General features: G+C 40.0%; 3 protein-coding genes and 2 pseudogenes across 3 annotated transcripts; 1 reads left to right on the forward strand and 4 right to left on the reverse strand.

Annotated features, from left to right (window-relative positions):
* Nucleotides 1-12,779: 12,779 nt before the first annotated feature.
* Nucleotides 12,780-14,467, reverse strand: LOC115229988 (annotated as a pseudogene).
* A 1,404-nt stretch (nt 14,468-15,871) lies between these two features.
* Nucleotides 15,872-18,256, reverse strand: LOC115229989 (transitional endoplasmic reticulum ATPase-like). Its single transcript, XM_029800243.1, has 3 exons — nt 18,140-18,256; nt 16,557-17,732; nt 15,872-16,189 (listed from the first exon to the last, which is right to left on the reverse strand). The coding sequence occupies exons 1-3, from the start codon at nt 18,254-18,256 to the stop codon at nt 15,872-15,874; spliced, it is 1,611 nt and encodes a 536-aa protein (XP_029656103.1).
* Nucleotides 18,257-19,251: 995 nt separating this feature from the next.
* On the forward strand, nt 19,252-20,166 carry LOC115229991 (kinesin-like protein KIP2). Its single transcript, XM_029800244.1, has one exon. It carries the CDS (start codon nt 19,252-19,254, stop codon nt 20,164-20,166), a length of 915 nt encoding a protein of 304 aa, XP_029656104.1.
* Nucleotides 20,167-37,708: 17,542 nt separating this feature from the next.
* LOC115229992 lies at nt 37,709-41,070 on the reverse strand. Its single transcript, XM_029800245.1, has 3 exons — nt 41,052-41,070; nt 39,937-40,080; nt 37,709-38,466 (listed from the first exon to the last, which is right to left on the reverse strand). Exons 1-3 carry the CDS (start codon nt 41,068-41,070, stop codon nt 37,709-37,711), a joined length of 921 nt encoding a protein of 306 aa, XP_029656105.1.
* A 2,958-nt stretch (nt 41,071-44,028) lies between these two features.
* Nucleotides 44,029-45,124, reverse strand: LOC115229994 (annotated as a pseudogene).
* Between the last annotated feature and the right edge of the window lie 26,965 nt (nt 45,125-72,089).

The following is a 72,089-nucleotide window of genomic DNA, read 5'->3' on the forward strand; positions in this document are numbered from 1 at the left end:
CAATTGGGTTTTCATTTTCTTCCATAAAATTTTTAACGATCCGCGAATAGTCCTTCAACCTTCTATACCTCCAATGGTCCATCCAATAGAAGTTTTCTAATCAATGGATACTAATTCACATAAGTTTTGTTTAATGATTCTTGGATTCCGAACTTGATGTTCCTGATTGATATTCCCGTGCCAGTGTTAGTACCAGGAATATCAATTGAGTTGTATCCAGGAATAACGATACTTCCAGACTTTTTCATTTTCGTCTCATTAATGATAAGCTAAGAAGAGCTATCAGCTCTGGTGCCCGTTTTCGAAGGGAGCGGGCATTAACCAGGGTAATCCTGGTTATATTTGATCTATTTAGCGGCTGTCCCCCTCTTTTTGGAGAGACACCAAACCAAGTAAAAGCTTGGCATCTTGTTTGTTCTGGCCACGTCCTTAATAGATCTTTTGAGATCACTGAATATATCAGATCAAAGTCGACCTGACTGAGGTCCAGTTCCCGGAGATGACAATGTCTGAACAGTTGATGAGGCATTGTCGTTCCCTCCTTCTGAACTCCAAATCCAGTAGTTTTTTTATCTGCTGGAATATTCCAACCTCCCCATGGCTTCAAAGATGATTTTGTTTATCAATTTGATTGATTTTGGCATTTTCAAATGCAGCTTTCAGCAGTTTTAGTGCCAATAATTTAGCTTTGTTGGTTCTTTTGCCATCTGACAGCCCAGATAATTAGCCAAATGGCTTAGAGAACCGCAGTTAAAACATTTTTTATGTTTGAGACTTTGCAATCTGTTCCAACATGTACGCCAGAGCAAAATAGACATTTCTCCTGATTTTTTCAGGAACGTACTATGTGGCCAAACTGTAACACTCAACCTTTAAATTCAAAAAGTCGATTTTTAGCCCCAATCGTACAATCGATTGAGCTTCTTCACCATTCGGACGTCCGCAATGTGGAGGAACTTGCCATTTAAACGGATTTCATATTGCCTTGAAAATCTTTATTGATCCCATTGAGGAATTATTGACTTAGAGCACAGCAGTAGTCATGATCTATTTCAGACAATGTTGACCTGACTAAGTGAACTCGGCTAAGTTGACACAAATCTCCGCATGGAAAGATTAGGTTTGTTTAAATTGTTCTTGGATAATAATTAATTATCAAATAAAATACATAAATCATTAGGAGTTGTGTGGTTGTGTCAAAGATGGAAGATAAAGGTGAGAATGTGAATTGGATGTACGACAACAAGATAAATAGAGAAGATTTCCTACTAGGAAAGAGAATTACAAATGAAGATGTAACGAATTTGGGTATCATTCGAGTGTGATCACAAATAGCTGAGGAGAGCAAAAAACACCTCAAAATGAAGGCATACATGGACATGCAGGCCAAAATGCGGGAGGATCCTCTCTACATAGTCCGGTAGTCAGTCCACTCATCACTCGCAGGAAAAAGGAATTAGAGGCGAGGTTCAAAATCATCAACAATCCCATCAAAATGAAAAGACTGCGCCAACAAGTAGTGCTCCCCCTTCATTGTAGGTCGAAAGAGAGTCCACCACTGACGATATGCTCCTCACCAGGTGGACAGTCCAACTCATCTGCAGGTACTTCAAAGAAATCGTGGGGCAAGAAGGACAGGAGCAGGGAGGCGAGGAACCCGAAACACCAAAAAAGCGTGAAGGGCACAAGAGGAGTTCACGTCACCACGAGGAAAGGCATTCTCGGTCTAGACGTGACTATGCGAGAAGTGGGAGAAGAGGGGACAGCAGAGAAGAGAGGAGTGGGCGAAGAGGAGGCAGTAGAGAAGAGAGGAGAAGAGGGGAGAGTAGAGACGAGAGGGAGGAGAGGATGGCCAGAAGGAGGGAAGAAATGTCGAGGGATGCTCAGTTGCATGCTCAGCAAAGACTCAGTCGACTGACTGCGTATGAGAATAAAGTGAAGGAGGAGGAGACGGCGACTAAAAACATGTCTGCTGAGGGAACAGCATCCTCGCTGTACATTGGAGGTCTGGTCAACAAACATTCAGAGGAAACTAATTTGGAGTCGGAGGTGAGTCGAAGAAGGTACACGAATAAAGGAGTGGACAGAGATGACTGACTGTTATAATAAATTGGCATTTCAATTAGTATATATATTAATCAAACGGACTGTCGACCGGCTGGCGATACTTTGGATTAAAAAAGTTCCAAATAACAATGGTGTCGTCGTGCGAACACGTCATGATCTGGAATTTGTCGAACATTAGTCTGAACACTCGCCCAGTGTGTTCCTGTCGGGTGGCACAACACGACTAACTTGTTTAGTGGCAATGCAGTGCTGACGGCTGTTCCACTCGGAGGACATGACGGAACGATAGTCCCATATCTTGATCTTACTAGGCAGTAGACAGAGAGTGCCAACGCATCGTAGGAGCCACTGACAATGTAGTCGTCACTGAAGCGAATGCATCTCACCAAGTCATCATGTCCAGACAACACACGCAGACATATTCCCTCGAAAATGTCCCACAGTCTGATCGTCTTGTCCGAACTCCCACTGGCCACAATGTTCCCCCGCTGGTGAAGACATGCAATGCCCCGTCTGTGCCCCATCAATGTGTTCCTGACTGTCAACGTCTCCCTCGACCAAACCTGCACGTGTCTAAACTGGCAAACTATTATAGAACGATCTCCCGAGGCTGTGACTATAAACTCGGAATTAAAATCCACCACGTTGACTGCCGCCTGGTGGGCGACCAGTTTTTTAACCTCGAGGACAGAGGGACCTTTATGGTTAGCCCACACGATGGCCCTGCCGTCCTGTGAGTGAGTGGAGGCAGTCACCTTGGAACACGTCACGAGAATGGAATTGTCGTATCGCAAGTACAAGACTGGCTGAGTGTGTCCCGTCAGTTTGTGGAGTTCCTTCCCAGAACGAATATCCCAAATACTACGAATATACACAACACACGACCGAATGGTGCAGTCGGACGACCCACTGATGACGTGCTCCTTGTCGAACTGGAGACACAAAACAGACCCGAAATGGCCAACAAAAGTGTTTTCGCACACCGAGTCTGCAATATTCCAAATCTAGAGTGAGTGATGGAGTGACCTTCACAGTGTTGTCTCGATGGCCGGACACTATTTTGTGGTCGTCGTATTGCAGACAGTACACCCCGTTGGTGTTATTGAACTCAATGCGGGAGACAGTGTACCGACAGGCCTTCCACCTCCTGTCGAGTTCCTGTCCACATTACCCAATCACCCACGTTTATCTCCCTCTGGATTGCCCCGTACAACACTCGGTAAAAGTCCGGCTTCTTCACCATTCGGACGTCCGCAATGTGGAGGAACTTGCCCCTGCAATGAATTGGACTGCCAACCATCCCCTCCTCCTCACAATCCCCTCCCACACCGAGTCGATGCCCATTTTGTGCTCGATCACTGTCTTCCAGCTCAGGTGGATGCGGATTATGGAGAATATGGAAGTGCACGTGGACTCCAAGTTGAGTAGTGAGGCAGGGTCGAGATAATGGAGGATGCCTTTCACGATTTTGACATGTCCGGCCTCTACAAATGGACTGGGCAATAGAACGGTGGAGAGACACGATTATGTTACACCCTAATAGAGGCTGCAGAAAAGAGTGCACTTCTGCTTTCTGGGCCTCGTCGAGTGAGTTTATTATTTCCATGCTCACTCTCACCTTCATTTTAAACCAGGTTGGCAAAACTTTATCGTTATCCTCAAGTTGGCTAAATTTGCCCAACACGTCTCTAACTAAATCTGAATATTCTTCATTTTCTTCCAAACTTGAACTCAAATCGTGCATTTATTAAGTTGTAGGTACTCTCAACAACAACACACAACTGTACTCAGTTATTAAATAAGGTCATTATTCATTTAAATACATTTTATACTGTTTAAATTTAAAATAATTATAATTTAGGCGTCAGAGACATTCTATTCTTAAGAATCCAATAAGTGAGACCAGGTGTCTGCTTTGAATTTCGTTTTCCTGTGGTTGACGTCGAGTCACTTGCGGTGACAGATGTACTAATAAATTCGCAGAATGACGAAGTTAGAACTCATATCACATTTAAGTAATTTTCATAAACCATTTTGTCTTAAAATCTTGTTTTATGGCCCGATTTAATGATGCTATTTTTAATTGTAGAAACAATCATTCGTTACAGATGTGAAAGGAATATTTCTCTTTGTTGTCTCACAGCATTTACCCCGAGTGCAGGGAAAGGAGACCTTGGCTAAGATGTGGGTTCTCGTGTAATATTGAGGTTCTGTTTATTTTCTGTACGGACTTAACCACAAATTGCGGTCATTGCATTAATTCGATGATTTATTTTTAAAAACTGTTTCTTTGAAAATTTAATCGAATTTCGAGGTTGCTCAGCAACTCTCTATAACTCGACTGCTAATAATGACAATATCAAATTAAGGAATATACAAATATGGATTTTTAATTTATAGAATATAACAAAGGACTTCATTTTTATGACTATTGGGTGGTGTTATTGATTATAAATTGTTTCCCTAAAAGAGTCAATTAATATCACCAAAATGACTACAGTCCGACCTCTAAATGGGGCACTAAGTGCCTCAAATCAGAGGTTTCCCCAAAAAAGAGGTTTTTCAAAAAGCTCAATAAATAAAGAAAAAGAACATTATTTTTTAAAATAATCAGTTAATTTTTCTCCATATTTATATTTATTTTTAATTCCTAACGACACTTTCTTTCTGAATTCATAAAAATCATGAAGAGAATCTGGAATCAAATCAAAGATGTTTGTCTCTAAGTTTTCCATCAAACTTAAAATTTGTGATATTGATGGTTCGCAGCTTATATTCTCATAGATATTTGGATCATTATCTTCTATTTCATCAAAACATTTATCAATAACATTATTAAATATTTCTTCAGATGATTCATTTATGCAACTCGAGTCTGATGGAGATTGTCGAAAAACCTTTTGCCAGCAGTTATAAATAATATCCGCAGATACATTATTCCAAGCATCTGAGATTATTGTTACCACTTGCCGCAAATTTAATTTGGATAAAGACTATAAACAAATCCTGTTCGTCTTGAAAACATAAAAAATCAATTAGACAATTCAAATAATTATCCTTGAAATTTTTAATGATTCCAGCATCCAATGGTTGAAGTATTGGTGTCGTATTTTTTGGTAAAAATAAAAAATCAACGTTGCTAAATGTCGATATTTTGTGGCAAGCAGCGTTATCTAATAACATTAAGATTTTTCTTAAATGTCATCCACGCATTTTTGGACGAAGAGTATAAAATTCCATAAATTTTTGGAGAAAATTTTTGAAACATCTAGGATTTCTATATTTTCCGATTATTAATGGTTCAAATTTTTCTCCAGTGTAACTACAGCATAGATGAAGAGTAATTTTATCTTTACTCCTTTTAAAGCCCCGTGCCGAATCACCAGTTTTCACGAATGATTTACGTGGGGTAAGTTTGATAAAAAGAGAAGTTTCGTCACAATTAAAAATGTTCTCCTTTCCATATTGTTCAACTTTGATATTTAATTCTGATAAAAAATTCAAAATTATCGCATGATCAGCAGATGCGGATTCGCCTGACAATGTTCGGAATTTTAATTCATGCCTCTGCTTGAATTTTTCTAACCATCCATTTGAAGCTTTAAACTTGTTTAAGCCCATTCTCGAAGAAACAGTTAGGGAAATTTTTTTTAAAAGAGTTCCAGAAACTGGAACATTCTGATCCCTTAGACGCTGAAAAATATCAAGGACTTTTTCATCAAATCCGTTTTTATTTTCACTTAATGATGAGGAAAGAAATCCTTTTTTGATAAATGGAAGAATATTCTTTTTTATACGAAAAATAGTTCCCTTGCTAGTATTGTACATTATGGATAATCTCCTCTCAGAATGTTCTTTCTTTAAAAGATGATCAGCAATCTTCAACTTGGTTTCATAATTCAAAGGCATTACACAAGAAATTTGAAATGAAACGTGTCTTAAAATATTTATTTTTTTAATTGGTATAATTAATTTTATTTAATAAAAAATCAATGCCCCAAATAGAGATGTTAAAATTAATTGATTTTTTATAATTTGGTTAAAAAAATTTATAATGCCCCAAAACAGAGTTTTCCCCAAAAAAGAGGTGCCCCACCCCTGGAGGTGCGCCCCAATTAGAGGTCGGACTGTATATGGTTATTGCGATCTGCGAATATAGTGTTTATTGAGCACATTTGTCGTCCAAGTTCACATTTTCCATGTGACCACATAACCCTCGATCTAATTTTCAAAATTTGAACGACTGGATGACTACCAGAAAGTTTTTTTTAGTACAGAACTATACGAAACGACAATATTAAAGAATTTAAAAAGTGTTTTAATGTAAAAAACAAAGCACTGTCAAAATCTGATACTAAAAAATGAGAATAACTGCAAGCATGCAAATTAAGCAACTTGAAATTCTCATAAATAGAAAGTCTAAAATATTTATTCAAAGTTTAGGAAAAGTGGCATTTAGTTATTTTAGCAAGTACATTTTCGCCGAGAATCGCAGTATTATTAAGAGCGTATACTGCGTGTTCTGCAGAACAAAAATCTCTAAAGGTAACGAAAGCAAATCCTAGATTTCTCTTTGGAATTTTCACAATCTGGAAATGAAATGGTCGACATTACCTTATACTTAGCAATCGGGCCAAAAAATTGAAAAAGATCAATGAAGGTACTATCGGGGAACGCCGAATCAACGTTTTTGACGATGAGTGCTGTGCTTTTGTACAGTTCGGTCGTCTTTTCCTCAGGTTTGGATGTCAACAGTCTCGTTACAGTCAACCCGGAGTCATTCTCCAGATACCCGTCCATTTTATCAATGGCCTGAAAGTAATGAAGGACACCTCACCTTCTCTGCTAGTGCTCTTGTGTCAAATGAGACTAATCCATAAACTGACTGGTCTTTTTCAACAACCTGCGAATATTTGTTTTAGACATACCGTGAGAGTTTTGACTGCTCCGAGTTTAGGAAAATGTCTCCACAAATTTTTTTCGTTGCATTTCTTGAAGCCTGTCACTTTAAGCTCAACATTTTCATTTTCCGAAAATGGGGAGTAGAAATTGCACAGTCTGCTAATGGATCTCATAATTTACAGTTTTTTCCCGTCTGTCACAAGCCCGTCGAGAATTTCACAGCATTTAATTGCATCTTCCTCCTCACAAAACTCGGCATAACACATCTGCTCATTATTCATCAAGGGAAATAGCTGTGGATACAACCACAAAAATGACTTCGAAATCCGTGACTTTTCCTGAGAAATTGAGAATGAACGTCACGTCAACCCAACTGTAATCGGAAGGAATTCCCGTGACACAAACATATTTGCTTTTCTCCCTGCTCGCTTTTATCACTCGCAGACGAAATCCTTTGAACAAACAGTAGTCGAATTGTTCTATTGCCCTGACGGCTGATAGCATGTGATCAACTACTCAAACCTGCTCTGTCTGTCGAATATTCTGCAAAGGCCTGTTTCAATTCGAAACCAATGAAATTGTCCACAATTCTGACTGCCATGAATCCCGGAACTGTAGAAAACAGTTTCGACAGATCTCGTTCTTCTGTAGTAGGATGTATTCCAGAAATGTAGATTGTGTTGGACTCAACGTTTTCCATTTCCTTAATTTGACGCGAATCTTATTTAAAAGACTCCTTTTGCAATTGCGCATATCCATTTTTATATACAGCAGACTACTAATTTATATGTGCTTTCGACGTGCCCTACATAATTTAATCATATTGATATTTTTTTAGTGGATTACAGTTCGAACCGTATTAGCTCGATAATGTAAATGAAGTTGTTTGATAACTACTCAATAACCAATTTATTCATATTTTTTCTGATAAATCCTTGCAAGATGATCCGCTAAAAACCTTTACTTTACTCAAAATTCTTTACTAATGGTCTCACGAGACGCTCGGCCAGCTTCGCGAATAGCAAAGCCATTTCCACGGATCACGGCGATCGACAGACGTTTAAGATTCAGGATGACTCTCTGGAATCGTGTCTTATTCTTGACATCTGTCGGCCGAGGGAGTGAAGGAAGTGAGTCAATTTATTAAATTAAGGTTAATTGACTGGTTTTCAGCGGATATCGTTTGCGATATTACCTGGAAATTGTCTGTCCATCCGCTCGGCGACTCATCTAATTTAGTTAAATTTTCTTTTTTTTGTTTCAATGGAAGAAAAATTTAAGAAAAACCAAATTTCAATTTATCTGAAAAACAAAGAGGCGCGATTCCTGTATTTAAAATATTAACAAGAGAGATCTCTGTATTCCAAATGCGTCGTTAAACTGAGAATTAGAAATAAACATGCAATCGAAAAAATTCTTTATGAATGTTAGAACAAAAGTCTACGGAGGACAAAGGCAAAGGTTTGTGACGATCGATAAAAGTTTTTTAGAGCGATAGCAGAAAGACGACTAGAGAAGAAAAATAAGATGTGGGATGAAAAGAAAATTCCTTAACACGAAACAGGCGACCTACGATTAATTAAAATGCAGTTATCGACTGTTCTGTGAAATTACTCAAAAAGCTAAAAAAAAATCCCGGAACGGCGTTTTTAAACTTGTTGATCCAATCTTCCAAAAATCAGAAAAAATCAAATTAGGACAAAGGTTTATTTTGGTCCGTTTATATGTTGATTCGAAGCAGGATCAATTTTTTCGCCTGATCCGCACCGTTGGGAACAGAATTTGGGAAAAATCGACACACGTTGCGTCCAAAACTGACAAAGAACTGAACTGAAAATACCCAATTAAATCTTAATAATTAATTAATTGAACAAAGCAATTTCCGTTCCTTTCTATCATTTGGACGCTTTTTCACTGGAGCAATATTCCGAGGCATCTTTTTTGTGTTATTCAGGGGGGTTGAGTCGAATTTAGTCTGGGTTCTACTATGTGAGAATTCTCGACAATGCTTCGAGCAGTAGGGATTGTGAGTTTCCCTGGGGGAATTAATTTGTCTTGTTTACACAATTTTTGCTGCTTAAATCGTCAAAGGTGCTCAACAAAATCCCAGAAATTAAAAAAAAAAACCCCACGTACAATTTTCTCGCTGGAGAATTAGGTCACCACAAGACAAAAGCCACAAGAATCCCTATTGGATTGGCATGGGATGAGGCGGTAAAAAACTATAACGATCAAATTGTCAATAATATTATTGTTCAAGGGCAAAAATGTCAGTTGACTAACAGAGGAATCATATTCCTTACTGACCACGAGAGATTCTGAGCTTAACTTAAATGTTGAAATGAGGAAATTAACGTCGAGAGCAGTAAGTAGGTTTGAATAGATTTGAATAATCCTTGAAAACAATGCTGGATTAAATAATCAATTTGCGGTATTATAAATTTACTCAGAAATGTCCCAAATATTAAACATAGCAACACTGCGGTTACATTCCGTCGTTATAAACAATTCGCAAATTATAAGCCGCAGTGATGTTTATTCTAAGTTCTCAAAACCTCACCGTTCCCTCCCGATGTGCAGAGTATAAATCGACTGCCCAATAACTTAGACAAAGACTTGATTTCCTCCGCTCACGGTATCAGATCGAAGATCTTTCTTTCCAAGAATACCATGGAATAAATTTTAACGCCATTCGCATACTTGACCGGAGACAGGTTCAAACATCATGTCCTCATCCCAAGGTTATAATCAAAATTTCAGAGGAGACAGCCACCCACACTGACGTGGTCCCTTGTGGTCAAATTTGTAGGAGAATCAGCAAGTCATGCCCATGGAGATTGCCATTCACAAACACTTGGGCACGTGTTCGGTGAAAACAGAACTCTTGGAGTATCAAAGAAATATTACATTTGCATCCTCAATCACCCCCGACACACCATAGCCCTTAAAACGTTCGAGAAAATGGTCGATTCGTTCACGGAGACAGAGGTGTGCTACTTCCAAGTGATGGCTGATGGGAGTGCTGAGTTGTATAAGCATCATCATGCATCTCCACAACGAGGGTCTTCACCATAGGGGACTTAGCCTGGAGGACTTTATATTCGACCTCCACACGGCGACCTTCAAAATTATTGACTTGACCAATGTGCGCTTTGCTGCCGACGACGAGAATAAGTATTACGGTTGGCCATCGTGAGACAGCGGTAGGGGATGTGGCCTATTCTCCCCCCGAGTGGTTGGCAGAAAGTCGGGTTTCCTACGAATCCATGATTTCGTGGAGTCTGGGAGTTATGTTTTACCTACAAATAACCAGAAACCATTCCGAGAACATAGTCTCCGATATCCAAACGGGCAATCTAAAGTTGACGGACAACGTGAGCGATTTTGCCGCGGCGTACATTCACGACAGTCTCAATCTAAATGACACTGCGCGGATCAGTTTGAAGGATCACTCGACTCATCCCTGGCTACTCGATATATTCAACTGCTTTAATCTGGTCTCCCAGGAAGAACAAGACTCCTGCATTCAGTGTGAGGAATCGGAGTGGGGGAGTTGTACATTTTGCAGGTGTTTGAAGCAACTCACTCGTAACTACTCATTATAACTGTTTTGCACGATTCTTGTTATTCTTAATACTGCATTGGAGTGATAAACACAAAACCACCACGGTTAATGAAATTAAGGAATCAGTCTTTGCAAGCTGACTTGGTCGTTGCTGTCACTCATCGAAATGAATATAGTCACGAGGATACCCCTTCCCCCGCCAAATGAAGAGAGGCCACGAAAAGCATGGCGGGCGACAAGTTATCCCTTGTGGACTGTGGCACATTGGCAGCCACTGCGTCGAATATGTCAATCATTCTGACCGGCTTGGAGTCCAACTCGGAAATAATGGCAGATTTGAGTTTCTCCATATTCACTCGCCGAGAACTTTTGGTAAAGGAAATGTCGAGAAGGGCCACCTACAAATAGGGGGAAACATGACTTTATTGGGGTTATCGATGAGATTCAAATAGGGAGAGACACACGTCTGGGCGGGCGAACAGGCAAATCCATTTTCGGTCTCAGAATTCTACACATGAAAAATATAGCCTACTGGCAAGTCGTTGGCTGTGCCCAAATCAATGTCATGTAGTCACCCGCCTCCTGATTAATAACTGCTTGAACACAGGGGTCCTCCCCGACTGTTTCGGCAGACTGAAATAGTAAATGAGGGAGAACAATAAATCTGGTCTGAACAGAGTCGAATTTGAATATATCACGAATGTTCAGTTTGGGGAGTTTGAGGTAAGTATTGTTGAGGGTCCCAAACTTGTCCTTTCTGAGCATCGAGGAGACGAAGGAGAACGGACTGCCCTCCCTCTTGTGACTGCATAATTCCTTCTTTTCAATCACCACCCTCGATGGTCTCCTTTTTCATCTTCCTCTTCTTGGGCTGCCCCGACAAAACTACAGTCGACAAAGATCACAACCACACGAGTCACTGGGCACATTCCTGGCACCTGAACGGGGCAGGGAGTGTAATTCGGTCAGCAGACGAGTGTCGAAATACGAATATTCTGATCGCGCTGAGGAAAACAGACTGTAAATTTTGTCTATCGAAAGGGGATACAAAAGGAGGGGATTGAATGTCTGGTCGGCCACCTCTCCCACGTCGGGGACAATCGTGGCATCGAGGTCAATGCGGAGAGTGTCGTCGTGGCACATCTCCTCATATTCCTCAGACCTTTGTGAATCCCCGCCCCAATCAGTTCCCTGAATAATTTCCTTGGATAGTCAACACAGCAATTACCTCAGCCAATCCATCCCCCGCAAATGAAAATCCAAAAAGCGAGGACCCAAAAATATTGCGTCCCTTTTCATTAAAAGTGAGTTCTCCTATCGAATGCACACACAAAAGGACTGAGGTTGATCGGCAAGTCCTCCATCAGTGGTTCGTCGAGCACTTGGAACACCTGGTCGGAGGGGTCCAACGAGACAAGCCCCGAGTCGTCGAGAAGGACAGCCTTGTGTATCACGTCGTTCACAGTCTCTGCGTCTGGGTCGAGTGCCATGACTGATTTGAGGAGCCCACACATCTACAATGAGGACATCAATATTCCTTGTCCCCCGACTCAGCCACACTCTCAGTTATGTTCTTCAAATTCACTTCGATGATTGCCTTCTTCTTGCACCGCTTTTGTTTGGTTGGCGCTGTTTCCTGCACTTTCTCCACTTGGACGGTCGATTCGTCACTTTCTTGAGGGTCAGGGACCAAGTCAACCATGTTCTTCAGTCGCCGGCTTTTTGCTGTGAATTCCGGCCCACACTTGGTGTGACTCGGAGTAGACGGCGTCCACTCTCCCCGCGTAGATCTTGACACTGGCATCGAGGGCGGAGGTCATCATCTGGTAGTCCGAGTTGCCCTCGATCACGCTGCTGAAGTGGTCGATCAGGTGCAGGCCAAACGCGTTCTTGGATGTTATTTTCTGAAGTGGCATTGAATGGCTACGTTTTCCACACTCAGACGCACACAATTCCCGTACAGTTCGGCCAATTCCGCGGTGGAGTAGGAAAAGTGTCTAAATTGGGGGCTCCACTTCACTTTTTGGAGGAATCGACTGATTTTCTATTCTTGGCCATGAACGCCCTTTCTGTCGCTCGCAGACGTTTCTCGTCAGTGTCGTCGTTGGTCTGCATTGTGGTGGCACAGCTGAAGGAGGTGGTTCCTGCATTGCTCGAATATAAGGAAATGGAAGCTCGCTTGTTGTTTCCCATCACAAACACAATCAAAGCGCGCAATTTATTTAAATATAATGTTTAGAGGCTGTTAGTAAATTAGGAATGGATTAGCAACAGGAATTAACAGATTTGGATAGTTTGTCCAATACAACCCCAGAAGTGTCGCCGGTGGGGATGCTCGCACTATTCTTGAGGTCACTGCACACCAAGTCAATATTTCCTTCACATTTATGTTCTCCTTAGCAGAAGACTCAAAGAACCGCACTCCTATCTGTCAGAATGACCACCCAAATGTGCGGCCAACTCCTGTCCGTCCTGTGTGGAGATGACCTTCGTCTCGACCAAGTCAGATTTGTTGCCCACCAAGACGACTCGGGCGTTGTCCCACGAGTGAGTTTGTATTTGGGATATCCTTCAGTCAATCCCCACCCAAACCAGTCCCGGGCAGCCTGGAAGGACTCTTCGTTGGTCACGTCATACACCAGAATGAATCCCCTCGGTAGTAGGCCGTCGTGATTGTCCGGTAACGTTCTTGTCCGGCCGTGTCCTGTCACTCATCACTCCCCTCTACCCAGATTTGCAGTTTTATTCGCTTGTTGTCACGGAAAATGGACTTGACTTTGAAATCAATGCCCACCGTCGACACAAAGCAAGTACTGAAGGAGTCGTCGGCGTATCGGAAGAGGAGGGAGGTCTTGCCTGTGTTGCTATTCCCCACAATCAGTATTTTGAACATGTTGTCATACGAGTCCTCCCCTGCCTTGTCCATTCCTGTGTTGTGGGAGTTGATGGTTTTATAGTGGGCCAATTAATTATAATTGATTTCTCTAATTAGATTTATCTCATTAATTCACATCATTTGAGATATTCCAGGCAGTCTTGACATTCAGTCGCCCACAGTAGTGTCCCCGCCCAGTGACACACACTCTGGTCACCCGTATTACTGACAGTACGACAATCAATCCAATTATAACGACCCTATTCATATGATTGTACAATTCTGTGTCGATATCATTAACACATGCATGCTTATTGATTGTGTGATTTATTCAACACCCTCAGCACTCACATTCATATGTTTTGAGAGAGACAGTAAAGAAAGAAATGATTTTGTGCATCATTAGAATAAATAGAACTGACTAAGTTAATCCCTGAGAGAATATCCCCTCCCCCATCTCGACCAAGAGGGGTAGTGGGGTGCACGTGAGTAATCCCCACCAAACCCACGCACTCTCACAGTGTCTCCGGCAAACATGCGTGTTCTAAGGGAATAGTGGCATAAGTACATGAAGGATGGAGTGGGGAGGAGTGTGGGTCGGCCGTGGATAGTCGGGTATTGTACGGCCATGAAGTGATACAAATGCCCGGCCACAATCCCCACCAAGTCGTAGTAAAACCTGCAACTGAGCCCCCTCGATGTACGATTTATAGAGAATGAAATTGAAGGCAAGCAGAATCCAGGGAAGGTACACAGCCTTGAAGGTGGTGCCGAACCAGAAGGAGACGACCTGGGCTGAGTTGAACTGACACCAGACATACATCACGGACATAACTAGAGGGACGGAGAGGAACTAGACTATTAAATGGGCTATACTGGGAATCCCACGAGGACGGACATGAACTAAAAAATACATCCCCACAGTACTAACGAGGATAGCAACGGACAAAACAATGAGCATCCACACGTAGTCCCCCTTCCTGTTCATAAAAGTGCCTTCGATAGGGGAGGAGAGTACCTTCCTCGAGCATGCGGGAGTAAGTGTAGAGGAAGTACATGTTCATCAGAAATACAAAGCCGGATTGGGGAGTCAGGTAGAACGTCAACAATGATGTAAGGGGTCGCCATATCTAGGAATATATATCACTAATCCTCCCTCTAAATTGTAGACCACTCGAGAGGGGAGGTAGGCGAGGGAGGCATAGCTCAACAACCCGACATTGCCCAGGAGGGACAGTCCAGCAGTGAGTAATAGCCAGTAACGAGTCACGGAAGGAATAGAATTGAACCAGTCCTGGACATCAGACATTAGACAACAAGAATAACACGTATTACTTTTTAATTACACAGAACAATATGTTATTCACTATTAGATTTATTATTTAATTAATACACTTGACGGTCTCTCTCTCCCTTTTTATATTTCGTCCTGTTTATCCAAATTGCCAATTTCATGCAGCCATTCTTTACTCTCGACTTATCGATTGTATAAGAAAGAGACACAATTTCATCGAATCGGCCCCAAATATCTTATTACAAAGCTCAATTATTTTCCCCCGCCGCTCAACAATTTAATAAAATCTTTCATAATATATGAACTGCAAATACACCTCATACTTGCTGATTTTTACAATCTCCACTTTCAAATTTTGAACAGATTTTATCCCCACGTGAGTCAAGAATACGATTCTTCTTTTCATCAAACAAATCTGGTTTGTCATGCTTCTAAATTGTGTCCTGATAAATGTATTTTATTTCTAAAGACTCATTTACTGACACAGACTACACTGAATGCGTTTTTATTTTCATTTAAGGCAAAGCTCAAGACACAAATGAAACTAAATGCACCAGCTTCATTATATCTCTCACATAATCGTAATGCTGGATTTTTCAACGCCTGATTGCACAGTGATCCACGCTTTGTTTCATTCATTAAGGGGCATTCAATTCTGATTATCTCAAACATTTGAAGAAAATTATTTGTATCAAAAATATTCTTCAATATTTGCCAAACATGTATCCTCTGAAATTTCTGCCGGAAGAATTGGGAAACTCCTTCTGCAATAACCACTCGGAATCGTAAATCCAAAGAGCGTACTTAACATGGAGACTGATCAGAATCCCCTTAGCTAAGGACAAGTATGCTTGTTGTTTCCCCAGAACTCCTCGACTAGTTAGGGACAAGGGCTAATATATCTGCGACGTTTCATTATTTTATTACTTCAGTCAGACTGAACCAATCCAAAGACCTATCTCATCCCATAATAGGTTGCATACACTCTTGCGAACATGGAAGTGTCCCAATTGGCTATAATGAAAAGGAATGATGAACACTTGCAAGATTAAAAGAAAGATTAAAAGGAACAAGAACCGAAAATTAAGAGTTTTAGCTATAAAGATCGTCGTCATCGACATTGTTGCTCTCGGGAGGAGCATCCGACCTAAAAATAAACAAATCCGGATTACGTCATCCCCGAAAATCCTCTCCCATGCTGAAATTTGTGGGCAAACATTTCGTATTTCTTTGTTTCAGAACTGGACACGGACTTCCTGGCCATCTTCATCGCTTCGGTGAAATGTTCATTGGTGATGCAGGGGACGGGGTCTTGGTACTCCGTGATTCCCTGAAATACAACACGGACACCCACCTGGTTCTTCATCTTGACATCATGCTCGATCGACAACCGAATGGCCATCTTACAAGCCCGCTGACAGACCTCCGTGATATCGGCACCGGAAAAACCGGCGGTGGACTTGACCAACGCATTAAAGTCGACATTCTGCATGAAAAGGACACTTTACTTGAACAGGGGAGTTCCTCAGCGTGGCCTTGAATATTTGTAGACGGGACTTTTCGTCGGGGAGTGGAATGTATATCAGTTGGTCGAGTCTGCCCGGCCGGATGATGGCTCCGTCGATGATGTCGGGTCTGTTGGTGGCCCCGATTATGAACACGTTCTTCTTTGAGCTCATTCCGTCCATTTCAGTCAACAACTGATTAATTACTCGATCGGATCCGCCTATTCATATATCCCAATGACAACCCGAATCACCCGGGGACCCTCCACGCGACTTGGCGATTGAATCGAGTTCGTCGAAGAATAGAATACAGGGAGACGCCTGTCTGGCCTACTCATATGAACTGACTAATGCAGCCTTATCGAAAATGTCCCGCACGTTTGCCTCCGACTCCCCAAACCACATTGTGAGCAGTTCGGGTCCTTTGATGGAAATGAAATTGGCCTGACACTCGTGCGCAATAGCCTTGGCCAGGAGAGTCTTCCCACACCCCGGCGGTCCATAAAACAAGACTCCCCGCGAGGCATTCAGTCCATACTTTGCAAACTTGTCCTGGTATTCCACCGGATACTTCAACTCGACACAAACACACAACCTGAACAAGCTCCTGCAATTCTCGTTTGACAGAATCAAGCCCTCCAATGTCATCCCACGTGACCGTCGGGATTTCGACTTTGGTCTCCCTGAGTGCACTCGGGTTGCTCTTCTCCAGGGCATACCTACGGAATGACTGATTAGTGCTGACTGGAAATCCGCCTGGTCGACGGAGAGTAACTGGAGGACTTCTGCGTCCAAAGTGTCGTCTTCGAGGTCAATCAAGTGCATTTTATTGCGAATCTGTTGGAGTGCGGCCTCAGTGCACAAGGCGGCAATGTCCGACCCGACATGTCCGTGTGTCTCATTGGCAATCCTCAGCAAGTCCACATCTGCCCCCAGTTTCATATTCTTGGTGTGTATTCGGAGGATTTCCAGTCGCCCGTTCGTGTCGGGGATTCCCAAATCGACTTCTCTGTCGAACCTCCCAAACCTCCTGAGTGCAGAATCAATGCTATTTGGTCGGTTTGTGGCGGCCATCACAATCACGTGACTGCGTTGTTTCAGTCCATCCATCAATGTGAGTAGTTGGGACACGATTCTCCTCTCCACTTCCCCGTGAGTCTTCTCCCTCTTGGGGGCAATGGCGTCCACCTCGTCAATGAAGATGATGGAGGGGGCATTCTTCTCGGCCTCCTCGAATGCCCGCCGCAGATTACTCTCCGACTCCCCCGCCAGCTTGCTCATAATCTCGGGTCCATTTATGAGGAAGAAGAATGCGCCCGTCTCATTGGCCACTGCCCGAGCAATCAACGTCTTCCCTACTCCGGGCGGGCCATACAACAGGATTCCTCGTGGAGGCTTCACTCCTATCGTCTTGAAGAGTTGAGGGTGTCTTAAAGGCAGTTCCACCATTTCCTTGATCTGTGCCAACTGTTTACGGCACCCCCCAATGTTCTCATATCCCACGTCGTTCAAACTGTCCTCGTCCTACTCAGTCACTCACCAAACTCACCTCGGCCTTCAGAGGGTCCCCATCGCAGTGGATGGACGTGTCGGCGGACACAATGATGTGTGGGGAGGGGTCACATTGCAGCACTTTGAACGAGAGGGGCACCAACGACCCCCGGATTACGAATTTGCACCCCTCGTAGACGGGTCGGTAGGCATCCTTGAAATACCCCTTCAGATAGTCCTCGAAAATGTTTCTGTCGTGAGGAGGGGGCACTCACCCTGTGAAGTTGGTCAGGCCATCGCACTCGAAGGGGAGAATCACCACTTTCCTCCCGTAGGGCACATCGATTCGTTTCAGACTAAATTGATTAGGCGGCTATTCACGTGATTATGTCGCCGATTCCCACTCGGCAGTTCGTTCTCGCCCCCCAACTCAGTCTGACTGCGTTATTCATCCCTGTTGGCGGATTCTCGTCGATGGAAGCCACACATATTATCGTGTTGCGCAGTCCATGTCTTATCTGCACCACATCTCCCGAGAAAATGCTCAGTTCCTCCATTTTTGACTAGGAATATCGACTAATCCAATTACTTCCGATAGATAGGCCACCGAATCATCCGAGGATTCCTCATGTCCTTCCACTATTAGTTTGTTTGGCCTGTTCTTCTGATTTAGAATCGCTGTCTGTAAATCCTCCCTAAATTATTTTAGATTTTAACATAATTCGCTATAGTTAGCAAGAGCGAGCATAAAGTTGACAAACCCAGACATGGTGATACACGTATAATTATTAATTAATTTATTTATTTTATTATGAAATTAATTTAAAATAAATAATATTAATATAGAGATAATAATCATTTATACTCCCCAAACCTTTTCTATAATTTAAAATAATCAGCGATGATCTGAGATATGTTAATCAATTTATACTCTTCAAACTCAACCATTTTCAGTCCCCAAGTGATGAACCTCTTTCATTTTATTACTCAGAATGACTTTGAGTTTGGCAGAATCCATTATCCCGTCATTCCCATTTTCCCTCAACTTGATGACTTGTCTTGTTTCATTAAAACTGTTTTGGTTGTACTTTGCATGCGTCTTCTATATTACGACTCCATCATTTAGACTCAACGATGCTGATCTAGACTCTAATCAAAATTTCCGAGGATTACAAGTCAGTATTTTACATTTAATATCAAGAATTTAAAGTAAGTATTAAATAATCTTCTCCTTCCAGTCGATACATCCTCTATTTGCACAGTGATTCAGGCAGGCAAGTACGCTTCTCTCCTTTCGAGGTGCTGGAAAGCACTGGCGGTGTTGTCGATCTATTAAATCTCTTTTATTCTTTGTCAGTAGATATGCGAGTTCGGATTCGTAAATTTTATATAAAATTAGCGACACCTCCCAAATTGCCAAAACTGTAAGAATGGAGCAAAAATGATTCCTGGAATCAAAAATGATTAAAGTATTATTGAAAACGAATATTTGTAATTTCCGTCAAATAAAATGTAAAATAAACATAACCATAACAACAAAGAAATTGCCGAAATGACTAAAATCAAGAAAGCGTTCAACGTAACTGTTCACAAGTATGAAGATTACGAGAAAACAGACATGGATAGTCCCATAATCAAGTCACACGTCAACATCAGAGATATGCAAGAAAATAGCAAAGAGACAGAATTCCCAAAAAATGTACTCTGCGTAATTATTCCACAAACAACCAACGAGGAGGAGAACGGAAATGACTCGCTAATTCAAACAGACAGTATTCCAGAGACGAACTCGCAATGCTTCGCCGAATTACCTCATGTTGACTTGAAACACATCGAGAACGACGACACCTCGTTAATAAAATGTGCTCAGAAATGTAAAGCCCAGACTAAAGCAAATAAGCATTCATCTCTGCAAAACGACATTGGCCAACATTTTTCAATCTCCGTTCGGGTTTTCCCAATTTTGAATGGAACAGATTCAAATAACATTTTTGATGTTAACTCTGTTTCAAGCAAATTAATATTTCAAAAATACTCCAGAAATCGCGAATTTCAATTCGACCACGTTTTCTCAGAAAATACAAACAATTGCGAGTTGTACTGCAAAACCATTGCTCAATTTTCCTCCCATTTTGCTAAAGGAAAATCTGGCGCTTGTTTTACTTTTGGACAGACATGTAGTGGAAAGACACACACGCTTTTTGAGATTGTGGATAGTCCAGGAATTTGCTTTCAGTTCGTGTCTGATTCATTTTCCTTGGTTGACTCACTTGTCATTTCTTGCTATGAAATTTATTACGAAAAACTGCGCGATTTAATGTCTGAGAACACCAGAAAGTATATTTCACAAATGACACGCATTAGTGAGTCCCTGAAAATGTGTTCTACGGATGAAGGGGAATTGAAGATCCTCAACTTGACGCACGCAAAAGTGACCAACATTGATGAATTCATTCAGGTTTGTTAACATTTTATTTGTAGTTAATCTCTGGGTGTCTCATTCGACGGGTGGCGGATTCCCACGACGGGTACCATCATTTGTCGTCGCGGTCGCACTTGGTGGTCAAACTCGAAAACACATCTGCAAAAAGGTAGCATCAAAGTAATATTCAGTGAGTTTTACTTCATCGATTTGGCAGGCTCGGAAAGAGCTTGTAACAGTGAGACCAACAGTTGGATCTCGTGGAATGAAGCGGCCAGTATAAACACCACTCTTTTGGCTGTATATACTTCATTTGATTACAAATAGTTAAAAGAATGTATTCGATGTTATTCAAGGCCACAAAAACATGTGCCTTATCGGAGGAGTAAACTGACAAGACTATTAGACCACATTTTTAGAAATTTCAAAACATATTCGATATGCACTGTTCGAGCAGATGAGGCCAATGCTGGTCATAGTCTCAATACTTTGCACTATGGGGAACAGTTGAGACATTTGTCCAACAAAAATATCTCCAAGCGGACAATAAATGAGGCGAATATTGTTGATCAAGTGAGGCCATGGACTAGAAGGGTTGCTATGATTAAGAAAAACATCAGCGAAACTCCACCTGGTAGTACTTGTGCATTCAGCAAAGAATATGTACACAAACTTATAAAATCTGCACTTAAAACTGATTTTAAATAATTTTGGACTTAGTGACAGTGATAATTAATGACATCCTAGGACAGTGATTTATTTCTAACGATTTTTAAGAGCAGTTCCTTGGAAAAATACGGCTAACTCTTCAGATGTTAGGCCTGGAGTCTATTTTTCAAACAACCGAACGGGAAACACCTGTCAATCTAGATAATTGTTCGCGGATCTGGTCTGATAAAAGTCGGTCTTTTCTCACGCAATGCACCCAATAATGACGTGATTTAATAGAGAGCAGACTGATTTTAATTTGTACAGTAAATTTTCGGCCTGAGGCCTAAAAATAGAAAACGCCCGAAATAGCTGTCTTATATATTCATTCGCCCTGCTTTACTGCAACTAGTGACAAATTGAGGACAAATTTGAAAACTCAGGTGACTGGATAATCAGAACGACGTGAAATCTTAAATGATGTCCCAAACATACAAAAAAACCTGCAACTGTCTTTATTTAATGAACAGGCCGTTCTGCAGGTCACTCTCCAACTTGTTTGGGTTATGGAATCCTCCGCAAAATTGAGCAGGTAGGCCACGTTTTCTGGAAGAACTGATTTTGGGGAAGGGTGACAGTAGCTGTCAACTCTTGGACAAGGTCGTTGATTTGGGGTACAGTCCTGTGCTTGGATAGGCATTTAAAAACTCGGCGAAGTGTTCGCCTGGTTGGCCAAAATTTTCAGCAGTACTTTTGAGCATTTGATACTACTAAATATTAGCTTCATCCTTTCGAAAATACATGGTGGAACAGTCCGATATTTGCTATTCTCAATTGTTTGTGGAGATTCGGGGAAAATGTTTTACTTTTAGTCGATGAAAAGACATTGCACAACCGTTCCTGGACTATTCTTATTTCATTTTTCATTTTCCACAAACGAGTAAGTTTCCTGCAGAAAATGGCGCTGTTTTAATTTCTCCTATTTGACTGTGTTTTTGCAGATGAGTAACCTTTTTGTTAATAATGCGGGATGTAAATGAAAATTCACTCAAGATAATGCCTGAAGTTGTCACGTTCTATAATTACTGTTGAATGTGATCAGACTTGAGAATTTTATTTCCAGTGAGAGAAAATCAGATTCGAACGTATCATCTGAGAATTTAATACTTTTTTGATCAGATTTTAACTCTTATTATCAATCTATCTGAACAACGTTATTTATTATTTATTTATGAACTTTCTCGATGCCATGGATCTGAAAAAGCTTGTGCAGCACTAAGAGTTATTCGTTTGGACCACTTTCCTCTATTTAACGCACCAATTTTCTTTTAGGCTGCATAGTGCGATGTTTGCATGTGTTTTACGCATTATCACACCTTGTTCGTCTCCCAATAGAGATCCAAGTATCCTAACTTTTCTCCAGTGTTCGTCCAGTTTGGACTTTTGTCTGACAAGTTCAGTAAATTCCGTTTTCTCCACATTTACATCGAGGAACCACTCTTCAAGTTAATTGGGCATCATCTCCAATAGGCTTTCCAGAGGATTCCTGCCGGAAGAAATAAAATCCACATCATCTGCGTATGCCACCACATTGATCTTTCCTTTATGGTTTTAATTCTCTCAATGCAGCTTCCAAATATATGACACAGCATATGAGATAACGGATCCCCTTGAGGTGTTCTCAATGTTGTTTTAAATTGCTTAGTATACTTGTCTCGTACCCTGACCGATAGATAGATTGTGCCATCAAATTATGCAACGAACGAGGTTAGTTATAAGGAATTCGATGGCTAAGGTAATATGGAGAAAGAAATACTCTAATGACTAGTAGAGTCGGTAGTCTATCTTACCAGCTATTAATTTATAAATTGGCTGGAAGACACCTCCAAATAGTAATGAACAGAATAGCAACTTATTGTCCAAATAACAACCCTGTAAAACTAAATAAAATGCGTAGAGGTATGATGATATACAATTACTAATTTTCTGTGGAGTATCCAAGACAACACTTCTACCCGCAGATAACAAAGTAAACAAAACAAGTTTATATTAATTGACAGGTTTATCTGAGGAGACATTATTCGGCACGCACATGTCAGAGAATTTACGAGGAATATCCGCAGGAGTGGGGTGTTGAGTCCCTGTCGCATTTTTCAGAGCCAATTCTCGATCGATTCCAGGCTCAAGCTGGGATATGGCCATGTTGTAATCTCCGGAGTCAAAATATTTATTCTGCCTCCTAAGTTTTCGTTGGATTATAGCAGCGTGGTTGATGGAGGAATTATCCACACAAGATATATCTCTTGGCCTATACTAGACAAGTTCCCCACAACCTCAAATCCATTACAAATAATTTAGTAATATTTATTGAAAGTTAAAACCAATTTAATTAATATTCATTTATTGAAATAATGGTCAAACTCTTCTTTTCCAAGAAACTTGGTTACGATTTTAGCCGATTTGGCATGGAATACCGAGAGTTAAAAATTAATTGTTAACAAAAATGATGCGATTGAAACACGTTGATAAAAAAATAGTCTTATTAGCACAGTAAGAATTATACTATTCCGCCCATTCAGAAAACAGGGGAAATTACTATTCAGATGGCCTGTTCATCTGCCTCACTGATACTGAATGAAAAAAGTTGACTTGGATTAATAATTAAAATGTACATCTCGTCAATCCAGTATTGCCTGTATGTATAAAAAATTGGAAATAAACAAATATCCTTATGAACAGAATGGTATCGATGCGGTGTGCAATGAACAGCTATATAATAAAAGATAGTCCCAAGACGTGACTAATAGTCGGTAGTCTATCTTACCAGTTATTAATTTATAAATTGGCTGGAAGACACCTCCAAATAGTAATGAACAGAATAGCAATTTATTGTCCAAATAACAACCCTGTAAAACTAAATAAAATGCGTATAAAAATTCATCATGACATGATAAAACCAATCCAAGTCCGTCAGGTCACAGACAACCGCAAGCCGACCTGACGTAAACAAATAGAAATACTCATTCCATCTGTGACCGTAAGCTGTCGGACGAGCAAATATGAGAGAATCTCAACAGGATCGTCAGTGCAAAGACCAAATCGCTCGTCATAAGATCTAACTCAAATCCCAAACAATACTTTTTCACAGATTCCAAACAAATAAGGGCCTCTCCATATTTACCATTAACCAACAGAACTCCAATATTCTGATCAACTGAACATGTGTACTCATCCGTTCCCAAATGAATCAACGCTCGGCAAGTTTTCTGGAAATTGTCAACCATTTGGGAGACATCTACGAACTAGAAATATAAGGACAGTCCAACTCCTTCGATGACAGAAGACGCAGATTTAGCGAGGTTTTGATAGCTCTCAATAAGAAGCATCACGCTGTACAACAGACTGAGAAATAACTCGATTGTCAGTTCATTGGAAGAAGACAGGCATGTGAGCACGGACTCGTAGTTTTCCTTAGATTTGTGCATTTGGATAATTCGAAACTGAAGTGCATTTGGAATGTATTCCTAGCCATTAGCAGAAATATATACTTCCGAGAAATAACAACAAATGTACGGCCACCGGAACGTCGACGTATCAAACAAAGTAAGTAGTTGTTCTATTGTATAATTGGAGGGTATACTCAGACTGTCGTTCATAACCACAAACACATTCATGGTCGACACTGATGCACTACACTGCATCGACTTGAGGAGACTAGTGAAGTACTCAATCAGCCCGATCAGACTCTTCTACAACCAAATACCAATTCACCAACCCTAATCAATCGCCGGTAGAAGAAAAAAACATTATTCGTCCGCAAGTTGGGATCCTCAATGCGGGTAATGGAGGAACGGGGCGAATTGCCTCGACTGCCAATTTGCTGAGGAATGTCCTCATCACTGAACTCGTTTATATTCACGTAGGAAATGTCGATTTCATCAGATTGTGAAGACGTCTTTGATTGGCACTAAAGATGAGGGAACTCTGGCAACATCAGTCTCATCCTCGTTATTCTCGCAGGAATAAAAAATTGTTTGTGCCTGTTCTTCGCTCTCGAATTTATTCTACAAACTAAAAGACCAGACAAACATCGTCACCGTAGAGAAAACGGAATGCCTTAGAAATGCAATAGTTGGAACTTTCCGAAGTCGAGGACATCATTGTCCCATCTGAAAATGACGAAAATCACCAACTCTGCGAAGATATGGGATCTTCCACAAAAATATGTTCAGAGTTGACCGTCGACATTTTTGTGCGCGGAAATCTCGGAGTCAGCCCCAAGCGAGTCAACAGAGTGAACAAGCTGTAGTAAAAATACTCCTAAACAAGTGAAAAGGAATAAGCACACTGAAGAGTAAATAAAATCTGAGACCGGATAAGTCACAGAAAGGTTTTTAGACGAGTCAGTCCCCGATAGACTAAACTCGAGAATGCGACCTACAAACAGTGTTGTGTATAATTTACCAGGAAGAGAACAACCAATCTGTTGATCCAACCCCACAATGCTGAATACTCTCCTATAGGCTCTCCTGTATAGAATGTCGGTGGATTCAATGTCCATTAATTTGTCTTCGGGGAAATTGGAGGACTTGTCCACTACCAACTTCATCAAATTCATTGCCGTCGCAGAATTGGGAGACTGAATAAACATTGAAAGGGAAACATTTAATGCCACGGTGGCAGTCACACACAGCTGTTTCACCGCCACCTCACTATTAAGCACTCCTTCGTCCAATTCGACCAGGGAGATGAGAGTTTGAAGGGCAGAAAAAGAATACCCACATGTTTCTACAATCTATGGAGACTACACAATCCCACGACTAACACGACAGACGAGCTGAACGCAGTCGGCCGAGGGAATGTGAAAGCAATCCTTTACATATTTTACGACGCATTGAATCCAAATTTTTGCACTCTTTTCAAATGTACGGGAAGAATATCGGCCCAAAACAGTCACCAAATTGTCACATCTCTTCCTCGATTTGACAATCTTCAAATGAGCCAAAAGAACACCTCAATGATTGATGCAGCAGCCGACTGAGCAAATTGGTCAGGATCGTGGTAGTGCGACGCCATGTAGGGAATCAAAATTAAGATGACGAGGGCCACCACATCTCTCGATGGCTTATAGAAGAAGACCTCGGAATAAAAAGGAAATAATTCAAAGATCAAGCACCAAGCCAATGACTTGTTCTCTTTTTTTGAATAGAGTCCCTGCAAACATCGATACAAGAAAAGAAACATATAGAAAGTGGGGGAGAATGCCTTCAAAGTCATCAGACTGTAATCCCGCCAATTTATTTCTGAATACGTCCATTTGCAGTTTCCCGAATAGGGTCACGACCAACGAGCACAGTTGTAATCCAAAGAAATACAAAACATCATTCGACAACATGAACGCCGACCCACATGCGAAAACAGTCGAATATAATTCTTCCGGACACTCCACTTGGTGTTTATAACAATCAAATAGTTTCACAGAGGTGACAAACGTGGACATTAACTGTGAAAAGAATTGTCGCTTTTATACTTAATGAATCAAAATAAACCTGAGCATCCTCGATGTTCTCCAAATCGACTCCCTCGACATAGTAAACCAACCTTTTGACAAATTCCATGCTGACGGGAATTCCCAGCGCCTCATATATCTACAGTGAATAGATTATCAACACACCTGCAACGACCGAATGGCAAAGTGGGAATCAGGCGAGGAAAAAACCAAGTCCATACACAAGTGGGCCCATTTGGAATTCAAATCGGGCAAAATAGTACAGACTTGGAGAATATCGCAAACTAATGAAGACACCAAATCAGTAGAACAGACACTCTCCAAACAATTACACCACGTCCAGCGTGGAGTACTGAAAATGTAAAAATACACGCACTCGGAAAATAGCATTCGCCTCAGTCTGTCCAATATTTTACTTGGTGAGTCACTCTCCGACACGGTAAATTGAGATCCATTGCCAAAGTGAAATCGAAAATAACTGGGACTCAGATGTGTGACAATTTTATGCAAAATAATCTTGCATTTTGGCAGTATCAAATCACGTGTCGAGTCAAGACCTAAGAATGAGGGGTCTGAAAATACCAAGAACTGCAACATGAAGAACGAGTGGCGCAATTTAGAGAAACTCGGCGTCTGTCGTGTGCATTATAATTTCCTCTGATATAAAGAGAGCAGAAAAACAGCTGAAATTGAGTGAATATAGAAACATGGGAAAATCGCGAAGGGAAATGGATTCCACTGGGAAGTAGTCTTTTAAGTTCATAAACAAGGACGGGTTCACAGAGAATAGCTCATCTTGATTACCAAAATCGTCTTCAGGAGGCAAACTGGTCGACCCGTCTTTGATATAAAGGGAATCCTCTTTAAGGAAGGAATAGTATGGAATTGTCAGCGTTCGAGTGAATCTGCAGTTTGTGGGAGTTGGACTAATCAAGTCAAGTTGGACCTTCTGTAAGACGACGTGGGCAATGGGGGACTGGACTATCCACCGCATAATACAATTACTCTAAGAGTCCCCAATTGGCACTAACCACCAACATGAATTTATTTGGCATGACCATGGCCATCATTTTGAGATATTCATAAATCACTTCAAAGTTGTTGTGTACTGAACTCAGAGTTGACCACAGACAACCAACTTGAACAGCATATGAATCCATGAACTTACAACATAGAGTAGCACAATACCTTAACTGTGATGAACATGAGGTTATTAAGAACAAGGTCAGTAATTTGCACACCACGACTGCTCTCGCTAGTCCGGACCAATTGAATATTTGCGAGCCACGGCTGCAGGACTTGGAAAATTGCCAAAAGCACAGAGTGAGATGCGATCAAGATTTTAGCCGACAAATCTAAAACAGGCAAATAATATTTTATAACATAAAAACGAAATCAACCACTGACCTGAAAAAATGTTAATTGAAAGATGATCAAAAATATGCGAAAACTGAGTGGACGGGGACTGGAAGTGTACTCCCTCGGAGGGAGCGAGGACATTGAACAAGTAATCAGGAAGATCGAGAGTGGAGAGCATCTTGTTTGATGACATCTCTAACAGTAATTGATGGGAGAGAGTGACGGCGTCGTGGATAGGAAAACAGGAAACAACCAGTGAAAATACAAATAACTCTATAAATAGAGAACGAGGCAAATGACTAGGAATATAATGATAAAACCAACCAGGCCAATGCAAAGGGTGCAAAGGATATGTAGTAGCGGGAAAACTCGTGGACTGGGGAACTATAGCAGTGACATATGATATAATGAATGTGCTGCGTATCACTTCTCAACAATCCTCCAAACAAATGGGAACACAACATAGCCTACAATGAGGAGACGAAATAACATTATTTTCAGCGGCTTCGTATAGGCCAAAAAAATATCGACCACAGAACTCTTCTGCGTCGAGGAATGCGCCACAAGAGACCAACCGAATTATGGCGTCATCACACATTTTGACCAGACCGATGTCGCCACTAGGGATTGGAATCCTCGGTCTAGAACGAATATGGATTATAATCTACGAAATAGATCCAATACTGTTTTCCACGTCACCACGTGACTTCCACTCTGAAATGAATTCAAACATGTCGAGTCGGACATTTGGAGGAATTAAGCTAGTTCGAATAGAGTCTATAGGGATTATATCCAGCAATGGGGACCAGGCAGTTGGTCCACAAAGAGCGAAAAAAAGGCTAGAAACAAAAACTTCTGTTCATACAATCCCGAATTATTCGAGTCGAAACAACAGAAGGCCGAATGCCAGTTAACCAGGAATTCAACGACAACGGAAATAAAGTCAGTTCTTCCAATGTGAATTCTAAAATATACTCATCTCGGGCAACCTTATTTTCATATAACCATTCCGACACAACTGGGTGAGAGTTCGAATCACATTTGAACAAATCAGCATTTTCCGTTTCCTTCGGGAACTCTTCTCAACTTTTTTGTCGACACACTCTCTCATAATGGGGGATAAGTCTGAAATAACGTCGCTGGGGTCATAAATGAGACCAACTAGATGTTGTGCGCTGACAAATGGCCGAGAGACACGATTGCACATTCTGACATTTCAGGACTCTCCCCTCGAAGTGCTGATATGAATAGTCGCAGCATTTGGAGACAGGACATTGTGCCCATGTTTACACTCGCAGAGCTTTCGGAGACGTCGGATTTATCCTTTAAGAACCTAGAATTGTAGAATGATGACCACTCGTAAGAGTCGTTCAACAATGTGCAGTAGATCACCGAAAAGCCCTGCCAAACGGACACGAAGGTACTCCCATACTTCCTTGTGACTAAACTACGGAATAATGACGTCGTTTCTGTCCTTCTAAATACAAATTAGCAAATCACTTGTAGATGTTGGAAGAATGATTCGAATTGTTGTATAAAGCTACGAGACGCAAATGGATGAGGTGGACTGCAGTTGAAAAGACAGGGGACTCTCTCGACTTGTGCAGAAGAATCGAGTGGAGGAGTTGAGAATATATCTGAATCCATAGACCGTGACCGTCCGCTATGGACTCGGAATAGTCATGTTTTTTGAACATGGACAAATCAGTGAAGAACTGACAAACTCTCCAAACCCAATTCAACTCGCCAGCACAAGGATAAATCTCGGCCACCTGGAAAATCACGGAAATAATTACATTCGATACTCCTAAAAACTCGGATAGAAAACCCGGAAGTATATTCACCAACTCTTTGTCGATTGCCGATTTCAGAGACATCTCGGAATGCTTACGGAATAAGGAGGTGAACTCTTACACAGGTCAACTCATCTGCGACAACCAGCAATTGACAGCCGAGGTGTTTGGACGAAGTCTCAGGGAGAGTTAGAAAAAAAAGAGCGGTGCCTTCAATCGAACTAATGAAACAAGTGTCCACTCCTGTGGCCTTTTCGACAAAGAAAATAAGCCTCCTGGCTAATGAATTATACATGTTGTAGTGGAATATGTCGACAGGGACATTGAAAATAATGCTCACAGATTCTACAAATAAGGAACACGAGGATACTCTCAATAACCAGGGGAATTGATTCTGGATAGTTCAAAACGATCGCCTGAAGAGACTCGAACGAGGTCCTATTCGATTAGACAGGAAAACTCACGCTTGCACTTCTGGGTCGAAATGGAAGCATAGGTTGGCCAGGAAATGAATGTAATCCGGATCAGGACCGAAGAATCGGGGAATTGCGGCAATACACGTCGAGAATAAGTTCATCCTCAATCCTTTCTCGGTCACATTTTCTCCTTCTTTAAGGGCAGGGTCCACCCGGGAGACGTGGAATGGCTGGCCGACGTGTTGATCAAGTAATTTGAGGATTATGGCGAAGGATCGGGTGATGGATGGAAGGAAAGGGGACAAGGCGGAGGCACTGTCGTCACTAAGTTTGCGTGTCTTGGTCAGTTTATTGCTCATCACTGCATTCAATCCCTTTGAATTGAAGCACATTGTGCCATGATTGGATTGTCCTCCCTCTGCGATAGAGAGGAATGCACATATCCCCACGAGCATTCGCTGCAATGAGAATATGAGTGTACCTCCGGATATATATAACGAATATTCCTGTTCACGTGAAGAAGGTCGTAAATGATCTCAGTCACCGCGAATTCAAGTTTGTCCTTAAAATATCACAACACCCAAACTTTGGCAATAAATTGGATTATTTTTACAAAAATGGCGATCGGACATTCCTTGGGGACAATGTTCTTCCCCCCGCGCGGGAAAATGGCGGAGGTGATAGACAAAAGTCGAGAACGCGTCGTCACGTTGTTTTCATAGTTAACCCGTGTGGTGTACACCCTAGCATTGAGCACAAGCACGCGACACCATGTCAGTCTATATATGGCCTCCAGGGCAATCCTCCGCTTCTTCTGGTCCTTGTTTTTCAAATTCGAAAAGCAAATCGACAAAAAGACCGGAAAGTTGGCAAGAAAAAACTCTTTGCAGCTCACTGATAAAAGGCATGCTGTAAGGGGGAAGAAGGACTTGATTGAACAAACAAAACAACGTTGTTAAAGCAACTTTTTTTGGAGGCCAGATAAAGGCTGGGCTCGTATAGCAGCGACACGAACTTTTTGATGGCCGGCACGTTGGCACTGTTGTTGATTTTCTAGAAATACTCAAACGGACTGACAGGAGCCATTTGAGAGAGCAAGTCCACAAACAAGGAAGAAATGGCATGGCGGATATTCCGGTCTTTGACTTTGATGAAATACTCCCCGATTTCGGTCAAAAAGTTAATTCCGTGGATGAACTCGTCGAGACATGTCAGCTACACGTGAGAATGACAGTCCCACCTTTATTCTAAAATGTTTGATGGCGTGAAACAGCGAAATCAAATTCTGGGCCACCAGAGGAGTCGATTCTGACGATTTCAGCTTGGAAAACTTTTCAGAGAATTTGATTCTGATAGTGTAGAGTCTGGTGTGTGAGAACTATGGGAGAACCGTGACTCGGAGACGACCCCCACGACCTCTGCAAACATTTCGAGGATGATATTGGCATCCTGAGTATCGAAGGGCATGCATCTGCCATGTTGAGGGGGGACTGACTCGTCGGAGTACTCAAAATGCCTGAATGCCTCGTCGACAACTTCATCGACAATCCGAGTGCAGCCGGGGTGGAGGGATAGCTTTATTGAGGACAGGACGAGTACCTGGGTGAGTACCTCGGTCAGAACAATGCAGTATATATATTTGGTCAAGTGCTGCAGGCGGTTAATAGGGAATGTACGTTGTGCTTTTCCACATTCTCGTCGATACTTGATTTAGAATAAATATGCATCACCCTGGCGTGGTCTCGATGATTTCGGCTCGATACCACGACTGCAGAGACTTGAGCACGGAAGGCAGACAGTTTTTCGACAGGAGGGAAACACTGGACACCAACTTGGACACTCAACTGTTCGCACTTACCTTCATAAAATAGGAGTCTCCGTGAATGTTCATTGCCTTATTCACTGGGCAGTTCTGCGGGTCACATTTAAGTAGAATACATAGGACGACTTGAGAGCAGTGTATATTTTGAACGAACTCAGGTTTAGTAATTCGGAAAAAACGTGTCGGACGAGGCTTTCCCCGGGGTTCGTGTTGCTCGTTTTGTTACTCATTTTTACACACCACTATCAATCAAATTATAATCTTCTTTTAACTCTAGTACAGTTCTCAGAATAATATATTAATTAATTTGTGATTAAATTGTCAATTGAGGCATGTTCAAGTCATCCAAAAAATGTGGACCACTGATAGCGCGATCGATATCACAAGACAATAAAATGTACGAAATCCATCACATGAAATATTACCAAGACTTGCTAGAGAAGCACAACCATGCCTCACCAATCAGGAAAATCCTTCGACACCCTCTCTACAACACGGACGACAAACCGTTGATTGAACGGATTAACCAATTGGATATTCGTGGAAACGACAATAACCAAGACATGCCGCAAATATCGACTATTCTCGACTGGACAAGATCAGTGGAGTCGCACATTGCCCTCGAGAGGTGGGCAGCGTCCATCATCTCGAATGGCAGAGTTGATGGAGAGTGTCGACCCATCGAACGTGCAAGAATATTTAAAAACAATTTTGAAAAATACTTGCAATCGGGGAAAGAGCCCGAGGTAGAGCAGGACTCTGTTCAGGGCCCTTTATGGAGGAGTTTGAGCTCCATTTTGGGTTCAATTTCGCAAAGTGGTTGTGTTGGCTGTGGAGTATGGCACCCCTTTCTCAACTATAGTGGGAAAGTGGACTGTCTCATCCAATTGAGGTGGCATGTGTATGAGTATAACTAGCAATCTTCTGTGGTATGTCGCCTGCGTGAAAATAGTATCAAGAAACCAAGAACTGTATGACATTCCAGTCAAACTCTCTGCAATCGCTGGAGCTATCAATTTCAGTCAGCAGTTTCCTTTTCAAGTTGTCAATTTGTTGTATAAAAGTGTTGCCGACTGATGGTCATTTGTGTTAATGTTTCCGGAGAACCAGCCACACTGCACGTGTTGGAGGACGACCAATGCCGGGCTTACTGGAATAACTACTTGTATCGTCTGGCTGCATTCAGACTAATGAGTCGGGACATTGTAGTAAACCAATAAAATCTTTGATTAATTTAAACATACGTAGAATAAATTATATGAGGGACAAAAAGATAGGTCCACTTTTATGGATAAACAGATGGCCTTTCTCACAATGAATCGTGCATATCCTGTCTAAAAGAATTTTAGATCTTTGTGTTTGTGTCGCTGCGATATAGGATAGTTTAGAAAATGAACATTCAAAATTGATAAATGAATGGTTAGAACTATTTTCTCCGTTATAGGATAGTCTCAACAGTACTAAGAATGCTCGGGGTGTTGTTAAAGACGCCCCTTCATGCTAAGTCGTGGAATTGACCACGAGGATGAAACAGTCATGACCCGCATAAGTTGAGGAAAACGGCGATAGGAAAATCCTCGAGAAAGCAGAAGGCAGGTTGTGGATTTCCCGGAAAATCACTTTTCAAGGTAGACAATCTAAATTTTACCATTTGATTTTTGTTAATAAAATTAGAGTAACTGCGTGGGAAGGTTTCTTTAATGTCTATAGGGACAGTCCTTAAACCCGTCTGCAATGAATAAGGGAGTGGTCGTGTCCTGCATTAATTGTGACTATTTTATAAGCATCCTTGAAAGTGCACAAGAATTGACTAGGAGGAGTGTCACTAATATGGTAGAATAGTGTGCTGTGGATTTTGACGATTTTGTGTGGGTAGAGTTGAAATGACAGAATATCGACAACGTTAAGCAGGAAGGAAATATTTATAGCAAAAATATTACGTTTTTCGGAAAGGTCAGTTGTGTGACAATTCACTTTTCTAGTTTAATTTGTGTTTAAATTTGTGTAAATATATTATATTTGCATATTTGTGACGTGGATGGTTATTTCGAATGGCTATGTTCTGCTGTTCTCTCTATTGCTGACTGGAATGGATGTCTTGTATAGTTTCCACATAAATCGAGAATACTACCCCTCCATTAATTATTTATTCACGTCCAAGCTCTCCCTCATGGTGCTCATTAGAGGAACTAAAATTGCAGATTATGGGATTTCAAGGTCTTGTAATTCTGTACGAGATTGGGCAGCTGACTGTGAGGTTATTAGTGGGGAGACTGCTTAGCGCGGAGATAGAAGTATTGGTAGATGTGATAGTTCAGACTATCAAGGATAAGTTCTTTGTTTTCTGCATGGAGGTGGGACTGATGGTCTCCTTCTCCTCCATCCACCAGACTGAGAAGAACTACTCCATTTATGTCTTCCTGCTGGTCACCATCCTCCAATGCTTCCATTGGATCCTCGCCATCAAAATTGACTCGGTTGACTGTCGGGAGTGTTTGTAGATGCACCGAATGGCCAGAATATCCCCCTTATTCATGTTCCGCACTCTACTTTTAATTCTCATTCTTCTCTTCTGTGACTTGGCGAGTGTCATTCGGAGGGGACAGTTCTCGATATACTCCATCCTCTCCTTCGAGGTGGCCCTCATGACCATCGACCTCTTCAACTCGTCCTTTCGATTCTTCCTCTACTTGTACGACCACTTCAATGGGGACTCGGACTCCTCGGGGTGTCTCCTCTACGCGGACTGCTTCTTTGGTATCCTTCCACATTTACTCAGTCTCCCTCAAATTCATATGCAATTTGTTGTACTGCATCGGACTCGTCTATTCCTCCTTCCTCCCTCTCCACTTGCTCAGGAGGACGTACATATTCTTCCAGTACTCGTCGTGCTAACTGGCAGCACGGCCTCTGTTCATTGGACCAACATCGTCAACTCCCGACATGTCATGGCCGTCCTGCAGCAGCCGTATTGGCAGTTGATTATTCCAGACAATTCGATGCCCTCCAAAGTGACTTGGAGAGGGACGACATGTGCATCATTTGCAGGGAGCCCATGGTCCCCCTCGAAGCCAGGAAAATAATGTGTGGCCACGTTTTCCACATGCACTGTCTTCAACGGTGGCTCCAACAACAGCAGACATGTCCAATGTGTAGGGCGGACATCAAAATCCCCACTCCTCCAAGTCCTGTCCTCACTGATTTGGCCGGCCTTCACCCTTTTAGCGTGGGTCAGATGCCCCTCATCCCCGAAATGTTGAATGGACTGAGTGATGCCGAATTGTCAATGATCGAGTCCATGGAGAGGAGTGCTATTCTCCACCGAATTGAGTGTCTGAGGGATATCAACAATCTGCTCAATGCCGCCGCTCTTCGCATGAACCAATACAATCTGTTGTTTCCCCCTTTAATGTGCAGAGTCGTGAATGCCCCCCCAGACCAGACGGGCGGATTGACACAGGAAGAGATCCGGCAGAGGAGAGTTGATGCCATCAGACGGGGACTATAACACTTTTAAATATATAAACATATTCGGAATATATAACACTCTTGTTCTATAGGGTCTTAATAATTTATTTTCATTTGTGTAAAATTTAATCGGGTTGTGGTGGAATCGTGTTGTGTAATGGGAAACGAGAATTGGTTCGAACACAATGTATTTACTTATATCTACCAAAGTATCAATCACTCAATGATGTCGGCCAACTCGAAAGGGGGCTTGATGACTTGAAATCAACTTTGATGAAAATCCTATACGAAAACATGCAGAATCAGAAAATTTCATCCCAATTGTTGAGTCAGGTAAACAAGGAAAGGAATATTTCAGCAACAACGACATGTAAAAAATATATACGAGGCAAATAATCGAATCAGGCCAGTTGCTATGCGGAATCTCTCCTCGTTGCTCCCTGAGTTCGCCGACAACCTGCGAAGCTTTCAATCTGAGTTTGGAGAAAAATTGAATTTAGAATTTCTGAAAGTGAGAATGAGGGGTGTACGACCTCCAACACATCTGTCAGTGTGGATGATAATTTGTAGTGCAAAACCAGTCTAGACAACAGATACGAGGATGTCTGGTCCTCTAATATTCCTGGTATGGCGGAGGCCTAACCACGCAGAAACATCTTCCGCCACATCGATGAGCAGTTTCTACAATCAGTCGGATCAGTTCAGCACGTCACGCAAGGATACACTCAGGAATCTCCCTCCTGGTCGACCGCCTCGTCCTAACATTGATTAATGGCCTCACTTTTCACACTAATAATTACGTCTACTCAATATGTGCTAGGGAACGTGTGTTCTATCGTGGCCTCTCTTCCAACCTGATCGGAATTTGTTAATTTATCCTTCATTATCGGACAGATCAAGTTCTATAAAATTTCAATCTTTAAATATTTGTTTTCAAATAGAATATTGAATAAAAAGCAACATGTTGGATGTGTTGACACATGATTGTGTCAATCTTTATTTTGAAATGAAAAACGAGGTTTTACAAAGTAATCTATAATTCCAAGGGAAAAATATTCATCTACTTTCAATCGATTTTGTTAATATTTATTTTGCTAATGTGCCTTTCTGCTCGTTCTTCGTGCTGTTCGAGTATACGAGTATTGGCATAATTATTAGGCCATGTCAATCATTTGAACTTTGCAATTTTCGATTTCCTTTGGTTTGCTTATTAATTATAGAACAGTGTCTGCGTCAACATGGTCACCACCCTCTTTGTCAACAAAAAACCGAATAGATATTATAATCTGGGGTAATTTCACCTAAACATTCAGATGTGACCATTTTGATGTGCTTGCAGTTTTCGTGTCGGGGAATGTTTGCATTTTCGGCACATTTCTGGTATTGAAGAATATGTAAGCAAAGAGTAGTGTTATTCGTAGAGGAGAATACTCTTGTCAGATACAGGACAATCGAATGATGTGTTTCCAGACTATCTCCTACTTGTTACATGTATGTTTGGTGAAATATGTGCCGGGCGGGGCGTTAAACCAGGCGAATTCGAGTGTAGAACTGAATATAATCCAATCGCACATTTCAGTGCTCAGGTCTCTCTACTCCCCGACATAATTAGAACCACCAATCCAATATTTCTAATGCGCACATTATCTCTGGGATTTACTTTATGTTCGTACATTTCGCAGTCTGCCCATGCGGACGTGATAACAGCACTCATTCTCTCATTCCTCACGTTTGCCACGATAGGCCCATTTGTCATCCATTCGGGGAGAATATTGGCACACGTATGGATGTCTGCCTATTATGTAGGTTATACCTCCAGAATGCAAAGAACGAGTCGAGAATCTGACCAAAGAGTGCTCTACCCTCGACGGTGTTTTGGAAATTAGGAATGAATATTTCTGGAATACATCATTTAGACAATCTGTACCTCTGTGGGTGGCTACATCCTAGGCTGCCTCTTGTCATGTCAGAATAAAAAATAATGCCGATAGTCAGGTCGTAATGGCCAGTCTCGCTTCGAGATTTAGTCAGTTGTTTGAGAATACTACTATCCAAACATTTGTGGGTGATTACTGTGTGGAGAATACTGTCCACCACGGATGTCACTGCAGTCATTAATAATTGTGTTTATTTTTTAATTAAACACGTCTTTTGCAACGCTACAATTATATAGCACCTTGATGTTGTTTTATAAAGGGGAATGGACGCGTGTCAGGACGTGGATAGTTTCCAGAAATACAATTCAAAATAGAAAAACTACGATTTTAAAGAAAAGTTGGGAAATTAAAGGTCTGTACAATAAACTAAATTAATATACAGTTAGATTAGATAAGAAAAAATAAAGAATCTGAGTAAGGTTAGGATTAGGGTTGGGACTAGAATTAGAGTAGAATTAAAATGGCGATTAAGAGTAGGGAAGAGCATGTTTTACTTAGATAAAGACTAATTATTTATCAATTGAACTAATTAATGCGTCCTCTTACTCCATTCTCCTCCTCTTTGAGCCAATCTCTTCGATGGGCACACTCATCCATCTCACAGGGTTGGCCTCTTCTGTGGTCGTTCTCAAGTTCTACTCAATGACCTCACTTGGCAGAGCCTCTTCCGTTGTTCCATTTGTAAAACGAGTCGTTTGGCATTCTTCTGGCGGGATCATTCCAAATTTGTGTTCTACACGCATACTCTCCAATGTTTTTCTGATAACCACCGACTGAATGTAAGCTCGTGTAAGTTCTTCCAAACCAATAGTATCGCAGTGATGTTTATAGTATTTACTCACAACACCATCCCACGTTAGTACCAATGGTACTATGGTTACCTTGGCTTTGTGGATTAATCCCAGTTCACTGGCAAGCAGGTCGTACTTGTGGAGCTTTTCCACTTCGACTTGCTTCAATTTTTTTTGAGAGGTGATTCCAATCTCTATAAGCGTGATTGTGTTCCTCATTTTGTCAAGTACAAAGATATCCGGCTTGTTATTCTCAACCTTCGTATCCGTATTAATTGTCGTGTCAACACGAATCTCCACAGAGTTATTCGCAACCACTGATTGAACAGAGTGGGTTTTCAATTTCTTAGATTTCTTGATTCCATACTCCCTGCATAGATGTAGATGTACACATTTCACTACTTCGTTGTGTCGTCGTAAGTAGTCACTATTCAGCATTCGACCACACCTCGTTGCTAAGTGGTCAACAGTCTTTTTGGAAGAGTTACAGTGACTGCAAATTGCCCCAACATTGTCGAAAAATAGATTACGGTCCTGTATAAAGCACAGCAAAGCCTCAGATCTTGGTGAATTATTTCCATGTGATAACCAATGAGAGGATTCTGCAACATTGACATTGGAATCAAACAATCAAAGAGAATTGCATGTAATGTTTTTTTTCATTATTTGCTCAATTAAGCTGTTCTTCTGCAATTCTCTCAGCATGTTCAAATCAAGGCTTCCAATATCTTGGATGTTGTATTTGCGCTTGAGGTATTCAGCAATTGTGGCCAAATGTGTTCTCTTTGAATTGATGACCATTTACGCATCAAAACAGGAAATGCCTGTTGCGTTTATTTGCCAAGATATTGCCAACGTGTTCTTTTTCCTCAAGTTAATAATAAAAATTGGGATTAAATCAAAAGGGGTGGTTTTAGACCAGCGGTTCTCAAATGCGGCCCCCGGGGCCGCATGTGGCCCCCAGGATTTTTTTTGCGGCCCCTCTAGAGTAACTAACTTTTTAAATTTTTTAATAATGTTAAAATTTAATTATTTATTCTTAAGGTTAAACATATCCATAATTGGTGATTTAATTAATCAATTTGAAGCACGTTTTGGGGTACATTTATATAAATTTAATTTTTAAAATTTTAAAGAATTCTTTCCTTTAATGAAAATATTTGCAACTCCATTCAGCGTGGAAGTTAGAAATGCGCCTGCAAAGTTTCAACTAGAACTCATTAATTTACAACATGATATAGAACTGGCGGCATTGTTCAAAAATGCGTCCATTATTAATTTTTACGAATCAAACAATTCTACGTCAGCTTTTACGAACTTCTTCGACTTTACTTATTCTGGATTTCAAAAACTTAATAAACAAATAATATTTTCTTTTTAGTTACAACGCCTTTTGTAGATTTTTTAGCTTTTATTTCTTTATAAAGGAAATGGAAACTAAAAAAAAAAAAGAGTCCAAAAACTCATTACGCATCAGCAGTGGTTGCATTTCGGATTGCAAGCAAGTTACCGGCTTGGAAAATATAAAATTATATAAAATATTTTTTGTGCGGCCCGCGAAGCTAATCTTAATTATCGATTTGGCCCTTGAGCTAAAAAGGTTGAGAACCCCTGTTTTAGACTATAACTAGACAATGCAGTTATTTTGAACTGCCGGCGCATAAGATGGCCTGGCAGTTCCCTCGGACGATCGCCAACGAGAAAGATGACGAGTCTCTTTGGAAAAGATGACGAGTCTCGTTGGGAATGTGCCATCAAAGTCTAAGCCCCGTTTCGTATAACGATGATATTACTAGAATAGCACGCCATTAAGCAACACTGAACACGCTCAACTTGAACACAAAGCATCTTGGCAAATCAGAGGAACTTAATGAATATTGGGATAACTCTCTCAATGCGACGGGGACTTTACCCGAGATAGTTTAAGCAATGAGCTTAGCAGTAACCTCGTATCAACACTTTGATAATAAAAATCATTTTAGTGATTTTCTGGATTCTCAAATTCCTGTAAAATCATTCAAAATCTGGCTGTCCACTATTCTTCATTTATGTAGCAAACATTCAAAGCATACTATTTATCCAATGATGAAGATCATATTGAAGATCATAAAATTTGTGCTTCAGACTATCAGTGTCATTTCTCGTGTCAAAAACGAGTATTGTATTTTTATATTCAATTGGAGATCGAGGTTTAAATTTGAGCTTTTGGTTGAAACCTGTTTTGATTTATTTTTAATTTAAATTACGGCAAGTGAAATATCTGAAAATGACATTCAAAAAACGCGCCCTGAGGCTTTTATAGAACTTTTGAACCAACAGGGTTGTGGAGATTGTCTCTTCAGTTGTGCAGTCAACGTTTTGTGTCGACGTGCAACTCTTTCTACTATAATTACTAGAAAACTCTTTGAATGGTGTTTCCAGCACGAAAATGGTTTTACTAACTACGATTTTTGACAAATGTTTTTATTGACAGATTTCGGGTGTTTACCAATCATTGTTGAAAATTATTTCCAATCTTGACCATTTGGTTGAGGCTCACATTTATTTCATCTCGAATGTGCTGGAATTGTGCGATGACGTCAGTTTTTTACTAATGAGGTTATTCTACATCTGTCAAAAAATAAACCATTGGTCGTTCTCAGGGTTATTATTAGTGAAGTATTTTTAAATAAATGTATTTTTGTACCTAATAGGGTTAGTTTTGGTATATGACACTAACTACCTCATATTTATATGAACCGCTCTCACTTGGCTATGTGTGGCATCTAGCAGGCGAAGCCTCTCGATTAATGTTGAAAAAATGTATTCTATTTTTTTCCAAGATGATTTGCTTCTTCTCTGGACATCACTAAAACACTAAGATTGCAGGGTTTAGCTGTTTTGTCATATTTATGTGTATTTCCCTGTCTTTTCCGTACTCTGTGAACATTTTGTGTGTAGTGAATACTCCATTCATGCCATGCAATTTATCCAACAGTATCTGTCACGAATATTTTGTATTGACAATAATGGCTCCTTAATTCAAGTCGTGCATACATTCGACAAAGTATATTACATGCTCAAGTTGCTACTTAATTTGGAACAAATTCTGTTTATTTTCAGCAGCAGCACGATTATATGGTTAGTTTGTCTTTGAGTGTGACTGCAGGACTTTATCACAAAATTCTCGAATTCTCCATTCACTAACCTGGCTCTCCCGACTCCATACTGGCGACGAGCTTTAATTCTTGAAATTATAAGAACAATAATTCTACGGATCGACAGGCTCGATTTCTATCCTATTCCTTAGGAGTGTATGACAACATTGTTTCGCTTGTTGGGTGACCAATACCCGAATAACAGACACAATGTTCTTCGAATACTAAAGGCGTTCTCTTTAAAACAAGTATTGTCATTTGGACTTTGAAGGAAATCTCTGATGTGACTGAGATGATGAAGTTTTTTATCTAATCAAACAATTAAGTATCAATGTGCTCTCTTCTCAACTTGATATTTTGTCTCTTGATTTTGAGGGGAAGTGCATCGAACACCGCTGTATTCATCACTCATTTTGATGGCCGACATCTTTGCCAAAATTTGGTCAACTTTGGTGAAATATAAATTCCTGCAATGAGAAGACAAAGGTTAAGTTAATAAGAACTATTCTCACTCTGTTCCACAGTCAGGAGAATAGCACTACCCTACGTAATGGCCTTCAAGGAAAACCAATTTGGTATAGTAAATGTTTAATCGGCAGAGTCCGCTGCTATTTCTTCATCATGGAGGTTTATCAAAGAATTAGTCAGAATATACTCTCAAATATTCAAGAGTGGTGTTTTTTCCAAGTTAGACTCATAGCATGCATAGTTTAATTCATCTGAATGTAGATACGAAATATTCTTTGCCTTTATCTGTACGAAATGATTAAATGTCCTTACCGTGGCCTTTTCGAATTTACATCAACCCAATTTTACTGGATTTGTGTTTGCCTGTGGAAGATGCACTTTGACAATAGAAATCAGGGACAATTTATTCCTTGTGACACAATGTCGTGGCTTCCAAATCTTGTTCGACTGTTTAAAGCTGATGAAGAACCGTAGATGCTTCCAATTGTCAGAAACTGTGGTTGAATCTGCTTCGTCGTTAATTCTTATAGAATGTGATTTTGGCGAAGATAGAAGAAGTTAAACATCGAAAAATTAGGTCTTCAGAGTGTATTTCTTTATTTGTTTCTATTTTGGAAGACTATTTCCTTTGCCATGAGAATGTGCAATTAAATGTAAATTGTGATTTTTATCGAAATTTAGTCTGTTTTGTGCATTTTGGAAACATAATCTGATTTGGTGTCCGATCGGGGAATGGGAGAGTTAATTGAAATACATTTGGAAACACGTTGCTGCATTTCTTTTGAAGGACTGTGTAGTTCTTGATGGACGGTGTCGTTGACTATTTATTTGTATAGATTCGGAATTTGTCGTCACTTTTGTTTGGATCAGTTTTTTTTCGTTTGCTTGGTAATAAACGGGTGAATGAAAATATCGTTTTTTACGTTTATATCTCGTTTTCATGTCTTAGGATTACTCATTCCGTGTTTTTCGAACTTTATTGCATGTTTACGGATTTTGTCATTTCCAAAATCGAAGATCTGTCAACACGTTTTGACGATTTCAATCGAAATTCGTGTTTGTTTGCCATGATTTTGTTATTGAGTCATCTCGAACCTTCTTCTGAACAGCCAGCAGACAGTGTTTCATCAAGAATAAATCATTTGTCACTTCTCGCTCAAAAGTTGTTCTTGCTGATGTTTTTTAGATTGTCTTTTTGTCCTGTGTACCGAATACAAATATTTGCCGCCGAATTATGTGTAAATGTGCTCAATGAACAAAATATAATTGCCAATTTGACCTCTCTTCTAACTCAGTTGTTGTTGCTCATGGAAAGCTGCTACAAGTATGAAGCTGATGTGTGTATTATTTAGTTACTACTTTTATTAAAAAAATAAAGACTGAAAATTAGCGACGAGTCTGTTTTTGAAATGAATAATATTTGTAAACTTGTTGAGTATAAACTAAAGGAAACGTTGTTCCTGATTTGTTAAGCCATAGATTGTCTACTTCTGGGGAAAATATGTTCCGTTGGACTTGATTTCCGCGAGTGTTATTAATTCGATCCTTTTGTAATTGACTTTTTTGTTGATTCTATTCGCAACATTGATAAAGAAGTCATCAGTCACTTTCACAGGACTGTGTATTTATCTTTAACTTTGCGACGGACTATTAAGCTTGTCGTTAAATGCACTTTATTCGGAGTCTCTGTTGTCTTTGCTATGAAAGTGATGTCATTCTGTAAACTCGAACACATCGTTTTATTTCTCAATTACTCTTCTGTTAACTTGCCAAGCATAGTCTGCTTCCTAATATACGAAAATACAAAACAAGAAAAATTCGTGGATCACATCAATCATCAGCTTGTCAGTAATTTTAGTGTAGTTTTCTGATTTAAGGCAATGCTTGATTTGAGTGCGGTTGGGCATAAACTTTCGGATCTTTCTGTGGATTTTATTCACGGGGTTTGTTGTGTTTTATTTTCTAGACTCTTAATTCGGTGGTCTTTATTTTGAAAAGCGCACCAAGGTTTGTTGTACGTAATGGAGTTTAATGACAGCCTGCGCGTCGCTCTTATAACACTTCTGCTTTTCTTGTTTCCTCGTCTTCTTGAGAATGATGTTCGATTTTAAATTGATAATTAAACTAGGAAATTCCATTTGACCTGAATGTGTTTTTGAGGACATATCTTTAGCAATGATCAAACGGGAATTCTACAAAACAAGGAAACCATCAGTGAAGCCGTTTATAAATAAAAGTAGAAATTAGGGTTTCTTAAAAACATAGAATAGTGTTTAGCTTCCGAGGACGGTAGGAGGCTGACAAATGGGAACTGGGCACATAAGATATTCCTTACCTCTCTTTAGATCCGGAAGGCTGTATTGAAGATTTGGAGACTAATGCTGATTGGCTCAGACAGTTCCTTCTTTCCTTCTTCTTTATTCGATTAGTTAGCTGTGACTGTTTGTGCTGGGTTTGCTATGCAAGCTTGGGGGGTTAATAAAAATAAAAAGCAGATTTGTGAGGCAATGGACTGTAGTTTAGGTATTTGCTGGAATTGGCACATAAATATATTTTTCAACAACAATTATGTCAATAATCGCCAATACGGAGAGCCTCAGTCCTCATCCATTCAGTTTCAATAATCTGGTCGATTGTAGGGCGCATGAGTGGGTCGAATGATAGCATTTGGAGGACTGTGTCAATGCAACATTTTCCGTATATATCCTCAGTTTTAGGAGGAAACTCGTAGTTCATGAGCTTCATTTGTTTTATAATATTGTCCATTGCACTGACAGTTCCTACGGTTCCCACTGTAACAGCCATTTTTCCGCTGATCATAAAATAAAGAACAACACCGAGACTGAATATATCCGCACACTTTGGGTCATATTTATTTGCTGCGTTCATGATCTCTGGAGCACAGTACCCAGGGGTCCCACACACTGTACTACGCAGATGTTCGTCAGGGTCAGGACAATTCTCAGTCTTGCAGGAAAATCCAAAGTCTGTCAGTTTAATGCAGTTCTCACAAATAAGAATATTTTCCAACTTAATGTCTCGGTGGACAATATTATTTGTGTGCAAGTACTGGACAGTCCGAGCGAGCTGTGAGTTACAACGTCTCCCAAAACTTGATAGAAGTAGCGACTAGTTTGGGAAACGGAAAATCGCTGTCGTTTGCTGAAATAGTTATGCAAATCTCCCCCTTTGGCCAATTCCATAAAAATATACACTTTGTCATCCAAGTCAACAATATCTTTTATCTACAAGTTATTAAGACGTCGAACACATTTCAACGTCATATCAAACCTCGACTATTCCGGGATGAGAAACCGACTTGAGAATTTCTAGTTCGTTGGAAATATAGTTGTTTATTTTGGACCCACTCATTGCCGTTTTGTCGTACACTTTACATGCATATTTTTCCTGGTTCTGCACTAACTCCGCCATCCGTACGATTCCCGTCGACCCTTTCGCGAGAAACCAGCACAATTTCCAACCACGCTCCATTAGTTTACCGTCGTCTTGGCCGTTCAATATTATCAAGTTCGGCCTCTTATGACGAGTAGTCATCAAATAGTAATACTTGGAATGTCTCCGTTTTGGTTTTTGGTTTTTTACGACTTGATCGCTTTTTGAACAGACGCAAAAAAAACTTGCCCAAAATAGTCATTTTAACAGTCAATGTATTCTAATGAATAAAAATATTGACAAAATGCACAGGAAGCCCACTTTGTCCGCGTATCACTGATATATACTTCGTCCATGACGCATTGTGGTCGCGAATATGCGTCACATTATCAAACTGAAATACTCGGAAATTACTCAAAAATTAGGTCTGTGGTCTCAAATTTTTATTGATTTTCAAAATAGGCAGGATAATTCAATGTGCCTGACTACCCTTGATTTTGTCTAACATTTAATGCAGTCACGTTGAATATTGTCCTCAAGACTACTTTAAAGAATCAGTCTTTTAGAAGTCATCCTGTCACCAGGAGGAACTGGACTGTGTCTTTTCTGAGGAATTCAGAGCACAGATGGAATGCATGTGATGTGCAGTCAGTCCAAAAATGAAAAAAGCTAATAAATTATTTATTCAAAAGTATCCAAAAATAATTACTTTTTTGCACAAACAACAGTAATAACAATAATTATAACTGCGATGATGACTAATACGATGACGATTCTCAAATTCATTTGGATGCATTTGCTTCTATGTCTCTCTTTCCTTTCCATCACTGCACCAAGATCCTTGAACGATTGAGCCTGTCATAAGTAGCAATTAATACCTTTTCTGTCAGATTCTGACAACGTTCGTCTAAGGAGTTCAGGTTTTCTCCCCGCTCGGAGAGTTTTTTTACCGAATCGAGGAGGACTTGTTGTACTTGCTGTACTTCTGACTTGATTTGGACAGTTTTGCAGGTCTGTGACTGAATTGTTGTCTCTTCACTCTGAAAGTTGACAAAAATCTCATAATACAATCAGTTGGCTGATGTAAGCTTCCAACTCTGATTCGACATTGGCTTCTTTGATTGTGAGGAGTAGTTCATAATATGTATGAGTCTGCGGTGAGTAAATATATTTTTATTGCATTTTTTAGGATTCTGAATATACCTTCCTGTGGTGATTCGCTTTTAGCCTGACAGAATAAGCGCAGTTCAGATTTATTGTACACAGCGAAAATTTTCCTACCAAATTGAAGTTAGCGTTAAAATAAACTCTTTTGATTTGTAAATGGAACGAGCGTTGTTTTTGTCAACTTTGGTTAGAACTGTTAATATAGACTCGTCATCCACCAAATTCGATTTAAACTGGAACTTGTATATTATGGACTCATTTTGAGCTATGGCAATACACGCAATGTCCATTATTTGTTAGATATTGGAATTCGCTAATTTTTATTTAAACGTATTTCGCTTATCCTCTACCGCAACCACATTTTTAAATGAATTTCCTCTAATAATAAAACATTAATATTCGATACTTTTCGTTCATGTAGCCTTAAGATCGTCATGTGGTTCACCTTCTCGTGGAGACGATTGGATGCTGATTTCACATCAGCAAACACAAACAGAACCAATTTTTCCCCCTTGCCAACCAACCTGTCAACGGTTGGTTGGTTAGTAGTGGCTACGGGACGAGCGCCAAGCTTACGTTCCCTGACTCTATTGTTGATTCGGTGTGGAGATGTGGAACAAAACCCTGGACCTGAGCCTATTAGAACACTAACCATCCTTCAATTGAACATCAACGGGATTTCCAAGAAATGCAATGACCTACGCTACTTTCTACACACGAACTCTATTGATATAGCTCTTATTCAAGAGACCAAACTTACTCCAAAATCCCAAACCCCCCGTTTTAAGGGTTATTCCACCATTCGTCGTGACCGCCAGTCTGGAAAGCCTGGCGGTGGTGTCTCATCTCTCATTCACGAGGCCATTCCCTTTGCAGACTCAACTGCCAACATTGAATCTCTCTTAACTAATGATCGATTTACCGAAATTTCATCTATTCAAATTAACATTAACAAGATATGTTACTCTGTTGTTAACACATATATCCCCCCGATTTCGTCATGTGCTCCCAATTATACACCGAACTTACTGCCTCTTTTTTCAATTGAAAACTGTATTCTATGTGGCGACTTCAACGCCCACCATCCTCTCTGGTTATCCACAAACAAAACTGACAAACGTGGCCAGCAAATCACAACGGATGCGGAAGAATTGATCACTCTAAACAACCCTCTTCTACACACCCGCTGTGCAATGCGACCTGGAGATTCAAACACTTCTCCTGACATTACCTTATGTTCCCCAAACATCGCCCTCGACGCCAAATGGACAGTTCTGTACGACCTACCAACGGACCACAATCCTATTCTAATCAAATAAATAAACATCACCCTGTAAAGAAGAGAATTACGAAGACCTACATTAACTACAAACGTGGGAAATGGGACTCGTTCAGGAGTGAAACTGAACGTATATTCAGTATTTTTTCTTGCTCCTCCATTCAATCATTTGACACTGCCGTTGCTTTCTTTACTAGTACACTTCTTTCTGCGGACAAAAAATTTATCCCCGCGGCTTCATCCGAAATCACGGCCTCCATTTCCCCCCACCTATCATTGAACTATTCAAAAAACGAAGGAGGATCAAATCGACGACTTCTATCAATGGAAATGGAGAATCTCTAGCAGAAATCAACAAACAAATTGACGAATTAATCAAGAAACATAAAACTGACGAATGGAATGATTTTATCACTTCAATAACCCCAAATACTGGATCCCGTGCTTTCTGGAGAACCCTCAAGAAAATTCACACGAGGCAAACATGTCCCCTCTCACATGCCACCGGTACCTCGACCAAAAAATCTGTCCTATCTTTCCAGGATCAAGCCAACATCTTAATTCGCCATTATGCAAAAATCAGTCACCTTCCTACCCCAAAGGATCTCCGTTTCGTAAGAAAATCACATTATAAGTCAAATGACAATTCTACTGACTATATTAACATCCCAGAATCATTTACCAGGCAACTTGTTGTTAACTCGCGGAATTCTAACGCCAGAGGTCCTGATGGCCTTGCCATCCACACCTAAAAAATCTGGGTCCTAATGGCTTTCTGGCTCTGACCAATTTAATCGAATACTCGATCAACCATGGTCTGGTTCCTATGCTTTGGAAGAAATCTACCATCATCCCTATCCCAAAGCCAAATCGTGATACTGACCCTCCTCTTTTCGACCTATCTCTTTGATCTCAGTGGTTTCAAAAATAACAGAGCGAGTTGTATTGAGCATCATAAAACCTTTCCTCCCATTTGCTGAATCTCAACATGGCTTTCGTTCTTTGCATTCCACTTCCACCCATCTTTCAAAACTGACACAATTCATTGCGGATGGGTTTAACAATCATAAGCCACCTCAAAGAACAATTATTGCATCCATCGACATTGAAAAGGCATTTGACAGAACGTCAAGACACGTTCTGTGTAGGAAAATAACCGATACGGAATTCCCCCACCAAATAAAGTCATGGCTACTCTCTTTTCTCTCTGGGCGTCTTGGTCGCACCACAATCATGTCTTCTTACTCACGCTACAAATACTTGCCTAACGGAGTTCCCCAAGGCTCGGTCCTTTCACCTGCCTTATTTAACTTACATCTGTCAAATATCCCGACGAACAATAATACTCTACTTCTCTCCTACGCTGATGACTTAATTTTTGCCTCCCGCCACCAAAACATAATCACCGCTTCTGGATTTCTGCAGGAACACATGAACACTCTTTCGTCCTGGCTGAAATGCAATCTTCTTCAACCTTCTCCTTCCAAATCATCTGTTACGCTATTCACAACTGACCGCCGTCAGTTCAACTTAGAGCCTAAACTATTCCTAGACAACACTCCACTCCCAGTTGAAAAATCCCCCAAAATCTTGGGTCTGATATTTGATTGCTGTTTGTCCTTCTCGAAACATGTTTCATATATCTGTGGAAAATCCCAGAAAAAACTCAATGTGCTCCGAGCTATTGCGGGGACTTCATTTGGGCAGGATAAGGAAAGTCTAACAACTGTATACAAGCAGTTTATTAGAACAACTATGAACTACGCCATCCCTGCTTGGGGTTCCTGCTTATCTAATACAAACCTTGAAAAACTTCAGAGAACTCAAAACTCAGCATTACGAATTATTACCGGCTGTCTAAAAACGACACCTACCGACCACCTACATTGGGAATCGAAAATCCTTCCAATCAGTGACCATTTTGAAATGCTCGGGCTGCAATTTCTTGACAAATGCCGAACCCTAAATCACCCTGGCTACTTCCTCTGGCACTCCACTAACAACAGGAGAATAGTTCCGACCCTCGCGGACAAAGTCCGCAAGCTTATACGATCCCCTCCGGACATTAACCAGAAGGGGATTCACGACCTGGTGGCTACGAGGACAATCAGATGTCTTGGAATAAACAAGCTTCTGGGACGCCTTCCGCCGCCAATTAATAAGATCGAATCCTCCCTCTCAAGAGAAGCCCGAGTGAACTTGGCTCGTCTCCGCTGTGGCCACCATACTGGCCTACACGATTATCGCATAAAAATCGGTCTTGGTGAAATAACCCCTTCCTATTCCCTCAACGACCTTTTCTCCTGTCCAGGCCCGCCTTCTACTTCCTCGGAACACCGGATCACGATCGGGGATCTTTGGGAGCGTCCGACATTGGCCCTAACGTTCTTGTTAGCCACCGGCTTCCTTCAATTGAAGGGGCCGGGGGTAAATAAATAAATAAATGTAGCCTTAAATTCAAAGCGCGATTTTGTCAGCATTTGTCATTGCTGAGGAATGCAGGATTGTGAGATGATTGATTTGAATTAACTTTGTTTTAAAACAAGACAAAACCATCGATTATTAGCCAATCAGTTAACAGGTTCCAATTAAATCAGTCCGTAGAAAGCTGAGAATAAGGCCTATAAATAAGACCGTGGTTGCTTAAATTACAAATACATTAAATCCGGATCTGAAAATAAAAGTGAAATTTAGGATTGACAAGTCACTTAAACAAAACATAATATTTTAGTGAAATTGGTTAATTACGAGTTTACGTAAAACTGTAGTTATCGTAAAAGTAGTAGTTCCCGGGAGGGTCCTCTACTTTGATTGCGTTTTGGCTGTTTGACCAATCGCTTTTTCCATTCTGTTTTAAAAGCGGGATTTTTTCTTGCTTGATTAGACTCAGCAAATTGTCAATGCTCCGGGAAAGACCTTTAATAGGACACTGACAAAATTAGTGAGAGATCTGCACCGTAATTCTGGGATCTGCTTCTTCTTTTACAGATTTGTTAATTCTGGTCTTTCGAATCCCCTGCTTCTTTTTCTTCTTTGGTTGTGTAGTGGAACCTAAACGTCAGTGCTTGGGTCACTTGGAAGTTGCCGACATTCTTCTGCGTGAGTCACCCAGCCTTGTTTTTTGCAACGGGTGCTACAAAAATATACTTCTCTGCACCGGTTGCACGGAAAAAGCGGAACCAACATTCGCCCACACTCGTAGCAAACGTTACTCGGAAATCTACATTTTAGCATTCAAAGCCACTTTTTTGGAGTTGTTTCGTTAGTCTGTGTAAATGTCAAAGTCTGGTTAGTTCGTCCCGGACAACCGAGCACCTTCATCACCATGTCTCCATGCTTAGCCAAAGTCGGAATATAAATGCATCTCGCCTTGCTATTCCGGACTAGTTTGATTGGTGTCCTCAAAATACCAATTTCTCCGCCCTCAACTTCTTGGTCAAATCTCAAAGCTTCCACTTCTCTGATCTTCTTGCGTATCTGTGTGGCAAGGAAAGACACGAGTTCATTAAATTCGGACACTTTTGCTTTGTCTTCTGTACTGAGCGTGTAGAAGGGGACACTGAAAAGTCTTTTTGACTAGACAGTGATACATAAAACTACGTTCTCATAGTAGTTGTACACGTGATCCAAACAGGTTCCTAGCGATTTCTTGTTTTCTACAGCGACCTGTGCCAAAATGTCCATTTCCGAGTTCAGACACTTTTTGACCTAAAGATCAAAATGAGAAATGCAACAAATGATATTTTCTCGTGTATGGGAATCTTGTTACTCGTCAAGAGGACACAGAGAGAGTTGGATCGAGGGAGACCCAAGTCGAGGGTGATCGAAGCCCCGTTTTCCATCAACAAGTCTGCAGTCTCGGGGTTGTTCTGAGACAATGCTAAAGAAAGGGCGGAGTTGCCGCTCCAAATGGCGTTCACTTCAGCCCCATATTTTATTAGGAGAGCAATGTTTTTGTGTCTAAGCTGGGACAATGCAGGTGTTTTGGGAACCTCAGCATTTACATTCGTGCTGCAAGCTATATGTAGAGGAGTCATTCCTGCCGTCGGAATGATAGAATATATGTAGAGGGAGTTCATAATCTGAATACACAAAGCAGTCACTACCGATTCTTCGAGGAGTCCACTCTCGGATACCCTGGCGTTGACATCTGCTCCAGCATTGAGAAGATCCTCTGTGATCTCGGTCCCCTGTTCGACATGCATTGCGACAGCCAAATGAATGAGATTGCAGGATAACTGAATGCTCAAAGTGGCAGTACTTTGTTCTTCATGTTTGGATCGGCATTTCTGAGTAACAAAATTCTGACCATCTCTGAGTCCCCACACAGGACTGCCTCGTACAAAGGAAAGGTTCGAGCAGATCCCTGATTTGGATTAGCCCCGTAGTCCAACAAGATCTCGATAATTTCACGTTGAAGGGCGTTTAGTTGCAGGGAATGAGACGTATTGAACGCAGATAAAAGTTCATTTGTGCTGGGAAACAGTCTATGCTGAAGAGGCGATTCTCTGTAGTAATTCTGGAAACTGAGCAACAAAGCCGATCTGTCGTCGTCTGACAGGCGCCCCACGTCCGCCCGAAATTTGAGGAGGCGACTGACGATTTGTTTATTGCAGAGAACTGCTGCATACATCAATGCTGTCCTTCCTTGCTTGTCGCACACGTCTAAACAGATTTGTTCATTCAGCAAAGCCGAGTTGACATTCCGAATGTTATTTTCGGCACAATCCATAATAAATTGTTTCGATAATTTCTCCAACCTTCCTTCCTTCAAAAACAACTTCCGGTCCCCTCCAATTTCTCTTATTCGGTAGTTTCCATAGTTAGCGTCACGGATATGACTAATAAATGAGTTCCATGAGAAATACCGAAGAACGTGACTCTGCATATTCTGAAATATGGGGGAATTGTTCTCCAGTGTTACAAATTCCTTACTCAGTGAGTCCGTGTCATCAATAGAGTACTGAGATTGGAAATAGTCAGACTCGAATTCCTTAATATTGAGTGCAATGTTGGCTCGGGTTAGACAATTCTTGTAAACAGAGGAAGGGACTCCCTCTTGTCCAGCATCACTCAGTCGGGGCTTGTGGTTTTGCTTTACCAGGCACTGAACCGTGTTAGAGATTTTGTGTGATTTGTCATATTCTAATAAATCGACTCGCAAGGGAATAGTCCCATATAATTTCATCAATTTTCCGCCAAAAAACAGACCAACATCCTGAGTGTCGTCCTCATAACTGACGACTCCAGGACCGAAGGGAAATCCACGGAGAAACATTCCCTTTCAATATGATTTGAAGGATATACAGCATAAGATGAACCATCGACATATTTGCAGTATCCAAACCCCTCCTTTTCGTTAAAATAAAACGTTCCTTCGTAACAGTCCCCATTTTCACACGTCTCCACTCCGCGGCCGTGTTTCTTACCACAAAATAAGCGGACAGTACTCTAACATGTAATCAAACTTTCTTACCTTTTGATTTTCGATCATTACTGTTCACTTGTGTTGGTTGCCATGATACAATTTTCGATTTTTAAGTCAGCAGATACGACTAGCCATTCATTATTTGAAAATTTGTACTTTATATGGCAATCCTTAAAGTGCACGGATGACGCAAAATAAGAATTTTTGGCAAATGTCTATTTAACTAAAGAATGGTTAATTTTTAAGCTTATAAGGGGATTGGGGATATAAGGTCATTTTCTGTCGTTATTTTTTTATATTTTTGTTATAAGATATACGAGATATATGACATTTAGTTATATAATAATTAAATATGTGAATTATTTTTATTAAAAAAATAATAAAATTTAGATACAAAATCTTATGGTGCGTAGTATCTATATTTCTTTATTATTTAAATCCTTAATAATATCTCATTATTTTTAGACCAGCACAATATATTACAGATTAAAGACAGCCTCAAATTACGAAACTGTCCAATTTGAGGGTGATAGAATCTCCTTACTTGGTCTAAAAAGCATTCTTTCAAAAAGGAACAACCTCCTCCTAAAATCAGGACTTTTTGACTTGGTAGCACAAGACGAGAGAACATTAACCAGTAAACATAACTACAAGACTGTTAGAATATGAATGTGACAGTGACCTTATATCCTCCGACTCCCGTCTCTCCATTTCCCGGATACCGTCAACACGGAAGTTGCCGACCCTTTCGAGTGACCCTCCGAGAGTATCCGTGGTTTGTATTCTGAATGAATGTGTAGACAGCCGAGAATGTCCACAAGCCACCCATAGAGCCAGTAAAGTCGAATTTGGTGGAGAATGTGAATAAAATATATTTAAATAACCAGCCACAGGCATTTCTGGACGAATGTGAGAAGATCAAGGCTCTGACGGAAGACCCCAAGTACGTGAATATGCACGGGAAACCTCTCCCGACTGGGAAACTGCCTCCGAACTACATTTGTCACAGATGTGGGGAACCAGGCCATTGGATACAGAATTGTCCGAGTATAAAAATAGTATTAGTTTGGCTAACGGAAGGGCCCTGATGGACGTCCTCTCCGGTCAGAGAATCAATTACAGCCAGTAAAGCGCAGTTTTGGAATTCCCAACTCGTTTCTTCGGCCTGTGAATGACCCCAATCAGCCGGGGGCAGTCCTGACGAGAGATGGACAATATGCAGTTCCCCTTATCGACGCGTACTTGGTGGTGTGTCATGTGCAGTGAGGCATATTCACGTGGAAAAAGGGAGAGACCCCCCTTTGTGGAGAACGAGTGCAAAGTGGAGACCAAAAAGGAACATATTCCGCCAGAGTTGTTATGTCCATTGTGTTCTAAGCTTATTGACGACGCGGTCGTGCTGCCATGCTGTCACGAACCAGTGTGTGATAAATGTGCTTGTTTGTTTGATAAGGATTAGGCATCACAGAGGCACTTCTTAGTACTGATGACCATCGTTGTCCTCTTTGTAGTCAGATGGACGTGTCACCCTGTCAATTACTCGCCAATTTGTTTCTTAGAAAGAAGGTGGATGAGTACAGAAGTATGTCTGTCACTAAACGTTATCTTGATTCGATATCGTCTAATTTGCCTGTTGATGTGTAATGTATGTGTATGAAGGGTAGAGACAGACCTCGGTCATCTCCTGTCGGCAAAGATAATGAAAGGGGCAGGGGAGTCACTAAAGAGGCCGTGGACAGTTTTATACGGCAGGATCCCTTGATGTCTCTCCCAGCAATGGCTAGTATGATGTACTACCATAGAATGATGATGCCGTACTTTCCTCCTTTTGGAATGCCTATTAGTATGGCCGTGTGTCAAATGTGTAGGTAACAAGCCTCGTCAGTTGACCAAGGAAGAGTTTTATGCACTTAAGGAGTCATATCGACAACAAAACTCGAGTCCCAGTTCCACTTATTCGAAGAAAAAGAGATCGCCCAGACGACATGAGTCGAGGTTGGTGGGACATGGCATTGTAGGAGGCGTGATAAAAGTAGAAACCAGTTGGATGATGTACGCAAGTCGGACTACAAGTCGCCCAATTCGGTCTCCACTAATGATTCTCGGGCGAGGAAGAGTAGACATCATTCTCGGTCACATCGTAGAAGAAGTCGACGTTCTGTTTCTGATTAATAAATACAATTTTGTTTTTATTTCTTAATTGAATAGTTTTATTTAATCAATTTTACCTATAAGGATTGTGCAAATGGTACATGTAGAATTTTAAAATTGATTGGTCCATGGCGAAACCAGCGGTCTGGGCTCCGGCTGCAGGAGAGGGGGTGAAAGCCTTTCACGTCCACCGTACCTCCGCATCGACAGGATCTTTAGGGGAGCGAAGACCGATCCCTCAGAACCTCACGGGAAGTTTTGCTTGCGACCAACCGATTTCCTATCTGCAGCCTCTTACTCGCCCCTCTGTGTCTTGCACGCTCAACTCATCAGAAGATGAAATCAAGTTCTCAATTCGAGCTTTTGGTAAATGCAGCTGCGGGGGACTTGATGGCCTCCACCTGGGCCACATCAACGACCTCACTTCTCCCTTAACTGGCGAGGCAGGCAACTCTCTGATATCCGCTATAGCCGCTCTAGCCGGTAAGATACTGAACTGGGATATCCCTTACTATGCGAGGAACATGCTTTTCTCAGCACATCTACTTGCATTCCGGAAGAAGGATGGCGGAATCTATCCCATAGCAGTTGGAAATTACTCCCGCCGCCACGTATGTCCCCGCCTAAGTTTCGAATTTGCTCCTATCAACTCGGGGTGGGAGTCGCCAACGGTTGCGAGGCCGCGGTTCACGCAGTCAGAAGTCTTTTCCTTTTTAACAGCACACTCAAGTCCTCCTACGCAGCTGTGAAACTCGATCTTCGCAACGAATTCAACAGTGTGAAGAGAGACTATATCCTCGAGGCTTGCCTCAAAAGGGCTCCGGAAATCGCCCATTTGGTTTTCCTATCCTACGGCGAAGAGAGCACGTTCATCTTTGGTAATGAAATAGTCCACTCCCAGACAGGAGTTCAGCAGTGAGACCCGCTCGGGCCCCTCCTCTTTGCACTTGCAATGTGCACTCTGTTGAATCTTCGTTCAATCTATGGTACTTGGATCCTCGGTTTGTGGATCTATCGATGATATATCCAGCAACCTCTTACACCTAATTTCTGCCCACGAACACCTTAGGCTTAAAGTAAATAAAGAAAAATGTGAGCTCATAAATGTCAACTACCCGCTGGCAAATTTTTCGACTCAAAAAAGTCAAATGGTACATTTTTGTATAAAATATTGTTTTTATTTCTTAATTGACTTATCTAATTTAATCAATTTTTATTTGGTTGAAAGCATTCAACACGTCGTTTAATGCTATCGAAGTTGCTAATATAGTTTGTGGGTCATGTTTTCGCTGTCATAATTTTGGTTACATTGCATCTTTCTGCAAGGAGTCTCTGCGCTTTTTCCTATGTGGGGCATGCATAAATCAGATAATTGTCCTTCCGTGTGTCAATTGTCAATTGTGTCAATTTTTTCTGTTTTTTGAGCCATTTCGAAGTTTATCTTCTGTAACCATTTATCGAAAATATCAATCGTCATCCAAGCATTTTTTGATGCAGTGTACAAAACCTAAAAATAATCTAATACAACATACTCCATAATCTTCAGTTTTTATATTTTTTAAGCATCTTGGAGATTTGAATTTCCCGATAACAAGGGGCTTTAATTTCTCACCCCCAAGGCTGCAGCATAAAAGAACCGAAACTCGTTCTTTACTTTTTGTTTTACCGAAACAGTTATCATTCGAAGACACAAATGATTTACATGAATTCTTTTTGACAAAAAGGGATGTTTCGTCACAGTTGAAAATATCTTTTTTCTCGAATTTATCAAATAAATTGTCGTACTCATTAAAAAAATCTTCGATCTTATCTTTGTCGCACAAGTTCTTTTCTCCGGAAATTACTTTAAACAGTCATTCGTGACGTTTTTTAAAACGATCCAACCATCCATTCGATGCTTTAAAATTATCGAAGTTAAGGTTCGATGCAATTTTTTGCAACAGTTTTCAGGAGAAATCCTGAAACTGAAATCCCATCTTCTCTCAAATTTTTAAAAACTTCAAAGACTAATCGATCAATTCGAATAGAAAGATCTGATTCAAAGTTCTTAAACGAGTGTTCATCAGAGCACGTTTCTGCTTTTGAAAATCCTTTTCCAATTTCTTTTTTAATTCTTGAGACAGTTCCTTTCCCAATATTATATAATCGACAAATTTTTCTTTCAGAAATATCTCCTTTCATTAATGATTCGGAAATCGTTTGCTTCAAGTTCTGACTAAGCTTCGCTGGCATGCTTAAAAATATTTAAAAATTAATAAAATAAAGAATAAAAATGAAATAATAAATTTTAATATTATCGATTAGCCCCAGTAGCTGAAGACTATGGATGTTGGAATTCAAACGTCGTGGGTTCGAATCCGATAGAACCAAGTTTTCAGCCGGGGTCAAATCTTGTCAACGTTCCCCACCCGTGAGGCGATGAGTCCATCTGGCACGACACAGATGTCGAAAGGGGGACCTCCTACCTTCCCCTGATCACATTACCGATGAAGAATCTCCATTATGCAAAAACCCGTCCGGATTCAAATGAAGTGCGGTGAGCTACGGTAAGAGGCTGACAAATGGGAACTGGACATACCAGAAATTCCCCACCTCTCTTTGGAGACGGATGGCTGTAATGAAGATTTGGAGGCTAATGTTGATCGGCACAAGCAATCCCTTCGTTCCTTGCTCCTTCATTTGATTAGTTAGTTGTGACTGTTTGTGCTGGGCTTGCCATGTTGTGCAAGCTTGGGGGTTATAAATAATAATAATAAATACAGTGTTTGCAATGCAAACAAAAGCAGCTGAAGATGAAGGCTAACTACTTTAATTGAATAGCCAAAATTGACGCTAAAATTATAATTTGACAAATTCTGATGACGTAAAGCATCCCAGTGGATATCAACACATTGTTAATAATATCACTCAATTTAATAAGTGCCACATTTCAACAAAGATTTGAGATGTTAAAATGATTTTTGGTATAAAAAGAAACCCACTTTCAGAACTGTCGAATAAACATGTTTAGTAACTAATGACTTGGAGATCTCAACTCCCAGTTTGGATGCCTTATCCACTGTCGTAGGCGGCCTTGATCTCTGAAAGTTAAGTTTCCAAAACTTGCAAAGTAACACTGGAAGTTTTGTAACCATTTGCAACAGCATGGCTATGTGAATCTGGATTTTCATCTTTACTATATATAAAAAAGAAACTCTCTTGGTTTTGAAAAGAATTGCATTGGCTAGAATTTGATCTTACTCAAGATGTACTTCACCAGAATTATTCATGAGAGAATGCAGGGGAAAGTACCACATGTGTACAAGCATCCATTGTTTTTATTGGTCAATAAAATACGCTTCCTGAAGGGAGCATGGTGTGGTTGTCCTTGATGTGCTCAGTGCAACTGGGGAGGCCATGAGGGAGTTGTTGATGGAGCCTGGAGTGTAGAAAAAGGAGGACCTGCCTCCCGGACTGTAACACCGTGGATGTTGCCTACTCTCTCACTGCCGGCCGAGTCAACGAAGGACAGCTGAGTGAGTGAATAAGGAAACATACTACATTGAATATTGCATAACTGGGAGAGGACGTGGGATTGAGGGCAGTCAAGCACACTCGCTGTTGTTTGTTGCCTGCCAGTGGAGAGGACTGAGAGAATGGAGACGTACTGCCTCAATTTCTCAAAAGTATAATTGGGCAGTAAAGAAAGGTGAATCCGAGTGGGAAAGTGGTGAAGGTGGGGATACTGGATAGGAAAAGTAAGTGAGAAGTAGAAAATATACTTCATCGACACGGGCGGGGGGAGCGCGGACGTCCTTCGCGAAAGTAAGGAGTGTGGTAAATGGCAGGGAATGGGGGAGTAGCGGCTGATTCCGAAGAGGACCCTGACGATATTCGAGATATGGACTGGGAATGTGGAATTATGGGAAAATGCGACTGTGGAGGTTGTGGGAGTGAGTGACTGGCAGTCTGACCAAGAATTACCTGCAATTGGGGAACAGGAAGGTAAACAAGGCCTTGTAGGCAAACATGGGCAAAGTAGGCCTGTTTGGTCACTCCGAGAGTAACTTTCTGACTGTCTACAAAACGTGTGTACAGCCAAATTAATATAAATATCTATTTTATTTAATTAAAACAAATTAATATAAATCAATATTTGAATTAATCGTTCTTGTTCGTCATTGTGAAAATGCGAATAATAAACAGCAGACAATGCCACGCACCGCAGTGTAAATTCCAAAGCAGACCCAATTCAAATTACTGCGGAGTTGCCTGTGGAATAGCACTGGCTCACAAGTAAAAGTAAATATAATACTAAGGCGCCTAAAAGATGCTTTCAAGGACAACGAATCATTAAGAACAGAGACTACCTATGCTGCAGAGTCACACGACCTCACAATTATTGCCCAAATAAAGAAGGATATCGCCAAAGTTCAGCTCTCCCTTCTCGAGACTGAATCCAGACGGAAGGACCTGCTGGAACTAATCGAAAGAGGAAAGAAAATCCCAATAGAAGACACATATCAGGTTGCCTAACCCAGTCCCACGTACAGGAGGAGAATGAGAGTGACAGACACGTCATGAATTGTTTTATATGTGGAAGTGAAGTATTGACGAGTGCATATTCCCGTCATGTCGATAAATGTTTCAGAAAAGTAAGCAAATTGAATGAATTCAGTGCGAATCCAAGACTTTCTGTTCATCTCACTTTCGTTCACGAATGGAGAGTGTGTTGTGTGATAAATACAGTGCTTCCTCCAAGTCGTACTGCAAGCGACTCAAACTGCTCTGTCCAGTCCATTCCAAGCCATTTCCTGTTGTGGGGATAATTAATGTTTAGAGGAGGGCGGAGGAGGTTTGTGGCTTCCCTGATGAGGGGAGTATGGCGTGTGGAGTGAGTAGGGATGTGTACTCGTTTTGTGCCACATCTGCCAAGAAATGTGGCCTTCATGCTGACTGGGATCGGCTGGCTTTGGGGAGGATAGATTTGGAGAAAGTGCGGCTGGTATTTTAGTTTTGTCAGGTTAGAATATCGCCAAGGAGGAGTTGTTTGAGAGGGAGAGGAGGCACAGGATGGAGATTGCATCCAGGGGGGGTATTCCGGCCATTTTCCTTAATCTGACTCAAAAACTGAATTAATGAATTGGGACTGTCCTGGGTGACCATGTTAAAATATTTATTATTTTTTTCGAATTCGAAATAAATTAGAAATTATAATAATTATGGATTTTTGAAAATGTTTTTTTTTCTTCTTATCTCTGATAATAAATTTGTCTTTTAGCTGATTTTCGAGGACGTAAATTCTTATTCTGGAGGTTAATAATTCGATTTCTAACTCGTTTAGAATATCTGTTGATTTGTATTCTTTGCCCAATCTTGTGTTTCTGATTTGTAGGGTTTGTGACATGAATGAACCGAACTTCAATTTGAATTTTGTGACCCAATTTGATTTATTTAAAAATTATTTAATTTACTTAAATCAAGTAAAAAATAATCAGAGTTTTTAAAAGTGTTAAAAAAACAAAATTCTTTAAACTTACTAAATTAGCTGAGTATTGAAATGAGTAAAAAATGATGTTTTATAATAAATTTTTAATAGTAAATTCAGTTTCATATAAAGAAGAATTAAAAATGTTAAAACCAAGTGAAATAGAGTAATGCTCAGCCAAGTTGAACAAACTTTCTTCTCTAAAAACTCTGAAGGATGGACAACATTTTACAAAGTATAGTCCAGTTGACCACCTCAGAGACAAATATGCGAGTTTTCCTGCAATCACTACGAAGAATGCTCTCATGCCCAACACTTTATTAAAAACCGGAAGAGAAACCGTTATTCGGACATTCTGCCTTGTTGTGTGCCATTTCACATTATAGCTGCCAAGAACAGAGTCATTTTGAAGAATGTTTCAGAAGACTACATCAACGCCAATTATATAGTTATTGGACAAGTCAGTCGCAAATATATTCTCACTCAGGTTTGGTTTCAGTATTAGTTAGGCCCCTCTTGATTACACTGCCGGACATTTCTGGCTGATGGCACTCCAGAACAAGTCAGAGACCATCGTTATGCTTACCAAATCAAATGTGTCTTTATAAATATAATTTATAGACAGAGCGCTACTTTCCAACCAGCACAGATATAGGGATGGTTTTCCCCACTGAGGATATATCCGTACAGTTGGTTGATGTACAAGCCTACCCCGCCTTTGTGTGGAGAAACATGCGAGTGGAACATAAGGTTGGGTTAATTGTATTTTTGAAGGAACAAGTCCTGTTTGTGAGGCACTACCAATTCGACTGCTGGCCTGATTTCGGAATTCCTGACGATTTAACTGATTTTATGCAGTTTCTGGCCTTTCTTCGGTCGAGGAAGGATCTTGAAAGTTCTAAAATGCCTATAATACACTGCAATGCTGGGGTCGGGAGATCAGGATGCTTTGTTCTGATAGACTCGACCATTTTGGAGGTAAAGAGTGGTCCGTATGTCTGATTGAGTTGTATTATCAAAATGAGAGTTCGATGCAAGTCGACGTTGAGCAGAATCTTATTAATCTGAGAAGACAGCAATTTCACCTCGTCAAGTCCCCGTCTCAACTTGCTTTTTGTTACCAGGTCGTCTTGGTCACGGGAAAACTCATTTTGGAAGGTCACGATTGGATTTTCAACGTTTTTGTTAATATTGACTGTAGTACCTGGGAGACGGTCTCCAGTCTTGTTCTGTTTCGGAAAGACGTCGAAACAAATCTGATGATGAGTGGGACGAGGAAGAGTCCTCGGATGATGAAGGAGTTATTTACACGTTCTTTTATTTTAAATATCTTAGAATTGATGAACAAGATTTTAGTATAGCTGATTTATCTGCTGAGTGTTCAGAGGGGTCTTATCCTCGTTGGGGCATTTATTTAAATTGGTACACTCTGGCTGGGATGTCGTTGATGTTAGCCATTTGTGTGTCTTTATATTATAAGATTTTTTGATGTAATATAAAAAATTAATTGTCCTTTCCATGTGTTAAAAAGAGCTCCTAGAAATAAGTGGCCTACAGTAAAGCCTCTGGTGCTCGCCACCTCTGTTACTCGCCACCTCTATTGCTCGCCACATATTTTTCAAAAAATTAAAAATTTCTAGTAAATTTTGATAAATATTCTATTGCTCGCCATTTTCTAAATCTCGCAATTAATTTTTTAAAATATTTTTTTGGTTAAACTATTTTTTATAAAATATTTCATCCACGCTAAATTCAATATGCGTAAGTGCGCAAGATTGTCTTTTAATGAAAAATGTCGCATTATTGCGTACATGGAGGAGAACAAAAGTCTCACGATGGACCCTTATAGCTTACATTTTTTCTTCTGTTTTGAAGAACAAAATATCTCGAAGGGCTGTGAACGATTTAAGACTTGGAAAAGAGAAAATAATGTCTACTGATCCTATTTTCTCCAATAAGAAGAGATTATCTAATCTAACTTATTCTGTTATTGACACCGAACTATTAACTTGGATGGAATATATTGAGCTTAGAGGGGGGTTTCTGGACGATAATTCAATTTTGTTGAAAGAAAAGAACATTGCTAATATTTATGGAATTAAAGAGTTTAAAGCCAGCAATGGATGGCTAAGCAAGTTCAAGATACGGAACAACTTAAAATTGAGGACTTTACATGGAGAATCAGGATCTACTGCAGTTGATCAGAAACAAGAAATTGATGCATTTACTTCTTTGATCTCTGCAAAGATTCGACAATATAATGCTGAAAACATTTATAACGCTGATGAAACTGGGATTTTTTACAAATCTATCCCTTCAAAAAGTGTTTGTCAGAAGGTCCCATATGGACATAAAATCCTTAAAGAATGGTTTAATTTTTATTTATTTTTTTAGATTTTCTTTGTTGCTATGCTCAAATATGACTGGGACAGACAAAAAATTCTACTTATGATTGGAAAGTTCCAGAAACCTCGCTGGTTTAAAAATTTTAAAGTCGAAAATTTTGTCGATTACTGTCATTCACCAAAAGCATGGATGACAAGTAAAATTTTTAAGGAATGGCTTTTAACATGGGATAGGCATCTAAAGAAACGAACAAATTCTTTTAGTTGTAGATCGATGCCCATCCCATAAACTTTACGCTGATTTACAGTCAATTGAAGTTCTTTACCTACCTTCGAAGACTACAACAATTCTACAACCAATGGATCAAGGAATCATTAGATCCTTCAAAGGACATTTTAATAAACTTAAATTTGAGTTAATGTTAGAAAAAATTGAAAATGGAAAAAATCCACTGGAAGCACATAAAAAATTAACATTAAAAGACGGTCTTCTTTTTACATATTTTGTCTGGAAAAAAGTAACGACCAAAACAATTACAAATTGTTTCGAACATTCAAAATGGATCGAATGTGAAAATCAACTCGAAAGACCAACTGTTGAAATTGATAATTATGATCAAATGGTAAATATCTTGAAAATATTGGACCGTCTGGATAAAGATGTTTTTATTAATCATGAATTTACCGAAATAGATGAAATTGAAGATTACCTTAATATTGCTGGAGATTCTTTTTCACAAAAATATGACGATGAAGATACTCATAATGACGAATCTCATGTGAATTCAGAAGAGGCTTTGAAAATGTTGAAAAGAATAAAGTCATTCTTTTATCAAAATGAAAATTTTGATATAAATTCGTTGGAACTAATCGACACCGTTATTAGAAATATGGCTGAATTAAAAAAAACTATTAAATATTTTTTTAGTTAATTTTTTCCTTTTAATTTCTTTCAATTCTCTTTGTTTCTTCGCTCAAATATGACTTGAAAGGCTCACTTATGATCGGAAAGTATCGAACACGGAGATGTTTTCAAAATTTCAATGTCAACAAATTTATTGATTATTTATATTGCTCGCCATTTTTTCTTCGGTCCCGAAAATGGCGAGCAATAGAGGCTTTACTGTACCTTTATTTTGTGCATCAATTTATCTACGAATAAAACGCCTCATCTTTATCTTATTTTTTCCATGTGAACAGAAACCTCTCTGACGACTAATCTACGGAGACAATTAAAAGAAAACACCAAAATACCGTAGATAATATGGTCCAGGATGTGCTTGGAGCACATGAAATGGTCACTGGTGACTTCTTAGTTCATCTTCTATCGTTCCAGGGCTTAATTGACAAAGTTAACAGTGAAGACCGGAAACAATGGGCTTGTGATGTCGTCAGTTTAAAAGGATACCCAGGGGTGGATGGCCACTAATTACCCAGTCCTTCAATAAGAAGTTTGGGACATCGAAATCGGTAGCCAACCTCAAGGCCTTGCTTTCAACTAGAAATGCTGGAAACCCAGTATGTGGCCTGCTACCTGAACAGGCTGAAATCTCCATTTTTGGAAAATGTTTTGAAGAATTTTGTTCACAAATTGGGCGAATACGTACAACCGAAAGGAAGCTCCGTTTCCCAACAAGGAAAATTCCAAGAGAACTGTTGAAAAAGTGATGAAACCACTACTATATACGATAAAGAGAAAAGGAGAAGGCTCAGGACGCTTAAAAATCGTTTTTGCTTCAAAGTTCCTTAAAAAACGTATATAAAAGTTGGAAATCAAAAACTGCGTTTTTTTACCCTAGAAGAAAGTGAACTAAAGTTAAAAATTATTGAGGTATTCATTTTAAAACAATTGAAGATCGAGCATATGAATACTCATTTTGGTAGAGACAGAAATATATTCGGTAACAAGGGAAGAAATTTGTAGTGTGATAGAAAAATGTGTCTATTGCCAAGTAATGTTGTTAATCAATGTCGAAAATTTCATGGCAACAAAACCAACTATCACCTCCATAATTCCAAGAGGACCTAGAGATCGATATATTCCAGATTTAGTGGATCTAAGAGATATTCAAACTTTAACAGCAATTATGGATGCGTCTTTTTTGGCAGGTGGAGAGGTTTCTTATAGTAAATTTATTTGTAGGTTTAATCAATCAAGGAATTTTATCAAGAAATTGTATGCAAGTATAACACTACACAACATGAAACTACGAAATGAGCCCTTTTCAAAATTTTTATGGGGGATAAAAGAGATTCGGAAATAACAGAAGATCAAATAAATGCATTGTTAATGTTCGACGGAACAAATGCAGAACTAAGTGATGAGTCAAATTCGAATTATTTTGAGAATGACGATAAAAGTATTGAGAAACAAGTACATGAAAACCTTGTTAAAGCTGGAGAGAAAATGAAAAAACGTCGTAAGTGAAAATATGACGCAGAAGACATTGAAATTGGAGATGCAGTGCTGCTGAAACACGACAGGGATGATAACCCCGGTAACCGTAGATACCCATTATATGACGAACTGAATATAAATAAGTACACATTTTCAGAAAAATTTGAAACTACGTGTACTATTAATAAAGATAATGGAGAAACAGTATCAAACGTGCATCTAAGTAGATTAAAAAATTTGATTAAAATTTTGAATTTTTTTAAATGAATTAATTCTTTATTTTTTGTTGGCTGCCATTAAATAAATCATATTTTATTTATTTTAAAAATGTATACCTGCAAATGAATGATGTGTGATTTATGTAGCACACAGAAATATAAAAACTAATTAAAAAAAAGAAGAAAATCAAGTTAATTATATTTTCAGATGATTTTTAGATTATATTTATATTTTTATGCAGGACAGTGCACATATGAAAGCCTCACCAACAAGACCAGACCTAAGAATAACTGCGAAGAATTAATGAAGGGGAAAATCGCCAAATTTAAACTACAGCTTGAGCAAGTCCTAACTGCTAACGAAATGATGATGAAGAAGAAACTCGCTGACGAACAGCGTGACACCTTGTGGCTAACAAAAATCAAAAAAAGGAGATATCGATAGGATTGTTTCTTTAATCCGGGATAAGATTAAAATCATGGAAAAGAAAATGAGGGTTTACGACTCAAGAAAGGAATTCAAAAAAGCGAATTGGTGTTATGAACTAAATAAAGACGGTTCTATAGATCAGTCAGTGGGAATAATAAGAAGGCGGTAATTAATTTTAATCAAGGACCACCATCTGGAGTAAACATGAACGGAGAGAAATCATTTTTCCGGTTACGAAAAGAGTCATTGGCTCTGAGAATACTTTTGCCGAGTTTCCAATGAAGGAATTATTGATATTATAAAAGCTTTCCCAAATTGAAAAGAAAGCGGATTTGATGGAGTTTAAAACTTTTTATAAAGAGCTTCACTGCTGTCCTGAGACCAATTACGTGTATACCCAACCTGTATAAACTGATGACAAAGTGTGTGAACAGCAAATTATCCGAATATATCAAAGCATATGGTCTTGTTAGCGACAATCACCTTGGAACACGAAGAATGTGTCAAGGAACGAAGGAACAGGCAATCTTAAATTATTGTATCAACCAGCAAAATGAGAATAAGCTATTTTGTATGTGGATTGATGTGAGGAAAGCATTTGACTCAGTCGACCACGAATTCTTAATCCAGACCCTGCAAAACTCTGGCCTCCCGTGTTGGATGGTAATGTTTATCAAGAAACTCACTACCAAATGGAAAATTAGTATAAATTTGGAAAACAGAACACTGGGAGAAGTTAAATCAATAGAGGTATACTGTAAGGAGATTCTCTCTCACCTCTGATCTTTGTGCTGTTGATGGACCCTCTAAGCCGAATGCTCAACAGAAAATTTCCGAAAGTAATGATGGGAAACTCAGCCCCATATGCTACTAACCATCTTCTTTTTATGGACAATATAAAGCTATTTTCGCGTGTCTATGGAGAAGCATCGAAGAGGATTAAAAACCTGACCCAAACTAAATTAAATTCTGTGAACTTGCTCAAGGCTATAAAGTTTATAGTTATAGAGTCTATAACTATTATATTGGTTTGATTGATATTGAGCCTGGAGAGTTCGAGCAGATCGATAAAAATATTCGTCGAATTCTTATGGACAATAATATCCACTTGAAACCCCCAAACAAAGAAAGACTTTGGAGAGGCCTGAAGTCGGTTAGTAATAAGTCTGAGAAAATGCTTCTTCAATTTTATGGTGATTTGAAACATAAGGCAAACTACTGCCTAAGAAGAGCAGGAATTCTGCGGGTCATCAATTCAAAGAAAACGCATATGGCCACTATCGTAGAATTCTTGTCTCGAAAATACAATGAAAATGTGAATGAACTGAAAATATCGGACCTGGTGAAACTTCAACGTGAATAACTGGAAAAATCGAAAAGAAGCCCTTGCACTCTACTTTGTTTGAATGTCTAAAGCAGAGGTTGTCAAACGGTGTGCCGCGAGACGATTTCTAGTGTGCCGCCTGACAAATACAAATTTGAACAATTTTTTTCTCCAAATTAATTCAAAAAGATAAACAAATTTCGCTATTTAATGATCGATCCTTAAGATTAAAGATGACGGAGTTAGATATTGGAGAATTCTGGATATATATTTAAAACATATCCCAGTTTATCAAAACAAGCACTGACCATAATTTTACAGTTTTCAACGACCTATTTATGCGAAGCAGGTTTTTCTAAGCTGCATAATATGAAATATAACAAACGCGAAAGTTTGAGAAACATTGATGCTGAAATGCGGGTGGCTTTGTCAACCATTCGACCTGATATTGATGATATATGCAACAACAATAATAATTAAGTCTTAATTAGTTTTACATATCTTAAAAATTTATTTTTTTTATTTTTAATGTGCGCCGTGGATTATTTTTTTAAGATTAGTGTGCCGCGAGAATTATTTTTTGAAAAGCTCTGTTGTAAAGGGTCTCTACCCCTCCTGCCTTTGGAGAGGGAGGAGTAGACTTTGCAGGAGATTCCCAAAAGACGACTGCTGAATTGAAAGCAAATTATTCATCGTGGAATGTCAGTAACTACCAATATCTTTGGACCGGAGTTCTGTCTCTGTGACTGAAGGACTGTCGAAGGCAGGATAAAGTAACTTTTTCTGAGGAGAATGGTGAGGAATCGGTTACTCTATCCACTCAAACTGACATATTCGGTCGACACCCGGTCTGGTGTGGGTATCGCGTTGGAGGAGTGCGAAGTGAACTTGTTTGCACGTGTCAGTGATATCAAAGTGAATGTGTAGGGTGGCCGTAGTGACAATTGCAGTTTCCTCGGGGAAGATGAAGATTCCACTAAACCAGACCTAACACTAGAGACCCCCATCCTGACTTGGATGACGCGAATTGGTAGTCTAGTCAATTTGGTCATTTCTTCCAATGTATGACGCGATGGCTTTCTTTCACTTTCGTACATCATATGGTAAAGGAGCACTCACAACTTGAATCCATCATATGATCGTCCCAGGACCAACTTTTGGGTGGAATAGGCGAGAGTGCCACAGGCGAAGGTGCGGAAACTGTTCGGGTTTATATTTTAGCTTGGAGAATACTCGAAAATATTTACCCCAAGTTATGTCACATGTGCCGTTAATTTATTATATAATTTTTGTGAGAAAATAAGAGACTCTTATCCTGAAATAGATTTAATGATAGCTACTGTAGAAAATTAATTAATGACTAGAAAGTCCTTATTAAGCCAATTGCGATCTTCCATTGCGGAAGGTACAATTTATCTAGCTATAAAAAGTGTGCAAACATCAGAGTAACAAGAGAGAAATTAATAAACGTGTCTAATTTTAGTTAAATTAAATTTTTTTTTATCAAAAGATAACTTTATTTCTTGTCAATTTCTAGTTTTTAATACAAAAAATTCACCAAGTTTCCAGATTTTTGGGGGTAGCCAAAGACGCCGAGATTAGTCGTTTTGATGAGTTTTTGATTGTCACTTATGATTTCAGACTTGTCTATGTACTTAATTAAACAGTCAATAAAATACTTGTTGAGGAAGCAACTTATGTTATTACCACGGAGGAAATCAAATAAAATCTCTTGGAATTCATTAGCACAGGTGTTCTCAACCGGGGGCGAAAATGTTGTACAGGGGGGCGATAATATATTTAATAAAATATTCGAATTTTAATATAATTCAAGTATTTATAATAATGTTTCAGATTTATTAATATTTTTTCTATAGTGTTTATCCTTAAATTTTATATTTAAAATTTACATTCTTGTTTGGTGAACAAGACAAACTTCACTAACAAACTCGACTTAATAGCTGCAGGAATTGAACAGCTAAAGGACTCTTCAAAAATGTTTACGGCAACCGCCTACTCAACAGGAAAAAACAAACTAACAAACTCAAAATCCATGACAGCAATGGAAGATTCATCACAAATCCCAAAGAGCAGGCTGAATATATAGCCTCGTATTTCGAGAGTATATTAACCGCTCACGGAGAAATATCCGATTACACCAGCGGATACACCACTCATCTCAGCCTACCTATCACCACCGGTGAAGTATCAACTGCAATAGCCAAACTTAAAAATGGCCGCTCCTCTGGACCGGATGGAATAAATTCAGAACTGTTTAAATACGGACCGCCTGCACTAACAGACAAACTGGCGGAGCTACTCAATGGTATGTTTATGAAAAAGGAATTCCTCGGTCTTGATTCCGGATTATTAATACCGATCCAAAAGCCTAACAAGCAGGCTGGGCCTGTCGAAAATCTACGCCCTATAATCTTGCTAAACACCTTACGGAAACTTTGGGATTAGTTACACTGAACCGAATAAGAGAACAAGTGGACAACTATCTATCCCCGAGTCATAGTGGATTTAGGACAGGAAGATCCACCGCCGATGCTGTCTGGGCCACAAGTGGTACTGCGCTATCACCCAGAGATACAAAAGTGCAACAACAGTCCTGGGAATAGACCTGTCTAGGGCCTTTGACACGGTACGCCGTGGTCTACTCCTCAAAATACTGGAACATTCCTGGACCCTGACTCTGTCAATATGATAAGAGTACTACTATCGAACACAAAGCTCAAGGTGCGGGTCGGCACGGCGTTTTCCCGTGAATTCACGTGCAACGTCGGTACCCCTCAGGGAGACGCCCTCTCGCCGTTGCTATTCGTGATCTATCTGGAGACGGCACTACGAGACCTTCGAAAATTCTATGCTGGCAATATCGTCGAAATTGTATATGCAGATGACGTCGACTTCGTGTCAGACGACAAATCGGCCTTACTTCGACTCCTTGAAGTGGCACCTGCTGAGCTGAACAGATGGTTCCTTAAAATGAACGTTGGAAAAACCGACATCGTTGAAATCATGAGGATGGAGAGCAGCTCAAGTGAAGCCTGGCGCAAAACGAACAAACTCGGTTCTCTACTTGGGGACGGCCATGATATTGTCAGAAGAAAGGCTCTCGCTTGGGCCACGATGAACAAGATAAAGAAAGAGTGGATCGGCAAACGACGACTCTGTACGTCACTTCGTCTGAGGATGTATGAAGCCTTTGTCAAACCAATCCTGACATATAATTCGGCGACCTGGGGAATGTCTAGTACTGAACAACGTGGACTCGATTCTTTTCACCGCAGGCAACTTAGATCCCTACTGGGATTGAACTGGCCTATAAGAATCAACCAGGAATCGCTATACAATAGATGCAGAACTGGCCCTCTGAGTGTGGAAATCGTTAATATGCGGTGGAGGTTATTTGGCCATATTCTACGAATGGACATGCTTCCCCAGCTAACATAGCAATGGAGGGCTACTTCCTGAAAGAGGGATCGAGCTTCCGTGGACGTCCACGTGTTACGCTGCCGAAAACACTTGACGGAGACCTGAAATGTGTGAAGAAAAGGCTAAGGAGTGGTGAGGATCTGGACGAGCTGAGGAAACTCGCTCACGACAGAGGAGGTTGGAGGAGGCTGGTTCAAAGGATTGTTTTTAATGCTGCACGAGTAAAATTATAACTAATATGATTCTACGTATGTTGCAAATAATAATAATAATTCTTGTTTGGTATCTGAAATGACGAAACTAACCAATAAAGCAATTTCCTCAAGAACAGTTATAAGAAATCTTAATGAAAATGGTATATTTGGACGTATCGCAAAAAATAAGCCATTTTTGAATATAAGACACACTAAAAAAAGATTAGAAATAACGAAAAGATTCTTGCCATTTCTGATGAAAAATGGAAAACCACAATTTTCTCAGATGAATGCATTTTTTACGCCAATCCAAACAAAACTCGAAAAATAGTATATAGGAAGAGCGGTGAACAACTTAATTCTAAAAATATTCAACAACAGTGAAATTTGGAACAGGTTGATTTGGCTTGAAAACAAAAAATAGGGAAAATCATGATATGGGGATGTTTTTCTTTTAACGGCGTCGGAGAATTAGTTTTTGTTGACGGAACATTGAATTCTGCAAAATATTTAAATCTTTTAGTCAACAGCTACCGAGATCAGTTGCAAAAATGGGACTTAATGACTTTGTTTTCAACAGGATAATGCACCGTGTCATACAGCGAAGTTAATCATGAATTATTTTGATAAAGAAAATATAAAAACACTAGACTGGCCATCCCAGTCACCTGATCTAAATCCAATTGAGCATTTATGGGCTCATATAAAAGCGGAACTCAGTAAAATCGATTTGAAAAATGCTGAAGAATTAAAGCAGGAACTTCTTCATATTTGGGAAAAATTCCTAAATATTATATTGAAAAACTTGTTTTATCTATGAAAAAACGTTGTTGGGATATTTTTATGGCAAAAGGAGGAAATACCAGATATTAATTACAAAGTTTTTAATTTGAATCATTTTTTTTGTCACTGACATATACAGTCTGTACCAAAACATTATAATATTGGCAAATTTATCAATAAATCATTTGTATCTCTACTTATATCAATTTTTAAGTGTTAATTTTTAGCATGTAATTTCTAAATTGACTTATCTAACTATTCTTAAATAAATTAATTCTTAAAAATATATTACATGCTAAAAATATATTGTCATGTACCAAAACATTATAATAATTTTTGTCATGTAACAAAAGATTATAATATTTCTAGTATTTGATGTTTTTCCCTCGAGATTTTAGTACAGCATCTACTCTTTTTGCATTGATTCATTAAAATTTTTATTTCTTCAATTTTAATTTCATTCCATATGATTTTCAGTTCATTTTTTAGATCCTCTATCGTTTTTATTCCAAGAGCCATAACTTTTTGTTTCATTATTCCCCAAAGATTTTCGAATGGATTAAGATCAGGCGAATTAGGAGGCCATTTCATAGATTAATTTT

The sequence above is a fragment of the Octopus sinensis genome, unplaced genomic scaffold (genome assembly GCF_006345805.1).
Source record: "Octopus sinensis unplaced genomic scaffold, ASM634580v1 Contig14003, whole genome shotgun sequence".
NCBI classification, from domain to species: domain Eukaryota; kingdom Metazoa; phylum Mollusca; class Cephalopoda; order Octopoda; family Octopodidae; genus Octopus; species Octopus sinensis.

Excerpts from the sequence above, each read along its gene's own strand:
- LOC115229992 (XM_029800245.1), bottom strand. Across the intron at positions 38,467-39,936 it reads TCTTCATCATTGGATAAATA|AATCCTCTCATTGGTTATCA; the intron begins GTATGCTTTGAA and ends TCAATGTTGCAG.
- LOC115229991 (XM_029800244.1), top strand. The coding sequence starts at position 19,252 with ATGACTAAAATCAAGAAAGCGTTCAACGTAACTGTTCACAAGTATGAA.
- LOC115229989 (XM_029800243.1), bottom strand. The coding sequence starts at position 18,256 with ATGGAGGAACTGAGCATTTTCTCGGGAGATGTGGTGCAGATAAGACAT. Across the intron at positions 17,733-18,139 it reads CAACAGGGATGAATAACGCA|GACGAGGACAGTTTGAACGA; the intron begins GTCAGACTGAGT and ends GTGACTGAGTAG. Across the intron at positions 16,190-16,556 it reads TTTTCGATAAGGCTGCATTA|AATGTCGACTTTAATGCGTT; the intron begins GTCAGTTCATAT and ends CTTTTCATGCAG.